The sequence below is a fragment of the Argiope bruennichi genome, chromosome 8 (assembly GCF_947563725.1).
Source record: "Argiope bruennichi chromosome 8, qqArgBrue1.1, whole genome shotgun sequence".
Taxonomy (NCBI): domain Eukaryota; kingdom Metazoa; phylum Arthropoda; class Arachnida; order Araneae; family Araneidae; genus Argiope; species Argiope bruennichi.
In genome coordinates this window covers 107,441,839-107,498,013 of record NC_079158.1, presented here as the reverse complement: position 1 = coordinate 107,498,013, position 56,175 = coordinate 107,441,839, and the positions used below count along the sequence as shown (strand labels likewise).

Here is a 56,175-nt window from a genome sequence, read left to right as displayed (position 1 = left end):
ATATATATATATATTGATCTCTTTATATAAAATCATATATAAACAGATCGAGGGGGGATAGAGACCGATAGAGAAGTTTCGTGATTGTTTCAAATCGGTTTGAACTGTTTTATGACTTAAATTAATTAAGACAAGTAATGACTTAAAAGTAATAATGTTCTCACATGATAACCTGAAATTTGTAATCGTAGATTTTATTTTAATTTTTCTTCAGTTTTGAAATATTTTTTTCGTTTAGTTTCATTGTTTAATCTTTTCTTCAAAACAAAGAAAAGGAGTTCTCAGGAGATGTGTATTAATACAAAAAAGAATTAAACACATAATGACTCAGTCATTCAACATATTGAAGTTGCGTAGTAAAGGAGTCCCAATAAATTTCCTTATTTCAGAGTCATTTGCACTAAATGTTTTTTTAAAAATATAAATGATAATTGACAGAAATTAAATTGGTGTTATAGAAAATGTAAACATTTAAACTTTAAAAGAGAGTAAAAACATACTTTTTGGAATTTTTTTCCGAACTTACTGTGGAAAACAGGCATTGTTTTAGTAATTTTTCAAAGGTCGAAACTTCTGTTGTGTCTGCAAGTGAAATTCAGTTCACTTGCTCGTTAAAGCTTTACTTTTCCTGGTACTTTGCAGTTAGCCAAGCGCAAGCGAAAATTTAGATATCCACCAATCTGAGCACATCTTAATGCTAAAACATTTTTTGGTACCGGTTTTTTTTGGCGCAGATCAAAATAATTTGGTGATATTTTTGCTTATATCCGACTAATGGAAAAGTATTCTTTTCCTATATTTTCATTCCGTCTGAGCGACTACCGTTTTATTTTATTTTTACTTTTTTGTCTTACGACATGTTAAATCACTATTTCAATGTCAGTGCAAATTGATTTCAAAGTTTTGAAATGACTCCATTTCTACTTTAAGAATAAAGATAAGCCTTGTGAAAAGGCTTATTAAAATAAAAGAGGAATTTAAAAACATTTCTGGTAGGGTAATTGTCTTAAAGCTGTTGAGCTAAGGATTATTTCCAAATTTTTCACTTCAAAATACGGTGAGATAAATTTTCTGAAGGATGAATAATAATTGAAAGACAAATTGCGCAAAAATGAAATAAGTATTGTTAAGGAGGCAAAATATTCTAAATTATTGATGGTATAAATTTCCTTCGAACTTTCAGTGACAAATAGATGAAATGTGAGTAGTAGTTTTTTTTGTTTTTTTTTGCCTTTGTTAGAGTGATTGATTTACTTCTACAACAGATTCATTAAATGGTATAAAATGAACTTTAACATACCTTCGTAAAATCAGCCATATAAAACGCTTGAACCATGCCGGTGCAAATGGTTAGGGGTATTATAAAGAGCTGTTCTTTATTACGGATGAATTTAACGGTGGCAAAGATATGATTCCACGATAAAGATACTTGCTTTTTAGATTTTTCTAAGTGATCCACAAATATCCAAATTAGTAGCACAGCTAGGATCCCACAAGCAAAACATAAACCTGTGTAATACTGTCTGATATCTGAGGGCACTTCTTCTATCATAGAATTGACACACTCTTGGTCAGTATTACAAAAATCTGCCCCACAAGAACAATTTGAAGTTTTATGATAGTTTTCAGTATGTTCTGAGGCAAGCACATAGAAACTGATTAAATTGCTCCACACTTGTGCAGAGCAATACGCCAAACCATGGAAGCCGAAAAACAAAGAATTCACAGCACTAAGAGACTTCGACTTTTGATTATGATTATTTTCCATCTTGTTCTTTGTATGCAACGCAAAAGGTTTATTTTCTTTTTCCTCAATAGCTTGGATGTCCTCAGATAATTTATGATTATTGATTGTCTCGGAATTTATGTTTTCAAAATCTTGAACATATTCAGTTGTTTTTTTGGAAGTTCTTTCAGAACATTGTCGATTTGATTCTGTTTCACTTCCAGGTTCAGAACGTTTGTTTGATGGCAGATGAAATGATGGAGAAGTTTTTAGAGAGTTTTCGCAATCTCCCTGAGAGTTTAGACTTTTTTCTGCTTCTTGCAGGAAATCCTTTGCAGATAGTTCTTTTATCTCTCCTTTACCAGATCTATAGGTGATCACAGGACTTGGAATATAATCAGTGGAATCATCTGTAACGTCTCTATAGAGAACTGAGCATTCATTGAAATATGTGCATTGAGCTCCCCAAAGTAAAGTGCAAACAACACCGGTGATGACGGCTGACGGCACCAGAGTAATCCACGAAGGATAAAAATTTGCTGCAACGTAGGGCAAATACATAATCATTCCCAAAAGCTGAGTTGATTTACTGCCAAGTTTCTTGCTAACATAACTAGAAAGTAATAAAGACGAAATTCCATAAGTAATATGTATGACAGCTTGACCGACCGTGCCTATCGCTTCCTCTTTATTCATAGTCGTTTGGAGCATAACTAAACCATCACAAGCAGTGAACATCAATAGAAATGATATAGATATTGCAGTCAAATTTTTAATGATTCTTAATTTGCTAAAACTTGCGTTTTGGTTTGGGATTTCCATTCTTGTGCCATTAACTAAAGCTTTGCCGAATTTCACACAATTTATAGCAGCTTAAATGAAAATTTTGGAATGTTCCTGTTGATGAAAAGAATAATTTAATTAAGGACTATTTATAATATGGATATTTTCACAATATGAAAATTAGACAATAGACTTTGTTGCAATAAAAATTAAATAGATTTATTGGTGATATCACTTAGTTCATAATATCATGCATAATATAAATCTTTTAATAGTCTTTTTATATAAATGTTAAATTATCTAGAAAAAAGTGTGGAAAATTTATTCGTGCACTCAAGCTCATTCGTGTCAGACTTGGAAACACATCGGACTTCTTGATTGCTAGTTTTAAAAAGAGAAAATGTTTTCAATCAAATTATTTTTAAAAACTACTATTAAGAAATGTTTCCCATAAAATATTAGTATTTGCTAGAAAATAATTCAAATTTTTTTTTGAATTAGCATAGGAAGGTTTCAATTACTATTTTGAAAATTCATTAATTAATTCTTCTGTAATAAAACATTAAAGTGAATAAAATAAATTACTTCTGATATAAATTATTATTCGTTTGCTTTTAAACCTTTCTTGACATATTCTACCAGAGTTCTGCTTTTAAACTTCGAATCGTCTGCATTTAAATTTTTCTCCACATGATCTTCCAGAATTCTTCTAATCTGTTTTGACAAAAAAGTTTCGAGTATTCTTGTTGTAAAACCATAAACAAATATTGTTATAAAACTGATTTTGAAAAACTTATTAAAATAAGAGAAACAAATTATAAGAAAGAGAGATTGATGCAACTGAGAAGCTAAACTCTTTTAAGTTAAATATGGTGTAAAAAATAGATTTTGTGTGATATTTTCAAATCTATCATGGAATAATGCAAAAGGCTTGCTTAATTTTTAATTATATGAAATTTTAAGATGAAAAGGTGATTTTAATCTAATTACATAAAGTTTAGCTAAACTCTGCCGAAATTATTTAAAATTTGAAAGAAAAACAAAAAATAAAAGTGGAGTTGGTTAATGTCTCACGATTGCCTAACAATCAAAAATCCTCAGTTTTCTTATTTGATCAAACGAACGAACAAAAAATGGTTTAAATTTGATAACTATGAAATGTTTTGAAAACCTTTTTTAGTAGTTTGCTAAATTGAGAGAAAAAAATGAATCGTATAAATTTAAGGTCATTAAAAAGATAAATTATTGTTCTTTAACAAGGTGCAAATGCGATTTTGCATTTTTTGTGATGTAAAAATGCCATTTTTTTTTTTAAATATTTCACTAGCTATTGGCTAAAAAATACGAACATTATCTTAATTTTCAATTTTTAATTAAATATATTAAGAAAAATTAATTTTGATAGTTAAAAATATCGCCATTTATGAAATGTATTTCAGAATGTCGCATAAAAATTTCAAGGGCTAGTTTTTCCGTTTAGAAGAAATTCTTGGAACCGACATGTATTTTCTTCTTAATATTATACATTATTCCTTATTTAAATGCACTTTGGGAAGATTCGATCCAATCTTCAAACATTTAAATATTATTTATCGCAAATTATTACTCTTTACAAAGGAATATTTCAGGGCAGAGCATTATGCTACAATTATTATTGTTATTATCATTTGTCTTTCATGATATTTTATTTTAATTTACATTCAATCATAGTTTGAAATGCTGGGCCAAAGAAGCAGTTATTTCAATTTTTTAACCAAGATTTTTATTTAAGCACTTATTATAATTCCTAATATTAAATACCTAAAATAACAGTTTTGATCTGAAATAGAGTTCAGATTGCCATTCATATCGCAATGATTGATTATTTTGAAAATCGTAAGATAAAGATACATTTTCTGTTTCATATTAAGGATTTCATATAAGCTCTGTACCGTGTTTCACATTGCAGATTTCATTTTGGGACAGTATTTTTTTCAGCAACAGATATCCAGAATTTCAAATAATATTTAGAATAATTTACTGTCTCTAATAAATAGGAGTATTTAAATGCAGAAAATGAAAGAAATTGGAACTTTCATTTCGTATATTTTGAGGTTCAATTCAGAGTTTGAAATCTTCGAAACAATGTTTAGAAGATTTCGAAATATTTTTTAAAGTTCGATTCAGTTTTCTTGGCCTCCGCTTATTAAAATATATCAATCATTAAATTATGTGCGTAACTTTTTTTTTATTTTATGTCGTTTTATTTAAAACAAATACCAGCAATTAACGCTATTATTTAAAAAAGCAACTTTATTTTGTCGTTTGCTATAAAATAGTTTTCGCGGATTTTTTTAAATTCAACTTTATATATTCATAAAAATTATATCAAAATAATTCAAAATACATGGGGAATATTTTAAATCTCAATTTAATTAACTTTAAAAACTTCAATTCATAATAATTACGAGATTAATTTTCCCTACTCTATACAGCAAAAGCCAATTCTACAGACAGACGGATTTTGTAAAAATGTCTTAAACTACTTTTTGCAAAATAAATTATGATAATTATTTAATTTTTATTACTAAGGTTAAGTAAAAAAATCTAACATTCATAGCTCTAAAATATTTTTTTTTTTGTATTTAAAAAGGCATAAAACTAATTTTTGTGTCATTATATGCTCCGAAGTTATTGTTGAAAATGATTAATTTTTAATTAAAAATCTAATTAAAATTGAGAAAAAGAGTTTCGTAGACAGTACTAACCTTAATTAATAAGATAAGAAACAAATACATTCGGAAGTTCTAAAATCTAAGATTTAGAAAGCACTTCAAACAATTTTCATACCTGAGCAAGTAATAAACAGTATACCATCTTAGAAGCCTTATCAGATTAAAATAATTTTTTAAAGTGATTGCTGAAATTCGAGACTGTTAAACATTGACTATTCTGGTCTTTTTTTTTCCGCTTTCAAAATTCGCTGACAAATGTCGAATGTATCCTCTTATTATCTTTTAAAAAATGCAAAATTTTTGTAGAACTTACATCAAAGGCAATGTTTCAAACGCTCCACATTGTTTCACTTGGACCCGTATCAACATTTAACACTATTTATATATATATAGTCTATCTACAGCTACAGGAGCAATGGTACTGTTGTTTTCTTAACTATCACACAGATATCTTTCTTATCAAGTACTTTGAAATGTAAACTAACACGATTAAATGCAGATTATATGTGCACTATTCAATTGGTTTCGTTTTACTTAAACTATTTTGAGACTCTAAAAAAATACCAAAATAAAGAAATTATGTAAATTTTTTATTTTTAATGCATCTTCTTGGAAGTAAGCTAAAAGGTAGAAATATTATTTTATTTTAATGCATTTCTAAGAAGTGGCCTTTATATTTTAATTATTTTCTGTTATTAGGCCTTCAATATAATGTTACAAACATTATGGAATCATACAACCAGTTTCTTTTTTATCAAAAATTATTGATAGTTGACGTCATTCGTAAAGAATCAAAATTTCATTAAATGAATTAAATAATTATAATTAAGTTCCAATTATATTAAAATAGTGCATTTTTATAAAGGGTATTCAAATGCAAAAAAAAAAAAAAAAAAAAAAAAAAAAAAAAAATTGAAAATGAAAATTCCTGCTAATAAGCAAGTCTGAAAAAATTATTACTAAATTTAGTCTTTATAAATATGAAAGACACCGTGTTAAATTGTTTTAAAAAGTAATGTTAGATGTATGAATTTTATTTTTTACCAACTTTAATACTTTGAAAAATCTTTAACACTGCCAAACGAGAAGAATTACATAGCATTTAAATTGGCATTATAGAAAGGCAATTTTTAAAATTTTAAAATAATCTTTAATATAAAATCTGTGATATTGTATTTTCAGAAGTTATGATGATGAAGTTATAATGTCATAATCTCCCAAAATCTCAAATTAAAAATTAATTCTTAGAAACTCTGAAATTATATGGTGTGTGTCTTTCGGACATCAAACAACATGATAATGTGATAAAGTAACAATTATAAGCAATGTCAAATTAGGAGACAGATATTTTTAAAAGCAGTATTCTGTATTAATATAAAAGATTTTACTTATTTGTAATAATAATGAAATATAATATTAGATAAATTAAGCAAACGATATTAAAATTAATTTATAATATTCAGAAATTCACCAACCAGCAATGAATCAATGGTAAAAACCTATGCTGTTTATGAATCGGCAGCCATCCACAGGTGGTAATGAATACTCTTTTGAAATTTTTATCGTTTGTTCTCCGATGTTAACATAGCAGTAGAAACCAAATGAATTCAAACAGCTAAACATACATACAGCAAGGTACGTGTTAAATACACATTTCTGTTGCTACATGTTTTTGGTTATTTATTTCATGACACACATTTTACGAATGTTGAACGACATGGATTCAACATAGAAAACATTAAAAGCATAGAGCTAATAATTATAGGGCTATTTTAAATTATTATTATGGCTATTTATCGATTCCAAATTCAATCTGCTTTGCATTTATCCAGACTGACTGAATTCTCCATCGGACAGGCAAAACGCTCGCTAGATTTTCCCTTTTTAGGGATTACTCTGGTAACAGTACGTGATAATTCAAGAAGTTTTGAAAGAAGGAATAAACGTTCATCTGTAGAGGTGTAGACTAAATGCAACGAAAAGATTTTGAATTTCACAATCAGGATTTTTAAATGAGCCAGCTTTAATAACTATAATATAATATGTTTATAAGTTGGATGCTATCTGTTAATTACATGTGTATGATGTGAGATTGAGAATGCAGGTACTTCTTGAATAGTATGTATCCATTAAGAAAGTATGGACCTATTTAAATTGAATTTGAATTCAAAATGAATCGGAATCTTAAAATTTTCCCTTTATTACGATTTATATAGCCGAACACGAACCGTTTTTGCGCTACTTTCAAATCAAAAATAAACGAATTTTTCAACAATTTCAATTTTATATTCATATAATTTTTACTTAAAGAGTATATATTTAAGGCTGCTGAATTGACATGTTATTGCTTTTAAATTAGGAGCAAAACGAAAAATAAAATAAAGATAGACGAATCACACCTAAGACGTAATAAAGATAAAAGCAAAATTCTAGACTGTAAGAATGAATTAAATTTATGTGTAACTTATTTTATGAAACTCATAATATTTTGTTTACAGAATATGTCTTTATATTATAAGCATGATATTTTTGTCACTACTAGCTGGAAATCTCGGAGCGGTCTTCAATGAAATATAATTTTTCATAGTCTTTGAAACGTTTTGTAGAGCAAACCAATCGTGCTTTCAGCTTCCCTATCAGGATATACTTAATTATTGGGAAGTAGGTGTTCATTATCTAAGTTTTTTAAATTCTTCTTAGTTTTTAATTAATAATTAATGGAAATATTAATGCTTTTTCTCAATAACATCAAAGCATATTTTAGTTAAAAAAAATATCAATTTTACTGCAAAAAGAAAAGCAAAGAAAAAAAAAAGAATTTTTATGTTATTTCAATGCAGTTTTTGTTAATAAGTTTCATAAAATTTGCTATGCAAAGGTTTTTTTAAACAGATTTTTGTTACTCAATTGCTATTTATATGCTCAGCAGTCTATTTAACAGAGAAGTTGGCATTTACAGTTCATAAAAAGAATAATAATTACAGAATTATTAAAATTTGTCATATTTATAATTAATTAATTTACATTTTAAAATATTTAATTCTCTAATTTTGTGTTGAAATTTAAGGAAAAAGTTTCGTATTTTGCATTATGATATAATTTTATGAATTTGGAGACTTGCAACTAGTTGATGGATTTGAAGACTGGAGATCACTTTTTTTACCTTTGAATTTAGAGTTTTCAAGGCTGACATAATCCGGTTTGATCCTAAATCTATTCTGGTTTGATGCTAAACTAATCTGGTTTGATCGCAGTTCAAATCGATTCAAACAGAATCACTCCCAATCTATTTGGTTCCTCTATCACTTCCCTCCAAAATTCATCTTCATTTTCTCACTGAAAATTTTAATTTACTTATTAATTTTATATTATTTATTTGTTTAATTATTCTTTTATTTGATTATTTATTTAATTAATCATTGATTGATTTTACTTACTGATGTTTGTGAATTTCGATAGAATTTCTTGTTGCTTTGACAAAAATCATATTTTGTTATTTGAATATTTTGATAAGAAGTTGCTCTTCGAAAAACAAATATAAATAATTTATATAATATAAATATAAATAAAAAACAAGAGATGCTCCCTTGGCTTAAAAATCACTGACTTCGTCAACGAGCTTGTCCATGGCAAATGTCATTAGAAACAATAACAACAACTGATCTTTAATATATTTCAATTCATAATTGGAAATAGTATGGAATGTATTATTAAAAATTCAGGAAAATTAATTTTTAGATGGCGCCATTATTGTAAAATCTATTTTCATTGCTCTTCGAAAAACAAATAGAAATAATTTTCTAAAACGTTAATCAGATGGAAATTTTTATAAAGACGGGTTAATTGTTATTATTTTATAGTTATAAAAGACGATAAATGCTGCAAAATCTTCAAAAAATAGCTGTTTTCTTTTTCGCAGTTTATATTGAACGATAATTTGTATATAAAAAATATTTTTTAGTTGTTCTATGATCAGATATGAGGAATTTTGCAAGACTCGAAGAAGGAAAATTCTGTAACAACGTAACTTTTCCGACCAATTTTATTCTGAATTTGAATGGTTGATTATATGGCTGTAATGAAAAAAAAAATCCAATTTGTTTACCATATTGTTACGGAATTCTTCGGGGTTCTTTCCGGATTTGTTGGTCGATGAAATAAACCGCTCTTTAGTAATAAACGAAGACAATAATACAAGAACATCAAATATACAGCCGAGACGAATACAGGCAATAAACAGCAGCACACTACAACAAACAGTAGCCCACAAGTAGTAATGAGTAGCAATAACACCCACAGCACACAAAGCGGCCAGACAGAATTCAGCAAAAGGAGGGAATCTACGTAACTTCACTCTACGGTCTCTCCAAATATCTGCAATTCACCACTGTCGCCTTGCTTTAGCTGTATCCAACTGCCGAGACGACTGGCTACTCTACACACGATACGATGCTGCTTGTACAATAAAAACCAGGACTTGGCACATAGCTCAGTTCAGCAATCCTTTGAGCTCCACACAACACTTGCTTTTCTCTGGACTGATCCAAATCTTCGCCATTGGCCTTTTCCATGATTACGACTTGTTTTACGACTGATTTCGGCTTGAGACCGCTAGCCTTTAATATTCTCGGAGGCGGGCGGAGAAAGTTCTGAAATAATCAGGCATATCTCTATTCCTATTGGCTCAATCGCAAAAATTCTGAAAGTTTCCAGTAATATCTATTTTTTCACCAAGTCGCCAAGTCGCCAGATTTGTCGCCCAGCTCTAGGATCACCGATCTAGGCACCCGATCAGCATGCAACAGAGCTGATCGTAAAAACGGTCTGTTCAATGATCGGACTAACCATGCGGGGAATGCAACATTACAGATTTATAACAATATTTACAGTATGGTGCAGATAAGGCATGAAAGGTTGATGGTGTAAATGATTTATCTACGTGATCTTTCAGAAAAATAAAAATTCATGACAATTCTATAAACCATTTAAAGAATGCACAAATAAAACAATGCTTTCCTATAAACGAACTTCACATTTGGTTTTAAAACTTAAAATTTCAGTCCACTTACGGGTTTAATAGCATTTTTGAAGGCAATTTATTGATAAATATTTTTTTCAGAACTTCCAGTGTCTGTCTAATCGTCAAGGCCAAGACGATAAGAAAACAGCCGAGTCAAGTCTAAAATATTATCATGCGATGTCGCTTTGATTTAAAGATTCAATCTCTTTTTCTTTTTTTCCCCCTTCAAAATTTCCGTATTTTTTAGCTGCAAAAATTATTCTAAATTCTTTCATGAAATTGTGAGCTTCTGTTGTTGAAACAAATATTATTCTTGAATAAAATTAACAATATATTATTCAATACACAATCTAAGGTATCCATTAAATGAAAAAGAAAATCCATGTATTTTGTCACAAGAATATTTACATGGCGATCAGTAGTAACGTGATTTCCGTTTCCGGACAACAGTGATATTCTCTGTTTTTGTAAACAACGACCAAGCATAGTATAAAATCTTTAAATTGAAAGCCTTAAAATGTCGTTTCAAATAACATAATCTCCGACCTGCATTCGAATACAGTGAAGCAAATACAACCAGAGATTTAAAAGTGTAGTGTACTATTTAAGCTTGCAATACATTTATAAAAATAATACTAATTTATAATGATTACTTTTAATGCCTAAAGGATGAGTCTGAGCCTCGTTTAAACTTTCTCGACGGTTTTGAAAATGATGAGAAGAGTGGAAATCAGAAAGAAAATTTAAGTCTAAATAATTAAATTAAATTAATTAAAATTGAAATAAAAGAATCAAATTAATGAAAGAAAATTTTTGCCTAAAAAATATACAAATGTATTTTTAATCAAAAAAAAATTAAATCGAATCCAAATTTTAATTTGTACTTTGGAAACTTTCTAGAAACCTGATACTTATATAAATGGACTTTTCAAATACAGCACATTAAAATTATTAAAAATACATTAAAATTATTTTTTAATACAACTGCTATTTTATAGCAAAGAATAGTGGGCCAAGACGAGGATAACAGGGTTTTTGGACTTATAAAATTTGTATTTATGATTGGAAATTTTTGAAAAAAAAAATAGATTTAATTGTTTATTTTCGATGTTTATATTTTTAATTAACTAAACAAAAAATACTTTTCGACTTAAAAATAAAACTACGTTTTGTCTTATCGAATTCTGCAAAACGATGCTCATTTTCTAAAAAAAAAAAAAGTTGAATTTATTCGTCATTTTCATTTTTTACACCTGTATATGCGCAATTTGGCCACATCTTACACTTCCGCATTCACCACAGTTTTAGTAGATTGTAATTATTAATAATCACAAAAAAAATCACTTTATATTTTTTGCTTTCTCTATACGAGGTACAGAGAAAGTATTATAATCGTAAAAAAATTCGAACACTAGATTTTGACGTATCTTCACATTTAAGATCTTCCTGGTTTTTTTGGGAAATGCCTGTTTCCGTCTACCCCTCTGTGACAAGGATAACAGAAAACCACTTTCATCTAGAAGCATGAAATTTGTTATACAGGATTTACATCAAATTTGTAGATATCTCTGAAATTTTGATCAAAATCCCTTCAAAGGAAGTCTGCTGATTCGCTGTCCGAATATACGTTAACACGCTAACTACAAAATGAACTCCAAATGAAAAATCTAGAGAGTTAAAATTCGGTACAACATCCATAGTTTAGACACCTATCAAAATGTGAGCTAAATTCGTCTGTCAGTCTGTGCTTTCAAAAGCATGCAAACGCCATAACTCGAAAACGGATTGAAATGCATCAAACCTGATGTGGAATTTTGTAACTACAAGTTTAGCTTTCAAGTAAGCTTCAACAAGTTTCAAATTTTTGTTTCGATTGGTTGGGAAAAATGCGTCTGAAATACAAATTCGAGTTTGAGATACTATTCACTGCATGCCAGGGAGTTCTTGCCAAAAACCTCGCCAAGGAACACATGATGGATTCGATAAAAAATGCTTCATTCAAGTTAAATATTTCGTATCTATTGTACGCCAATGTCATGCCAGGTGTATTCTGGGATAGCACCTCTACTGGAAAATATGCGAGAAATCTTTGTGAAGACCTCTCCCGCTGGTTTCTCCCATACATGACATCAAACAGTCTGAAATCGTTATTTCTAATCAACCTCCATTCATAAAAATTAATATTATGTAGATCATTTGGCAGATTCATTAAAAATGACATTCGTTCAATTGACAAAATATAATGAATATTATGCGACTGACGGAAATCTATTACTTTCCCTCAATTTAATATTCATCTGTGTTATAGAATGAATTATTCCAAATGAATGAAAAATAAAGTTTTTTTCTTTATTATTTAAATGTCTGTTTCATTCTATTTCTCAGAAAAGAACCCAAAAAATGGAAATTTGATTTTACTTGTAACCGTTACATTCTATAGAACCAGAAATTCATTATTTTGCAACTTACCTTGAGAATACACGTCATAAGCGATGAATAACAAAACTTTTTAGAAGTTTTTTTTTTTAAACACAGCTGCAACTAAAGAAAACAAGCATTAGAAAATAACACTGGATCCCCGGAAGTGGTCTACCCGAATCTTTCTCGTATATCCTCCAATAAAAGTTTCATCCCCTTTCCTCAACATAAAATTGGATTATGATTTTGGGTAAGGCCACGAATACCTAACGTGGCACTGGTGAACGATAGTTACGAAATTTAATTCTTTTGCGTGAATCTAGCATGTTTATCGAATCTATGGCGAAAATATTTCGACACCTTTTTGCCGGCCAGTTGACACCAGAATCTGACAGAGAATTGCAATTGAAGACACTACATCACATGCAAATTTTATTGATTTTATTCATTGAATTCATGAGTAATTGTGTTCACATGCACGCGATAGTACAGAACGACAGACGATCAAGATTTGGTTCAAACATTGATAAGTATCTATATTTCAGTTGTTAAACAATGTGTGCCAAAGATTATCCACTTTGCTCTTTGATTTTTGTAGTTAATCGAGTTCACTTATTATTGTTACAAATCTGTCATGTTGCTTCCCAGAACGGTTAGTGCAATCACTGGAAAGACCGTTTTACGATCAGCTCTATTGGATGCTGATTGGATGCCAATCAGTGATCTCAGGGTTTGGCGACAAACTTGGCGATCGTTTGTTGACCTGTCAATTAATTTGGTGGTTTTAGCGATTAAAAAAGTAATACTGGAAACTTTCCGAATCTTAGCTCTTGAGTCAAAAGGAACCGAGAGACTGTTCCAGAATCTTCTCTGCCCACCTCCGGGAACTATAAAAGGCCGGCCGTCTCAAGCCGAAGTCATTCGTGAATCGAGTCGTAGTCGTGAAACGAGTCGTAATCGTGGAAAGAGTCAACGGCGAATAGTTATATCAGTCCAGCAAAGTGCAAGCGCTGTTTGGAGCTGAAGCGATTGCTGAATTGAGCTGTGTGCCGAGTCCTGGTGTTTATTGTAGAAGCGGTATCGAATCGTGTGAGGAGTAGCCAGTCGTGGATTAGTGGATCGGCAGTTGGATACAGCTGAAACAAGGAGACGGTGAAGAATTGCAGGCATTTGGAGAGACCGTAGAGAGAAGCTACGAAGATTCCCTCATCCTTCTGAATTCTGTCTTGCCGCGTTGTGTGATGTGGTTGTAATTACTACCGATTACTACTTGTGGGCTACTGTTTGTTGTAGTGCACTGTTGTGTGCTTATGTTTGCCTTGGTTGTATATCTGTTAGCAGCGTACTCTTGTCTTCGCGTTTAATAAAAGTCGTCATTCGTTATTGAGGCCTGTTGATTGTTTTCACACTTTACACCTACTAAAATCGAACCCTGTGACTTTACGGACTTAGCGGAATTGAAGTTCCGTGACAATATTACGAATTAGATTAAATATAAAATAATCAATATTTCAAACCTCATCTCATTGACATTTGCAACAATTCAACATAGAAGAATGTAAATAAAGCGTGAAGCTGATGATCCCATAAATGATTTTTATTTGTGCTAAGCTTCGTTTGCACACATAAATCAGTCAATTAAGTCATTAAAGACTTGCTTTTTTCCACTTTAGTTTTACTTGCAGAAGTTTTACTTGCTTAGCGCCGAAACAAAATATTTGGATTTGCATTTCCGAAAACAATGCAGAATAAAAGTGCGGGAATATTTTTTAACTCCGCCAGGTATTACGTACAGTCGTAATACAGGGTGGGCAAATGTAAAAACTCTAAAAATTTATAAAACCCGAAAAATTTAACCAAAATAAAAAACGCTTTTCAGGCTTAGCATTCATAGGTGGCGGAATTTTTTTTAAAGATAAGAATTTTTTTTAATCCGATAGATGGCGCTGGTAAGAACGACTCAGTTGCAAATATGCAAATGAGACAGGTGATTATAAATACTTACGCTCTTGAGAGCCAGTTATCCTTTGCATGCCATGAAAGTAAATAAGGATGGAAAGTGGGAAAGATAAAGCTTTATTGGTGAAGATATTTTACCTGCATCAAAAATCAGCGACTGTTGTACAACTTAGATCCCAACTTCAGAAAAATATGAAGACTGGAAAAGGACCTTTAACACTAGCAGGCTTCATAAAGCTTGTTCAGTGATTTGAGAAAACTGGATAGCTGGAAGACGGACAACCCAAGTCTAAGGCAGACACGTTCGACTTGCTTTCAGCCCAAATGGAAACATTAGCATCAGAATCAGCTGCAGGGACTAGCAGTGCACTAGAAGCTGGCAGAAGTCAAGTTTCCATGGCCTCCCCGGTCTCCAGATCTGACACCAGCAGGCTATGGGGAAATTTAAAATCCAGTGAATATCGATCCCTTCCATTCAATTTGTCGGAATTGAAGGATTCAATCCGATATGTATACAGCCGGACATGCTGCACTCTGCCATTGCAGGATTTGTGAAACGCCTGCAATGTTTTATCACCTGTGGTGGTGGACATGTTGAACACATATCGCTATAATAAATGAATCGGTAACATTATTTTTGTTATCTGTGTGTCTTTTATTTCACTTATTTACAAAACGCCACCTATAGGTTGTTTTATAAATATTTTTTTTTCATAACATAAAAAAAATCCCATAACTTATCGATGCTAAACATGCAAATTGTTTTTTATTTTGCTTTATTTTCCGGGTTCTACAAATTTTAAAAGTTTTTACGGACTTTTTGTCCACCTTGTATATTATGTAATATAATATCATTTTTAATAATCTGATTATATCCGACTATAAAGTGGAAAATTATCCTTACTATGAAAATAATTAAAACAAATTCATTTGTAGATATTTATTTAAATGTTTCACTCTGTTTGTCTCTTTGTCTGAAACTCCTTTCAGCCAGTAGATATCCTAGTAATCCCAAACATGAAATCGTAAATATGATGTACAGTTTGACTGAAGTGCAGAAGAATTCGCCGTAGAGAAATGGTAGCGCAAATCCAATGGAGCCGTACAAGTTCAAGCTTGAAAAGGCCGTTTCTTCTTCTCCTTGGAAGAAAACTCCATAAAGAGCTAAAAGAAAAAAAAAACTTTTATAATAAATTTCTAAAAATTATTTACTTGCGTAAAAGTGTTTGTTCTTAGTTAACTTTCGTCTTATTCGTTGCAATCTATTGTATGCAATACAAGATAAAAAATATACGGACACTTGGATTCAGAATTTTTCTACTTTCTCGTATACGTAGTATAGAAAAAGTATAGAAATCGCAGAAAAATTCGAACTCGAAATTTTGACGAATCTCCGCGTTTTAGATCTCACTGAGTTCGAAAAATTATTTTGGGGAAATTATCCGTCTGCCTGTCTGTGATATAGATTATTTGACGATTGAAATCTGGTATATGATCTATTCGCTACATGTACAGATTTCTATCGAATTTTGAGAAAACTCTATCAAATTTCGAACCAAATCCTACAACGGATTGACCTGTCTGTCAGTCTGTACTTTCACAAATATGTAAATGCACTTACTCAAAAATGCAATGACGTAAATATATCAAATTTGAGATGTAATGTTGTTAGTACAATTTTGTTCTCAAATTTCCTTTCAATCAGTTGTCTAAAATACAAATTTGATTTTCGAATATTATTAAACGCATGCGAGGGATTAATCACCAAAAAACACTCACAAAGGATGAAACGATATATTCAAAAAAAATTCTAAATTCACATCAAAGGTTAATATTTCGTAACTCTTGTTTGATAGTGACATGCAAAGCGTTCTCTGGAATAACACCTTTATTAAAGAGCATGCGAGAACGTTTCGAGGAGAAAACACCGGCTGATTTCGAATTATTCCAGAAATGCGGAAATTCAACTCCTACAATGTAAAAAAAATGCTTTAATTTTATAGCGATCATTTTATAACCAAATATTTAGAGAATCGACTCGTAACTGATGAAGAATGTAAAGCTCTTGCAGTTTCATATGGAGCTGAAAGGGATTAGTAACTTGAATTAAATTAGCAATGGATTTCTAATTTCGTAAAAGAAGCAAATATATTTGGGAAGATATAAAGGTTTAAAAAAAACTCAAATTTTACATCATGTTGTTTAGTTTTAATTTGTAGGATTTGTAGGATTTGTAGGATGTTTAGTTTTAATTGCTTGCTGTAGGATTTTCAACAGCAAGCAACTTTGCAAACTAATTAAAATATGGAAGAAATTTCTTCTCCTTGGTTTCTTACGCTGGTATTTCTAACAGCAGGCTTTATGAAGAGTGTTTTTCTTTTTAATCTAAATCCTAAGATCTCTGAAACTTATTTTGGCAACCGAAGTTTTGATTTGAAATAAAATGAATTCTTTTTAACTTACTGAACTCATAATGACATGGGCAATTCATTTTGTGGTATTAAAATTACAAATAAAATAATAAAATGTATAAAATAGACAGATAAAAATTTAAATCAAAATCAGTATGTATTAATAGATGCAAACTTTTTCGAAATTGGGAGATTAGGCAGTATTTCTAAATCTAGAATCAATTAAAAAAAGCAAAATCAATTTTGAAATCAGTGATCTCAGAATGTCTAAAACTATTCAAACGCTTTTGCCACAGAAAAACACACATACTTTTTTTTTTGTTATTGAACAGTGATATCACTATTTTAGAAGATTTAGAATATTTATTGCCGTATAAAATATGATTATAGAGGACATTAACAATTACTTTGGCGGTCTAGTCATATCACTGTCTCTCCGACCGCCAGAAGGCCCACGGATAATAAATACTGAATGACTGGATCGCCACAACAGCAACACTAGCAGAAATTGTGGTTGAATCCTAAGGGTCATCACCGGCCACGGTACAACCCTTCCCTAAGGAAGAACGTCCCATCATCGATGTCAGGAGTTAGACTCTCACCTTTTAGTGTATCCTCTAGGGTGGAGAGATCCAACCACCATGACGGAAGCATCTCATCCTCATTTCGAGTCGAATTTTGGCAATCAAGGCAAAGCTTTGCTAATACTAACATCCGACAAGATTGTTAGTTTTGTCAAAATGAAAATGGAATCCACTGAACCAGAAATATGAGAAATATGATCTCAATTTAAAAAAAAACCCTTTATGATGGTGGTCTTCTCAAAACATTCTCGCCTACTCTCTCATAAGGCTGTCATTCCGTAGAACGCCTTACATGGCATTGGCATTCAATAATTAGGAAATATTTTTAGCGTTAATTTAGCATTTTGACTGAAATCATCGTTTCATTTTCGGCGATAAATCTTTGTCGGGCGCTTAAGGATATCCGAAAACCGAATTTGTGTTTTAGACGCATTTTTTTGAAAAAATTGACACAAAACTGCATTTTTAATCACAAAACTTGTATTAAATTTGACATTATTTTAGCTAGCGCGTTTTTGAGTTAATGCGTTTACATGTTCCTGAAAGTACAGATCGACAGATAGTCAACCCATAAGTTTGATTTCATTCAAAATTCGAAAGGTGTCTACACTATAGATATTATATCTGTGTACCGGTTTCATCTATCTAGCTCTATTCGTTTTGTAATTATCGTGTTAACTTATATTCGAATAGCCGGACGCTGATCAAATTTGACTCAAAATCACCAAATAGAAATCTCCAAATTTGGTTTAAAGACCATATACCGAATTTCAACCGCCTAGCTTCAAGTTTTTTTGAGTTATCATTGCCAGGGACAGACAGGCAGAAGGACAGAATGAATTCAATGTTTTCTATATAATAACGACGACGAATTTAGGAATCCGAAGACAACACACCACAAAGTTTTTTTGAGTTATCATTGCCAGGGACAGACAGGCAGAAGGACAGAATGAATTCAATGTTTTTTATATAATAACGACGACGAATTTAGGAATCCGAAGACAACACACCACAAAGTTTTTTTGAGTTATCATTGCCAGGGACAGACAGGCAGAAGGACAGAATGAATTCAATGTTTTCTATATAATAACGACGACGAATTTAGGAATCCGAAGACAACACACCACAAAGTTTTTTTGAGTTATCATTGCCAGGGACAGACAGGCAGAAGGACAGAATGAATTCAATGTTTTCTATATAATAACGACGACGAATTTAGGAATCCGAAGACAACACACCACAAAGTTTTTTTGAGTTATCATTGCCAGGGACAGACAGGCAGAAGGACAGAATGAATTCAATGTTTTCTATATAATAACGATGACGAATTTAGGAATCCGAAGACAACACACCACAAAGTTTTTTTGAGTTATCATTGCCAGGGACAGACAGGCAGAAGGACAGAATGAATTCAATGTTTTCTATATAATAACGACGACGAATTTAGGAATCCGAAGACAACACACCACAAAGTTTTTTTGAGTTATCATTGCCAGGGACAGACAGGCAGAAGGACAGAATGAATTCAATGTTTTCTATATAATAACGACGACGAATTTAGGAATCCGAAGACAACACACCACAAAGTTTTTTTGAGTTATCATTGCCAGGGACAGACAGGCAGAAGGACAGAATGAATTCAATGTTTTCTATATAATAACGACGACGAATTTAGGAATCCGAAGACAACACACCACAAAGTTTTTTTGAGTTATCATTGCCAGGGACAGACAGGCAGAAGGACAGAATGAATTCAATGTTTTCTATATAATAACGACGACGAATTTAGGAATCCGAAGACAACACACCACAAAGTTTTTTTGAGTTATCATTGCCAGGGACAGACAGGCAGAAGGACAGAATGAATTCAATGTTTTCTATATAATAACGACGACGAATTTAGGAATCCGAAGACAACACACCACAAAGTTTTTTTGAGTTATCATTGCCAGGGACAGACAGGCAGAAGGACAGAATGAATTCAATGTTTTCTATATAATAACGACGACGAATTTAGGAATCCGAAGACAACACACCACAAAGTTTTTTTGAGTTATCATTGCCAGGGACAGACAGGCAGAAGGACAGAATGAATTCAATGTTTTCTATATAATAACGACGACGAATTTAGGAATCCGAAGACAACACACCACAAAGTTTTTTTGAGTTATCATTGCCAGGGACAGACAGGCAGAAGGACAGAATGAATTCAATGTTTTCTATATAATAACGACGACGAATTTAGGAATCCGAAGACAACACACCACAAAGTTTTTTTGAGTTATCATTGCCAGGGACAGACAGGCAGAAGGACAGAATGAATTCAATGTTTTCTATATAATAACGACGACGAATTTAGGAATCCGAAGACAACACACCACAAAGTTTTTTTGAGTTATCATTGCCAGGGACAGACAGGCAGAAGGACAGAATGAATTCAATGTTTTCTATATAATAACGACGACGAATTTAGGAATCCGAAGACAACACACCACAAAGTTTTTTTGAGTTATCATTGCCAGGGACAGACAGGCAGAAGGACAGAATGAATTCAATGTTTTCTATATAATAACGACGACGAATTTAGGAATCCGAAGACAACACACCACAAAGTTTTTTTGAGTTATCATTGCCAGGGACAGACAGGCAGAAGGACAGAATGAATTCAATGTTTTCTATATAATAACGACGACGAATTTAGGAATCCGAAGACAACACACCACAAAGTTTTTTTGAGTTATCATTGCCAGGGACAGACAGGCAGAAGGACAGAATGAATTCAATGTTTTCTATATAATAACGACGACGAATTTAGGAATCCGAAGACAACACACCACAAAGTTTTTTTGAGTTATCATTGCCAGGGACAGACAGGCAGAAGGACAGAATGAATTCAATGTTTTCTATATAATAACGACGACGAATTTAGGAATCCGAAGACAACACACCACAAAGTTTTTTTGAGTTATCATTGCCAGGGACAGACAGGCAGAAGGACAGAATGAATTCAATGTTTTCTATATAATAACGACGACGAATTTAGGAATCCGAAGACAACACACCACAAAGTTTTTTTGAGTTATCATTGCCAGGGACAGACAGGCAGAAGGACAGAATGAATTCAATGTTTTCTATATAATAACGACGACGAATTTAGGAATCCGAAGACAACACACCACAAAGTTTTTTTGAGTTATCATTGCCAGGGACAGACAGGCAGAAGGACAGAATGAATTCAATGTTTTCTATATAATAACGACGACGAATTTAGGAATCCGAAGACAACACACCACAAAGTTTTTTTGAGTTATCATTGCCAGGGACAGACAGGCAGAAGGACAGAATGAATTCAATGTTTTCTATATAATAACGACGACGAATTTAGGAATCCGAAGACAACACACCACAAAGTTTTTTTGAGTTATCATTGCCAGGGACAGACAGGCAGAAGGACAGAATGAATTCAATGTTTTCTATATAATAACGACGACGAATTTAGGAATCCGAAGACAACACACCACAAAGTTTTTTTGAGTTATCATTGCCAGGGACAGACAGGCAGAAGGACAGAATGAATTCAATGTTTTCTATATAATAACGACGACGAATTTAGGAATCCGAAGACAACACACCACAAAGTTTTTTTGAGTTATCATTGCCAGGGACAGACAGGCAGAAGGACAGAATGAATTCAATGTTTTCTATATAATAACGACGACGAATTTAGGAATCCGAAGACAACACACCACAAAGTTTTTTTGAGTTATCATTGCCAGGGACAGACAGGCAGAAGGACAGAATGAATTCAATGTTTTCTATATAATAACGACGACGAATTTAGGAATCCGAAGACAACACACCACAAAGTTTTTTTGAGTTATCATTGCCAGGGACAGACAGGCAGAAGGACAGAATGAATTCAATGTTTTCTATATAATAACGACGACGAATTTAGGAATCCGAAGACAACACACCACAAAGTTTTTTTGAGTTATCATTGCCAGGGACAGACAGGCAGAAGGACAGAATGAATTCAATGTTTTCTATATAATAACGACGACGAATTTAGGAATCCGAAGACAACACACCACAAAGTTTTTTTGAGTTATCATTGCCAGGGACAGACAGGCAGAAGGACAGAATGAATTCAATGTTTTCTATATAATAACGACGACGAATTTAGGAATCCGAAGACAACACACCACAAAGTTTTTTTGAGTTATCATTGCCAGGGACAGACAGGCAGAAGGACAGAATGAATTCAATGTTTTCTATATAATAACGACGACGAATTTAGGAATCCGAAGACAACACACCACAAAGTTTTTTTGAGTTATCATTGCCAGGGACAGACAGGCAGAAGGACAGAATGAATTCAATGTTTTCTATATAATAACGACGACGAATTTAGGAATCCGAAGACAACACACCACAAAGTTTTTTTGAGTTATCATTGCCAGGGACAGACAGGCAGAAGGACAGAATGAATTCAATGTTTTCTATATAATAACGACGACGAATTTAGGAATCCGAAGACAACACACCACAAAGTTTTTTTGAGTTATCATTGCCAGGGACAGACAGGCAGAAAGACAGAATGAATTCAATGTTTTCTATATAATAACGACGACGAATTTAGGAATCCGAAGACAACACACCACAAAGTTTTTTTGAGTTATCATTGCCAGGGACAGACAGGCAGAAGGACAGAATGAATTCAATGTTTTCTATATAATAACGACGACGAATTTAGGAATCCGAAGACAACACACCACAAAGTTTTTTTGAGTTATCATTGCCAGGGACAGACAGGCAGAAGGACAGAATGAATTCAATGTTTTCTATATAATAACGACGACGAATTTAGGAATCCGAAGACAACACACCACAAAGTTTTTTTGAGTTATCATTGCCAGGGACAGACAGGCAGAAGGACAGAATGAATTCAATGTTTTCTATATAATAACGACGACGAATTTAGGAATCCGAAGACAACACACCACAAAGTTTTTTTGAGTTATCATTGCCAGGGACAGACAGGCAGAAGGACAGAATGAATTCAATTTTTTCTATATAATAACGACGACGAATTTAGGAATCCGAAGACAACACACCACAAAGTTTTTTTGAGTTATCATTGCCAGGGACAGACAGGCAGAAGGACAGAATGAATTCAATGTTTTCTATATAATAACGACGACGAATTTAGGAATCCGAAGACAACACACCACAAAGTTTTTTTGAGTTATCATTGCCAGGGACAGACAGGCAGAAGGACAGAATGAATTCAATGTTTTCTATATAATAACGACGACGAATTTAGGAATCCGAAGACAACACACCGCAAAGTTTTTTTGAGTTATCATTGCCAGGGACAGACAGGCAGAAGGACAGAATGAATTCAATGTTTTCTATATAATAACGACGACGAATTTAGGAATCCGAAGACAACACACCACAAAGTTTTTTTGAGTTATCATTGCCAGGGACAGACAGGCAGAAGGACAGAATGAATTCAATGTTTTCTATATAATAACGACGACGAATTTAGGAATCCGAAGACAACACACCACAAAGTTTTTTTGAGTTATCATTGCCAGGGACAGACAGGCAGAAGGACAGAATGAATTCAATGTTTTCTATATAATAACGACGACGAATTTAGGAATCCGAAGACAACACACCACAAAGTTTTTTTGAGTTATCATTGCCAGGGACAGACAGGCAGAAGGACAGAATGAATTCACTGTTTTCTATATAATAACGACGACGAATTTAGGAATCCGAAGACAACACACCACAAAGTTTTTTTGAGTTATCATTGCCAGGGACAGACAGGCAGAAGGACAGAATGAATTCAATGTTTTCTATATAATAACGACGACGAATTTAGGAATCCGAAGACAACACACCACAAAGTTTTTTTGAGTTATCATTGCCAGGGACAGACAGGCAGAAGGACAGAATGAATTCAATGTTTTCTATATAATAACGACGACGAATTTAGGAATCCGAAGACAACACACCACAAAGTTTTTTTGAGTTATCATTGCCAGGGACAGACAGGCAGAAGGACAGAATGAATTCAATGTTTTCTATATAATAACGACGACGAATTTAGGAATCCGAAGACAACACACCACAAAGTTTTTTTGAGTTATCATTGCCAGGGACAGACAGGCAGAAGGACAGAATGAATTCAATGTTTTCTATATAATAACGACGACGAATTTAGGAATCCGAAGACAACACACCACAAAGTTTTTTTGAGTTATCATTGCCAGGGACAGACAGGCAGAAGGACAGAATGAATTCAATGTTTTCTATATAATAACGACGACGAATTTAGGAATCCGAAGACAACACACCACAAAGTTTTTTTGAGTTATCATTGCCAGGGACAGACAGGCAGAAGGACAGAATGAATTCAATGTTTTCTATATAATAACGACGACGAATTTAGGAATCCGAAGACAACACACCACAAAGTTTTTTTGAGTTATCATTGCCAGGGACAGACAGGCAGAAGGACAGAATGAATTCAATGTTTTCTATATAATAACGACGACGAATTTAGGAATCCGAAGACAACACACCACAAAGTTTTTTTGAGTTATCATTGCCAGGGACAGACAGGCAGAAGGACAGAATGAATTCAATGTTTTCTATATAATAACGACGACGAATTTAGGAATCCGAAGACAACACACAACAAAGTTTTTTTGAGTTATCATTGCCAGGGACAGACAGGCAGAAGGACAGAATGAATTCAATGTTTTCTATATAATAACGACGACGAATTTAGGAATCCGAAGACAACACACCACAAAGTTTTTTTGAGTTATCATTGCCAGGGACAGACAGGCAGAAGGACAGAATGAATTCAATGTTTTCTATATAATAACGACGACGAATTTAGGAATCCGAAGACAACACACCACAAAGTTTTTTTGAGTTATCATTGCCAGGGACAGACAGGCAGAAGGACAGAATGAATTCAATGTTTTCTATATAATAACGACGACGAATTTAGGAATCCGAAGACAACACACCACAAAGTTTTTTTGAGTTATCATTGCCAGGGACAGACAGGCAGAAGGACAGAATGAATTCAATGTTTTCTATATAATAACGACGACGAATTTAGGAATCCGAAGACAACACACCACAAAGTTTTTTTGAGTTATCATTGCCAGGGACAGACAGGCAGAAGGACAGAATGAATTCAATGTTTTCTATATAATAACGACGACGAATTTAGGAATCCGAAGACAACACACCACAAAGTTTTTTTGAGTTATCATTGCCAGGGACAGACAGGCAGAAGGACAGAATGAATTCAATGTTTTCTATATAATAACGACGACGAATTTAGGAATCCGAAGACAACACACCACAAAGTTTTTTTGAGTTATCATTGCCAGGGACAGACAGGCAGAAGGACAGAATGAATTCAATGTTTTCTATATAATAACGACGACGAATTTAGGAATCCGAAGACAACACACCACAAAGTTTTTTTGAGTTATCATTGCCAGGGACAGACAGGCAGAAGGACAGAATGAATTCAATGTTTTCTATATAATAACGACGACGAATTTAGGAATCCGAAGACAACACACCACAAAGTTTTTTTGAGTTATCATTGCCAGGGACAGACAGGCAGAAGGACAGAATGAATTCAATGTTTTCTATATAATAACGACGACGAATTTAGGAATCCGAAGACAACACACCACAAAGTTTTTTTGAGTTATCATTGCCAGGGACAGACAGGCAGAAGGACAGAATGAATTCAATGTTTTCTATATAATAACGACGACGAATTTAGGAATCCGAAGACAACACACCACAAAGTTTTTTTGAGTTATCATTGCCAGGGACAGACAGGCAGAAGGACAGAATGAATTCAATGTTTTCTATATAATAACGACGACGAATTTAGGAATCCGAAGACAACACACCACAAAGTTTTTTTGAGTTATCATTGCCAGGGACAGACAGGCAGAAGGACAGAATGAATTCAATGTTTTCTATATAATAACGACGACGAATTTAGGAATCCGAAGACAACACACCACAAAGTTTTTTTGAGTTATCATTGCCAGGGACAGACAGGCAGAAGGACAGAATGAATTCAATGTTTTCTATATAATAACGACGACGAATTTAGGAATCCGAAGACAACACACCACAAAGTTTTTTTGAGTTATCATTGCCAGGGACAGACAGGCAGAAGGACAGAATGAATTCAATGTTTTCTATATAATAACGACGACGAATTTAGGAATCCGAAGACAACACACCACAAAGTTTTTTTGAGTTATCATTGCCAGGGACAGACAGGCAGAAGGACAGAATGAATTCAATGTTTTCTATATAATAACGACGACGAATTTAGGAATCCGAAGACAACACACCACAAAGTTTTTTTGAGTTATCATTGCCAGGGACAGACAGGCAGAAGGACAGAATGAATTCAATGTTTTCTATATAATAACGACGACGAATTTAGGAATCCGAAGACAACACACCACAAAGTTTTTTTGAGTTATCATTGCCAGGGACAGACAGGCAGAAGGACAGAATGAATTCAATGTTTTCTATATAATAACGACGACGAATTTAGGAATCCGAAGACAACACACCACAAAGTTTTTTTGAGTTATCATTGCCAGGGACAGACAGGCAGAAGGACAGAATGAATTCAATGTTTTCTATATAATAACGACGACGAATTTAGGAATCCGAAGACACTAATATAAGAACTACAAATATTTAGCCGAGACGAACACAGACAACACACAACAGCCCACAAGTAGTAATTTTAAGTAATAACAACCACAGCACACAAAACGGGTGGACAGAATTCCGCAGTATGAGGACCACACTCTACGTCTCTCAAACGCCTGCAATTCTCCACTGTCTCCTCGCTTTAGCTGTATCCACCCACCTACTCCTCACACGACTAGCTGCTGCTTCTACAGTAAACGCCAAGACTTGGCAGACAGCTCGATTCAGCAATCGCCTGTGCTCCTTACAACGCTTGCTCTTGGCTTTACTGATCGACTCTTCGCCATTGACTCTTTCCACGATTGATTTCGGCTTGAGAATGTTGGCCGTTTATAGTTCCTGGAGAAGGGCAGATAATGTTCTGGAACAATCAGGCATATCTTGGTTCCTATCGGTTCAATCGCTAAAATTCTAGAAGATTCCAGTATTATCTATTTTGTCGCCAAACGATCACTAAGTTTGTCGCCAAGCTATGAGATTACTGATTCGGCTTTCGATAAGCACCCAGCAAAACTGATCGTAAAATGGTCTTTCCAGTGATTTATATGTGCCCTAACGTACAGATGAGCAGACGATTATTTCTTTCCTGAGTTTGGTTCAAAATATGATATAAATCTACATTTTATTAGTAGATACTAAATCTTCTTTCCAAATTTTATCTCTCTTGCTCTGTATGTTTTGTAATTTATTTAACTTACATTTGGATAACAGGACAGACTTCTTCTGAATGAATTTTGTTCAAAATGCGAGTAAAATGTACAAAATTGGTATTAAATACAAAACCTAAATTCATCCGTCTAGCTGTAAGCGTATTCGAATTGAGACAGATAGACAGACAAGCAGACATAATTCTAAAAAAGTTTCGGTTTTGAAAAGATCTAAAAGTTTGGCATTTGTCAAAATGTCTACAAATTTATTCACGATTAAGATTCGTTTTCTATTTTCTCTTATATGTAGTATAGATAAAGTATAATAATTATCAAAAAATTCGAATTTGTGATTTTAGCAAATACGAACGCTGTTTAAAACCTCCCTTAGTTCGATAAACACATTTTTGTTAAATGTTTGCCTGTCTGTGACAAAAATAACTCAAAAGCAACTTTGGCTTGATAGATCAAATTTGGCATACGGTCTTTACAACAAATTTGTAAATTTCTATCTAATTTAGAGAAGCTGCATTCAGGGAAAGTCTGTCTGTTAAGCTTTCGGATTAGAAGTTAACACGACAAATACAAAACAAAGACATTCGGTAGAAATTCGGTAAACAGATTCCGTAAACAAATTCGGTAGCGATATTTAACATCTATAGAGTGGATACCGATAAATTTTGAGCAAATACAAAAAAGGTTGATCGCTTGTTGCTCTATATTTTCAGCAATATATGAGCGCGATAGCTCAAAAACACAATGAATGGATATATCACATCTGGCATGAGATTTTGTGACTATCATTGTTTCTGGTATCAAATTTTTTTAAAAACCTATTTGATAAAACTCCTCTAAATCAAAAATTCGATTCGATTCGATTCATCTAATAATTCACGCTAAATTTAATACTTCGCGATTAATGTACGGAAATTCCATGCAAGGCTTTCTCTGAAATAGTACCTTTATTAGAGTGAATGCGAGAAAGTTCAGAAAGACCACTCCCTCTGCTCTTTTCAGTATACTTCATGTATGAGAACATTAAAGGGTTCCACTTAGGGTTAAATTTTTCACATCACTTTAGATAAAATTAAAACTTCAAGAATGCTAAATAATAATTATGGTTTTCCATGGAAGAGTACAAAATATAAAATAGACATGACATTCATCTATCATCCATTATAACTATACTTGTATACAGGGTGATTCAAAACTTATCGTTCAAATTACGTGGGGTGGTAGGGAATACGTCATAAAACCGATTTCACACAGGAAGGTATGTCCGCAAACGTTATCTGCATGGGCAAAATGGACAAGGCAAGGGAACACAAGGAAACAGTACATCTAATTAGTAGCGAATGTGACTTTTATTCCAACAAAGATAAAGTAAAAGTTAACAGTGGGTGCAGTTCGTGCCATTGATACGAATACAGGATATCCAGTGCCGTTGTATAGACTGCCCAATGTCTGAAGCGACCACTATTCGTGCAACACTGTCCCTTTCACTATGACGTGGATTTTGTACATATGGTCTTTCATGGCCAGGCACAAAAGGAAATCTACCGACATAAATCAGGTGACCTGGATGGCCAAGCGATCGTTCTGCCGATTGAGCTCCGAATGCTCGGGACAGGAAATAACGCGCAACAGTTGTGCTATGGTCTGGAGCTCCGTCGTGCTGATATCACATATATCGACGGATATCCGAAGGCATTGTCCGTAATACGCTCGGGTGTTTTTGAAAAGGTTGGATGGTCGATGCAATGGCGCTGCGAATCCCGTGTTTGTGTAAATAGTCGCAAATTTGATCACCTATTGTGAAGCACCAACTGGTAACGAATGTACTTTACCTTGTTGGAATAAAGGTCACATCCGTTACTACCACTTTACTCTGCTCTTTCATAGTGTCCACTTCACTTGTCCAATTTGTCCATGCAGATGAAGTTTGAGGGCATATTCACATGAAATCTTTTCCCTGAGATATTCCCTACCTTCCCACGAAATTTGAATGACAAGTTTTGAATTATCCGATATAGGGATTTCACTTCCACCCAAAGCACCATATATCCAATGACCACCGATAAACTGACAATTATATCTCAATTTCATAAAAAAATTGGGGTAAAGTTTCTTTAAAGGTTAACTCTTTCTAGTTACTCCAGTTTATATCATCTGAAACATCATACTCACCTTTCGTTTGAGACTGGAATATTCCACATAAAAAACCAACAGCTCCACCTGCCAAGTAGAAAATAATGGGTTGTTGGGCGTCAGGGGTCCACAAGTAAAGCAAGACGAGACTCACTATGTTAATAATTTGACCGCAGATTAAAACGATTCTTCTTCCTAACTGCCTGGTCAGCAGACCGGAAATAATAGAGGATAAAGAGGCAGCGACACAGAAAAAAACAGAGACCAGTCCGATGCGTGAGGTGCTCCAGGAGCATGCGATGTATGACTACAAATAGACAAAATTAAGGATAAGTACAAAAAGAAAATAACATTTTTTGGTATGGAAATTTTTGAAATTTTAATTACTCTTTTTAAAATAAATGATTCGTGATTTGTTTATTCTTTTCAAAAAGGGAAAATATTCATTAAATATATACAGTGCACTGCCGAATATCCAGCCTAATGTAGTGAAAAGGCAGGTCAAATAACAAAAATACCGGATAAGCCGGAGTTCTACGAACTCATTTCATTGCCCACCAACACCAGAAGACAAAGTTTTTATACCAAAACTCAATGTTATAAAACGTATTTTCACAATTCTTATTGAGTACTAAACCTCCATTTATCTCAATATGAACGTAGCCGCTCCCCGGTGAATCATAGAAGCAGTTGCCAGAAACGAATCGAGTTAAAATAGAAGCCTCTCTACTGGTAGTTTAAATATGTTTATATACTGCACTGCACGTTTCAGGAATTTGTTAGAAAAAAGGTAAGTTAAAGGATATAAATTGCTCACATTTTAACATAAATTTTGCGATGACCAAATTAAATGTAAGAAACATAAGTAAAATATTAACTTAAGGTGTAGGCCTAATTCTTAAGAAAATTGGCTGAAATTGATTTTATTACTTACTGTTAAATGATAAGAGTCAAAACTTGCAGTTTTAAAGTTTTGATACGTCCTTAATAGATGATGAATTAGAGTCCTTGCCTTCCTCATTTAAATACGATAAAAAAAAACTAGGCCGGATAGTTGCAAGCGGATACTCGGGTGTGCACTGTATTTAAACTGGCGGGTTTGGTATCCCCACATCCTTCATGAATACTCTCTAAAAAATGTGTTATCCCCCGAGAACGCTTTGCATGGCACTTGCAAACAATAGTAACGAAATATTAATTTTTGGCGTGAATTTAAAATTTTTACTGAATCTATTGTGCCATTCTTAGAGAAACTTTTGGCGATGAATGCCTGCCATGCTTTTTATGGTATACGAAAATCGAAATAAAGATAAGAAAATCGAAATAAAGATACGAAAATCGAAATAATGATACGAAAACCGAATTAAAAATGTTTTTCCCATTCATTGATACAAAAATTTGATACAAAACTGAACTTATAGGCACAAAAATCCCACGCCAAATTTGATACAAAACTGCACCTACAGTCACAAACATACCATAACAAATTTAATACATTTGAATCAACGAGTTAGTCAATTATAGCGTTTATTAGTTTCTGGCTTTGCAGACCGACAGACGGTCAATCCATTGTTGTATTTGCCTCAAAATTTATCCACGCTATAGATATAGGCATCCCCGCTTTAGATGTTAAATATATGTACCGTTTTTTATCTATCTACTCTCTTTATTTTGAAGTTATCGTATAAATTTATACACAGCAGCCGGACAGACAGATTTCCCCTGAATGAATTTTACTCAAAATTTGTTAGCAGTCCACACAATTGGTGTAAAGACCAAATACCAAAATTCATCCACCTATCTAACATCATTTTTGAATTATTTTTGTCACAGCTAGACAGACAGACGGACATTTTCCAAAAACGTATTTTTCGAACTCAAGGAGGTGTAAAACGTTGAGATTCGTCCAAATCAAGAGTTCTAATATTTTTAACGATTACTATGTTTTCTCTGTAAAAAAAAATGCTTTTATTCTTGAAATTTTTTTTAAATAAATTGACATTTTTTAAATTGATTTAACTTAATTTATTAGAATGTTATGTATAGATTTGGAGTAGACTAGGTTGACTTAGACAAAAAAAGTGCCCTTTTTGAGCAGTTCGAATTTCTTTGAATACCAAAATTCCTTTCGATAAGAACAAATTTTTTTATACCTATTTAAATCTACATAAATTTCAATTAATATAAATATTCTGTTTTGATCGGATCTAGCTAATTCAAATTTACTTCGGTCTCGTTACTTTCACTTAAAGCAATTTTTTTTTAAATGTATTAGGATGTCCCAAAATTTCCTTTCTCATCGCGCAAAAGTATCCGTTTTTAAACAGGTATATCACAGGAGACGAAAGTGGGATTTTATATGAAAATGTGCATAGTAAACTCACTTGGTGTAAGGACAAGAAGCCTTCAACTGTTGCAAAGCCGGGATTACACTCCCAAAATGTTCTTTGGTCCATTTGGGATTGAAAAGGCGGAGTTTTCTACGAGCTCCTTCCTCAAGGTAAAACAATAAATTCTGCGAAATACTGTCATTAACCGAATCAGTTGAACGCTGCCATAGCCAGAATTAATGAACCGATGAGACATTGTTTTTCATCATGACAACGCGAGACCACATATTGCATTAGTCGTAAGAGAGAAGCTTACGACTAATGCATTTCGTCAAATTCATGTTATAATATTGAAAATAGTTTTTATGCATATTTTTGAAAGCATTGCTTGTGTTAGAAATATAGATGTCTATTTTTACAGCTTAACCTTAGATTAGAGATAACAACTGACCTTCTATAATAAAATCACTATTTTAAAGACACTTTAGATATTTAGGTGCGGGTTATATTAATTATTTTATTGGGAAGGATACTTCTCAATAAAACTATTAAATATTCAACAGGAAATAATACGAGGGTAGCAACATATTTCGGCAGATTGGGATATTTTACCGCATCCTACATATTCTCCAGATCTCGCTCCATCGGATTATTACTTCGTTCTGTCCTTAAAAAATACTCTTCACGATAAGCGCTTTAAATCCATCAGCTGAATAAAAGTGAATCTCGAGCATTATTTCTTGTCCAAAGCACAAAAATTTTGGTTGGTTGGTTGGTTGGTTGATTGGATTTTTATGGCGCAAGAGCCATGTTTGGCCATGCTGCGCCAAGCTTATGGTAAATAAACACTATACTGCGCTAGACGTTTGGTATTCAAAAAACATGTCAAGTACAATTCAGACATACCATTTAAAATTACAAATTCTCGTGATAAAATGAAAAACAAATAAGGAATAGTATCAGTATTCTTACAAATGCAAATTATATCCCAGAAAGTGAATATTATACTAGCGCAAGATATATCCCAGAAAGGGAAAATTTTCCAAAAATGTTAAAACATTAAAATATCAATGAAAATTAAAACGTGAGAATGCAAATCTCATAACATTAAAACATATGCAATATACTTCAAAAACAAGTTAAAAAATTCATTGTAATCTCTTTATTCGATGTTTCTTTAAGTATTTGTTACGAATAGGTGTATTTGAAGATTCATTGTAGAATTTTTTAAGATCAACCAATTGAACCGTACATTTTTGGGGACTTTGTCTAAAAACAGTTTCATTAACTGCAGTGAAATCGGTAGAAGGTTCCGGAGCAGGTGGGGTTTCATCGATTGTTTCGTGAGGGTTGTATTCAATAGTATTATCCGATTCTATTTCAGTGTCAGTATTTTGATTGGGCTTATCTGTGCACATGGTTTCAAACACGGAGTTGGTTTCATCCATTTTATCAGCTGATTTGGAATTTATGGTCTGCGAAGAGCTAAAATTAGATGCTGGCATAGATTGGGAGACTTGTCGAGGTGAAGTCTTCCAGAATTTAGAATTCGATATATTTTCAGAATTGTGATCTTTTTTATATTTTTTCTTATATGTAACAGTTTTAAATTTATTCAAGTCCTGTGGTATTTCACCGGATGGGACATTACTAGTTTCGCCAGTTGGCTGAGGAACATCAGTTCCAAAAACTGCTGGATCAAATGCAAGTTTCGAAAGGTTTGTTTCTTTGCAAACTGGAGACATTTTACTTTCCGTTTTTTCAGTTCTCACTTCATATTTTGATTTTCCTTTTTTCTTAAGATTCTTTGCAGTTCGTGAAGGAAGGTGTTGAGCAATAACGGGAGTACATGGATTAGTATCTGGCTGTGATTTATTAGTTGTGAAAGGTTGTAACTTTGTAAGTGGAGGACAAACAACTCGAGTTAATTTTTCATCTGTCTGAGTACAACCAGAAATAGTATTTTTGACTACTCGTGAGTAGGGTAATGAAGCTGATGTATTGGAAGGTTGGGGATACACAAGTTTCCTTGCCTCAGAATATGATAAATTTTTAGTTACTTTTAACTCTTGAATTTTTTTTTCCATTTTCCACTTATCGCAATCCTTGGAATCTGAGGTGTGGGGTTTATCACAATTAACACATTTGGGATCTGCATTGCATTCTGTACTCGAATGTCCGAATGATGCACAGCGGGAACAAGTCTGTTTACCGCGACAAGCATTTTTCAAATGGCCGAACCTCTGACAGTTAAAGCATCTCAAAGGAGTTGGAATATAAGGGCGAACCTTATATCGTGCATAACCAGCAAGAATAGTTTTCGGAAGCTGTGGAGTACAAAAAGTTAAGATTATGTGCTTCGTTGGAATTAATTGACCATTACGCTTTATTTTTATTCGGCGGGCTTCACAAACTTTTTGGCTTTTTAGCTCACTTACAAGTTCAGACTCTGAAACAGATTCGAGATCAAGTTCGGAAATAACACCACGGCAATAGTTCAATGATTTATGAGCATATGTTTCCCCAGGAAATTCTCCTAAATATTTCACATTTTTAAGAACAGATATTTGTGATTTTGTGGCTGCTTCAATCAATAAATCTCCAGATTTAAGTTTCTTAGTATTTTTGACTTCTCCAATGGTTGAGGCAATAAGTTTCTGAATGAGAAAAGGCGAGACTTTATGGAAGGTTTTGTCAGTATGTAAGATGATAAAAGGAGTATTTTCAGTAATTGAATATCCGGACAAAGACGTTTCGAAAAGACCCATGCGAAGTGCAATTCATATTCGGGTTTCGACGGCACCGCCCACCACGGAGCCCAACAAGGGAAGGCAGCCACCGGCTCTAGGCATCCCCAGCCTCGGCGCTTACCTTGATGCTAATCGGAACCTATACGCTAAGGGCCACTTCCAGGAACGTCTACCACCCTTAACGCAGAGCCCCAGAAGGTGACCCCTTCGCTTGATCCCTAGCAAACTAACCACTCTGGTGGTTAGCTACCGACCGAATTGATACACTGGGGACCAACAGTGCACCACCCGTCTAATGGGTTGCCACGCACGGTCAACACGTGGGGTTTTTGGCTGTCCATGAGAAGCAAGAAACAAACAGAGCGGCGCCAACTTCTCATGGAGAGCGCCCTCGCTTGCCGTCGAGGGATGGAAGGATCAAGCAAATAGCAGAAGGCGTAGAGGAGAGTAAGTATGAAGGGAGTAAAGATCCCTGGGTACCTCGGGATTGGGACACCCGTACTCACCTATAGTAGGAGAGCCCCTGAGGGGACAAAAATTTTGGAAAGAAGACATAATGAGTTCCTGAGAGATGGAAGAAGGTAATAGAGCAAAAGAGCTCTTACATAACAAAATAAATAATATCTTAAACTGTAAATATAGTGTATTCATTTCATTTTAGATAAAAGAAAGAAACTTATGGGACACCCTAATACGTTCATTCAAATCTAATAAGAGCATTTCTTGAGCTTTAAATAAATTCAATATCAGATTTAGGACAAAATGGGGAAATACAAATTCATTAAATTAAATAAAATGTACTTTAACATACCTTCGTGAAATCGGCGAAATAAAAGGCGTGAAGCATGCTGGAACAAATGGTAAACGGTATTATAAGAAATTGTTCTTTATTTCTGATGAATTTAATGGTGGCAAAAATGTGATTCCACGATAGAGTCATTCGTCTTTTAGATTTTTCCAAGTGATCCACAAGTAGCCATATCAGTAGTACAGAAAGGATTCCACAAGCAAAGCACACGCCTGTGTAATATTGTCTGATATTTGCAGGGACTTCTTCTATTTTAGTATCAGCACACACTTGGTCAGTATTACAGAAATCTGCCCCACAAGAACAGTTTGAAGTTTTATCATAGTTATCCACACGTTCTGAGGCAAGCACATAGAAACTGATCAAATTACTCCAAACTTGTGCAGAACAAAATACGAAACCATGAAGGCTAAAAAACAAAGAATTCACTGAACTAAGAGATTTGGACTTTTGATTATGATTATTTTGAATATTTTTAATTCCTTGTAACTCGATAATATCTCGTTCGGTTTCTTTAATGGATTGGATGACGTCAAACGATTTATGATCAGTGATTCTTTCGGAATTTAAGTCTTCAAAACCTTGATCATATTCTGTTATTTCTTCGAAAGTTTTTTTCAGAACATTGGAGATTTGATTCTGCTTCACTTCCAGGTTCAGAACGTTTATATGATCTCAGATATATTGGTGGAGAAAATTCTAGAGAGTTCTCACAATTTTCTTCAAAGTTTAGACCTTCTGTTTTTTCCATGAAGTCTTTTCCTAATAATTCTTTTGTTCCTTTTGTATTAGGTATCACAAGATTTGTAACGTAATTAGGGGATTTGTCTGTAAGGTCTCTATAAAGGACTGAGCATTCATTAAAATATGTGCACTGAGCTCCCCAAAGCAGTGCGCAACCGATGCCAATCATGGCTGCGGATGGCACAAGAGTAATCCATGAAGGATAGAAATTTGATGCAATGTAAGGTAAATATAGAATCATGCCCACAAGTTGGGCATTCTTAGTACCAAGTTTTCTGACTAGATAACAAGAAAATAATAATGACGATATTCCGTTAGAAAGGTATAGGACAGCTTGAGCAGCGGTGCCTTTCTCTTTATTCATCGTCGTTTGCAGCTTCCGAGCTTGGTTGGTTCAATCACTGGAAAGACCATTTTACGATCAGCTCTGCTGGATGCTGTTTGGATACCGAATCAGTAGTCTCAGCGCTTGGCAAAAAATTGGCGATTTGGGGATGGATTTGGCTACATTGGCTACATAATAGATAATACTGGAAACTTCCAGAATTTTAGCGATTGAGCCAATAGGAACCGAGATAAGCCTGATTGTTCTAGAACCTTCTCTGTCCTCCTCCGGGAACTTTAAAAGGCCGACAATCTCAAGCCGAAATCAATCATGGAAAGACTATACGACCTAATAATAGCCGCGAGGAGACTGTGGAAAATCATAGGCGTTAGGAGTGGCAGTAGAGTGAAGTTAAAATAGATTACCTCCTCCTGCTGAATTCTGTCCAACCGCGTTTTGTTCTGTTGTTGTTATTACTATTTATTACTACTTTTGATCTACTGTTTGATGTAGTGTGTTGATATGCGTTTCCTGTTTTCGTCATGGTTGTGTATTTATTGTATTATGTTTTCATGTTCAATAAAATTCGTTGTTTTCTACTCAGACCTATTGATTGTGTGTTTCTTCATCGAATAACAAATCGTGAAAAGAACTCCTTAATTATTCGCAACAATATGCATACTTTGAAGTTCGGTAAAGTCCTTTTGCTTTGCGTTATAATTTAAGTGGTTTATTTCAGAGAGAATCTAGGATTCCCATTTTTTATTCAAAATTTGTTGTAATGTCTCACAAAATCTTCAGGTTTGGAGAACAAAATTCACATTGATAACCTAAATCAACCATCTGCGTGGGAGCGTAAAGTAAGAACAAAATTTTTGTTTTGTTGCATATGTGGGAAAGTCCTCGGATCGGATTTTATAAACAACACAGACTGATAAAATGGGATTTTGCAATTTCCGCTTTTTGCACGACAGACTTTTCTAACAAAATCATTCACCGGTTTCCTGTAATTCATTCATCCATTAGAAGTTGTGTGAGATTTCACTAAATTTTTTGAATTCTATTTAGAGAATAAAAATTGTAGCTACTATTCTACTAATAATAAAGATGAAGGTGTGAATGTGTGTGTGTGTGTGTTGGCGCACTATAAGCTAAAATCTTTCAGCTAGAACACCTAAACTTTACAGGAGAATTGATTTTGGAGAACAAAAATGTGCATCTCAGAGTGCCACCTGTGAAATTTTTTTTTTTAATTTTAAGTAGAATTTCTATTAATTAAAATTTAAGCAGATAATTGGCATTTATCTTGCCATAACGTTCTACGATATTATTGTAGAAAATTAATTTTTAACCATTTCTAAAAGTTTTAAAAATTATCTTTTAATTGATACCAAATTAATTATGGTTGAATTCTTTAGTTGAGGTTTAATGAATTTTTAAACATATCTTAAGTTATTTTTTAAGAACGGTTATTGCAAGATTTAGAAAAATGCCCCAATTATTTCCATTGTTACAATTGTTATTTTATCAAGAATTTTACAAATGTTACTAGTAATTAAGATATAAAAATTCGACTAGCTTTCATTATTAAATAGATTTCGGAAGCCTATCTTTAAAACCTTTTCGGGACGGGAGGCCTGTATCCTGCATGTACGTACAGGACGAAGCGTACGCGAAAGGATTCCTCCCACAGGAGAGAGGTTTTGCGGCCCTAAGCCAAAAATAAAAAAATTTATGTCCTAACATCGTCAGTTTTTCTACCTTTTTAGGCTGTTAGTTCATCTATAATATGAGTTCATTCTTCCTTTGATAAATCACGTTTTCTTGTCATCATAAACCGAAATCAAATCTTTCCGCAATAAATAGAGAAGTGTGCAAAATATATCCAAAAACTACGGAACATACACAGAATTCAAGGAAGAACCCAAAAAGAGTAGTTACGTTTAAACAGTAATAACAAAAAAGAAAAGATTTTGGAGGGAGATCAGAAACAGGAATGATTCTCTCAAGTGGAAAGTTACACAAACCAACTCGCAACTTTTATTACATAATTCTTACCCCCGCCCCCTCGCAACATCTGATGAAGAAAATACCAAAGGCTGAATATGAGGAAACTGAAGGTAAGGATACTAATACTATATTTATGTCAAAAGTAATGGGCACAGGGAGCCTTCTAGTGGCGTTTAAAAATTATTTCAGTGTAAATTGCCATATGAATCACCGTCCCATGAGTTCGATTTCTAGAAATTCACGGGTGGTAAGCTCGGCTGTGAGAGTCGTTCACTGGTGATACATATATGTCACGCCTGTTGGGAAAAGATTAGTGAAAACTTTTAACCTTGGAAGTCAAAGTTGACATCTAACTTCAGAAATATAGACTTATAATAAAAATCTATAATTTCTTAAAATAAAAATTATATCTTTTAGTTTGATATTTTTCTTTTTTTATAATAGTACATAGAATTTTTCTTATGGAATAAGAGAACTTACTTCAATGCAACTTCAATTTTGAATGATTCTTCTTTCTGTTCTTATAATTTAAAAAAAAAATCTGTTTACTTCTCGCTTAAACTTAATCATAAAATTTTTGCTGAAATGACAGAAAACCTGAAAGGCATATAATTCAATAAACAAGACAATATATAACTTTTAAAATAGCTCTTATAAAACTGATGAAATGATATGAATAATTAAATGATATTTCTTAATGTTACGAATGATATTAATAATAAAATATGAATGTTTAATATATAATATATACAGATTAATATATGAACTCATATTGATGATATGAATGATATTAATATTAAATGATATTAATGATGATAAATTAAATGATTATTAAACTTCAAGTTTAAAGTGAGTTCGCTATTAATATTTATTTAACTATTATTTACTACTGCATATTTACGAAGCCATATTCACGATTCAATAGATTTCTAAGTGTTTAAATTTCTAAAAGATTATAAGAAAAAAATTCTATGAAATAAATTTTTACATAATAAATTTTAGTAAATTTATTAGAATAAGAAATATCGCTTGAAAATAGCATTGAAAACCTAATGCTTTGGCTGTTAATATGATGTATAACTTGTTTTTATTATGCAATAATATGCGATGAAATCATTGAGAAAAAAATGTTCATATTTAAATTCATTTTTAATTAAAAATTTAATCAATATTTAAAAAAAATTTTCTTATTAAATATATACTTTCTAAGAAATAATTAAATACAGAATTTCGAAGCCTTAAGGTTTAAATTTTATAGCATGCTTTAAAATTTATTGGTCAAATCCTGCAATTTACTGATAGTATGCCAGTATATAAATATTTTTATATTAAAATAATTTTTCAAAGACAAATACTAATAATCTGATTTCAAAAACAATCGGTAATCTGCTTATGATTAAACAAAACATTGGCAATTATCGCCAGATTTTTCCACCTGTAGCTTTCAGTGTATATTTCAAAAACATTCAATACAATATACCCTATTACAGCTTGTAAAAAAGAAAAAACGAAATCTTTAAAGACTTACATTATGCGTAATGATTCAAACTTTCCGCATCGTTTCAATTGCAACAGCGACAACGTTTCACACTTCGTGTATAATTTAAATCTACTAGTTAGGAAAGTTTTTCATAACTGCCGCATAACTATCTTATCGAGTACTTTGAAATATAAACATGCACGATTCGACTCAGATTATTTGTGGGCTTGGTTTTTTATTTGATTTCATTCGTTTGAAAAATTATGTCTCATTTGCATTTCAGAAAAAGAAAATATGAACAAGTCAAAAAACAATCTTTCAAGACTATTCTAACTTCTCTTTTTATTTCAATTATCTACTCTTTGATCTTTAATTTATGATTACCTTAATATAAATAAAAGTGATTGTGGCTACATATATATGTCTTCTCTTAAGCAACTCAATCGAATTCAGCCAAAATTTAATTCCGCGGATCAGAAAAAGACGTTTGGGAAAATAAAAATAAGAACTTCGGCATTAAAAAAAAATTGAGATACTTTTTTGAGATATAACAAATGTATGGATAATCTTCTTAAAAATATTTTTAATGACAAGCTGTTAATTGCTGAATTTCCGATTCTTTCTCTTCAGATTCTGTAACTTTGTATTTATTATGCAAATTGGTATTTTTTGTGGTTGTATTTATGGTTCATATATTTATATGATGATACGATACTGTGAGGATGATTTTTTTTAAATTTTCGATGTTGAGAACTCATCTAATTACATTCTGTCTTTTTTTAATTGTTTTAATATTTGAACAAGAAATATTCTTCAATAATGTTTTTTAAAAATTAGCAGGGGGTTTGATTAAAAATTCTCAAAATAACAGTACACCGTACAACGACCAAAAACTTTAGGATTAAAAAAAATTTTAATTCTTTATTATTAATAAAATATTAACTATGTAATTGTCACAAAACATTCATTTATATTGTCTTATTTCTCCACGCTATAAACAAAATTTTAAGGAACTATTTAATAATTTTAAGCAATTAGAATTAATTAATAATTTTAAACATCGTTCAAAAGAAAGTAAAAATCTATAAAAAAGCAGTACATATTGACAACGAGGACACCAACAAAAATCAATTTAAAAAACTATATATAATATTTTTAAATGAAAAATGCTAATTTGCAAAATAAATAAATAAATAAATAAAAATAACAATTTAATATTACAGAAAATATATTTATATTTTTTGCGAATGGAGTAATTCACGCATTTTTCGAAATTTTATGTATTTTTTGCACATGCGATGAATATTAGCGGAAATAAACTACCAAACACTTTCTGTTACACTCTCTAACAAATGTATTTGATTTATCAACAGTATGCCAATTGTGAACGATAGTTACGAAAAAGTCTATTAAAATGCGATATTCTATCATTTTTTTTGAAGTTATTCAGAGAAAGCGACAAAGTTCCTATTAACTTTTAATTAGAAATTTAATTATAATATTGGGAAAAAATCTTTCTGATCAGCTATCAAAAAGTAACTATTCGCCAAATTTGGTAGTTCTTCCTCAGACAATGATTTGCCCAACAGACGATTTTCAAAGTTTATTTTTATTTTTATTATTATGCATGACACATTAAGCAAATAACAAATAATATGTCAGGCTATCAAAGGATCATATTGGAGCAGAAGAACAAAATTACAATGCCATTTTGCTATCAAAATTCCACATTTTAAAGTTTTTGTTCATTTTTTCATTTCAAAAAATAATTTTATTGAGAAAAACATGTTGCTTCTTCCACATGTCCTATTATTAAAACTCATTTTAAAAGCTAAAGTATTATTATTATTATAAACAAGGTAAAAAAAAACAAAAAACAATTTGATGTTTCCTATTTTTTCAATTACATGTGCTGCCATCTATCAAATGACCAAGAAACTAAATAACTCCCTTCAATAATAATTTCCTTGTACTTTCGGTTATGAATAAAATTCCGAAGTCATGCCAATACTAGTAAAAAAATAAAAAGCAATAGGAAGAAATTGGAAAAATTAAGAATAAAATACCTTTTATATTAAACATCCCAAGACATTTTGTAATCGAGATGTAATATTTTACTATCATGCAAAGCAAGCACACATTTCGTTTTTAAAATTCCGTCAAGTATAAAATAAAGAGAATACGTGAAATAAAAGATTTCGCTGTACGTGTGTGATAAATTGTCTATTGCGAAAGAAGTCGAAAAAAACACATAACTCTTCACTCCACAATATTTAATTTTTTAAACTTTTCAGGACACTAAATTTTTATTAACAACCTAAATAGTTAATAATTTAGAGGTAGTAAAGATAATAACGACATTTTTAAAAGAAAATATATAATGGTGAATACTGCGCACGCATTTAAAAATGTTTGCTTTTTACCTTCTCATATACGTATTATAAAGAATTTTAATCGTCAAAAAATTCGAATTACAGATTTTGAATAATATCCATGTATTAACTTTCCAGAGTTCGAAAAACACTTTTTTGGAAAATGTCTGTCTGTTTGTCCGGTTGTCTGTGACAAAGACAATTCAAACACTCTTTGCGGTAGATGCCTGAAATTTGGTATGTGTTCTTTACAACAAATTTGTAGCTTTCTATCAAATTTGGAGCAAAATCCTTTCACAGGAACTCTGTCATTCCGGCTTTTCGAATATAAGTTAACACGGTAATTACAAAACAAAGAGAGCTAGATTAGGCACACAAATTTAACATCTATAGTATAAAAAATTACCAAATTTGGAGTAAATACAACGAGGAGTTGACTGTCTGTCGGTCTGTACTTTCAGAAATGTGTAATAACTCAAAAACACGAAGACTTAAATGCATCAAAATAGGTGTAGAATTTTGTAACGTGCAGATTTGTGTTAAATTTTTGTTTCAATCGATTGCGAAAAATATCTCTAAAGTGCAAATTTGATATTTGGATGCTATTTATTTCATGTCATGTATTAATGGATAAATATTTCGCCAAGGACACGATAGATTCAGTAAAAAAATGCTAAATTCAAGCCAAAATTTAATATTTCGTAACTATTGCACGCCAGTGTCATTTAGTACCTTTATTAGAGAATAGCAAAAAGAATTTCGGGAAAACGTATCCTGATGGTATTCTATGTATTAATTAATTAATCTAATTAATTTTGAAAAATTGATTAAAAAGCAAAGTAAACCTGTATGGAATTTTTTTTTGAAAAGACAATTTTAAAATGTCGTTAAAAAATTTGTAAGACAGTGTCTTTCAAAGCTATGGCGGAAAAAATGTAGAATCGTCTAATCCTTTTTTCCACTCCCTTTAGCAGCACAGTTGTAATTTCTTCAATAATTATAGAAAAACCTAGTAACCGGGCAGACAGACTTTCGCTGCATGGACTTTGCTCAGAATTTAATATTACTCTGCAAGTTTAACATACCTAATTTCATTCATCTTGCTAAAAACTGTTTTCAGTTATTGTGTTCATACATCAATAACTTCACTCTCGGAGGAATGAAACATGAAAATTTTTCAGAATCTGTAAATTGATTTTTTTTACGATTTTTCATTGTATACTTCTCACAGGATAATATAAAAAAACATATAATAATTTCCTTCGATTTGAAGGAAAATACACAGGCAAACATCAAATAAAAGAAAAGCCTATATGAATTTTAATGAGGCGCATGTTGTAAATGTAAACATGTATGTAAATATCGCGCTGACTGCTTTTTTCAACATTTTTACAGCTGCACTTAATTCAACACTTCACTCATTACATCTAAGTATTATAACATAAACACCTACTTGACGTGTCAAATACTTCATTCAGTCAGAAGTGTTACGCATTCCCTCCCTCGTCCATAGGGGTTCTTTTACGATTTGATGTTCGATGCAGAAATAAATAGTCCTTTAGTAGAAAAGACGACGACTTTTATTACACTGGAAGAGACGAATGCGCAGAGACGACAAACACCCAGACGACAAATATATACAGCTCAGACGATTAGATAGCAGCACACTACAACTAACAGTTGTTTACGAGTCGTAAACGGTAGTGATAACAGCCACACCACACAAAACGGCAAACAAAAAATTCAGAATCGCCTTTTCATCATATCAACGGAATAATCATGCGATTCTTACCTGAATGTCAGCATTTCTTTATACGTACATCTCGTGATTGACGGCAATAAATTTCATCGCTGCTTTAAATTCAAGCCATTTTCCTTTTGTCATCAAATACTTACTGGCTCAGTTTTATTCCGTAATTGAAAGTTAAGGAAGAGAGCGTCTGATACTTATCTGCGCAGTTTCTATAAGAAGCTAGAAAGTGAAGTTATACTACTGCGAAAGACAACATACCATTAACAGATAGATCCCCCTCAGACTTAAGTTTTTAATGATACTATCATGTCATTGAACCGGACTCCATCCTTGATGGAAGAGATTTTATAAAATGGTTCGAATTATTATTTTTAAATGACATTCTTTAGCCTAAATGGACTTCGGCATAACATGTTATGTATGAAATTAGCATTATTCAAAACACAGTCCAGTGCCGCCAGTTGGGCAGGAAATTACCCCATTTAGGGTGTCATTACTTTTTGGTCCTTGAAGTCAAGATTTCTCGAAACCTTAGTTAGACTTTTTTAAATTCATATTAACAGAAATTTTAATGTGGTTTTTTTCCCTCGATAACTTTGAAGCCTAATTTCCCAAACAACTTACTCAAGTTTGAATGTACTTGAATTATAAAGGTTTTTGACTTGAATGTCTGCTCTAAAATTAAACATTTTTAAAAAATATTTTCAGCACTTGTTTTATTATTAATCTATTAATTTAATTAAATTTGTATTTGATACGAGTGGTACAAATTTGAAAAAAGTAAATGCTTTTACACTTCTAATAATATTTATAATTACAAATCATTAATAAAAAACATACAGCATAAAACAACAGAAACTTAATTTATTTGTCTAAACAAATTTTTGTCAACGTTTTAGACAAATTAATAATAATTAAATAAATTTAACAAAATAAAATAATATTTTGATTTTGTACTACACGAATAAGAGCATGCATTTAAAAATTCTTTTTTATTTTGAACTGTACATATTTTTATTTCCTTAAAATGAAAGTCGATAAATCTTTCCAAAAAAACTACAGGAAATAAATATTCAGCTGCTCGGATAATGAATGTTTCATCGTCTTTGATCATATTGCAAAGAACTCGATAATATACATAGTGTGATTATATACAAATTTTCTGCATCATCATTCAGATGTATATAGTGCAAAATTTTAATGCTATTTCAATCAGAATGAAGTAAAATGTTTGATCCATTGTGCTTAAAGAAAGGTTTTGAAAGTTTGCATTTTTTTAAAAGAAATAGCAGTGTACATTACTTTCAATGTCTAAGAAATATACTCTGGACATTGAAAAAAAAATTAGCTAACACCACCAATGTCTGATTTGATCAAAAACAAATAATAAATTGATTGCTCAGATCGAAATATTTAGAATCGTCTTAAAAAATTATTTTATTATGAAAATTCTTGTAGGTTGACTTATCTGTAAATTTTCGGATATGAAAACCGTTTAAAACTTTCTGTAGAGCAAATCATTGGAGTTTTAAGCTTCCATATAGGTGTTCGCTTTGTAAGTTCTTTTTCAAATTCTGGTTAGTTTTTAATTAATAATTAATCGAAATATTAATGCTTGTTCTCAATAACTTCAAAGTCTATTTTAGCTTAAAAAATATCAATTTTGCAGCAAAAACCAAAAAAAAAAAAAAATGGCTTTTTATGTTATTTTAATGCAATTTTTTTCTTAATTTTAATAAACATAAAATTTGCTATGCAAAGGTTTTTTTTTTCAAGAGAGTTTTGTTACTCAATTACTTTTTATATGCTCAGCAGTCTATTTAACAAAGCAGGAGTTGGCCTTCACAGTTCATAAAAAGAATAATAATTTCAGAATTATTAAAATTTGTCATGTTTATAGTTAATTAATTTACATTTTAAAATAATTAATTCTCTCATTTTGTATGCTCATTTTTAGTTGAAATTAAAGGAAAAAGTTTCGTATTTTGTATTATGATATAATTTTATGAATTTCTAGACTTGCAACTAGTTGATGGATTTGAAGACTGGAGATCACTTTTTCTACCTTTGAATTAAGAGTTTTCAAGGCTGACATTATCCGGTTTGATCCTAAACCTATTCTGGTTTTGATCCTAAACCTATTTTGGGTTTGATCCTAAACCCAACCCAATCTATTTTGTTCCTCTATCACTCCACTCTAAAATTCGTCTTCATTTTCTCACTAAAGATTTTAATTTACTTATTAATTTTATTTTATTTATTTGTTTAATTATTCTTTTATTTGATTATTTATTTAATTAATCATTGATTGATTTTACTTACTGACTTTTGTGAATTTCGATTACATTTGCTTTGACAAAAATCATATTTTGTTAATTGAATATTTTGATAAGAAGTTGCTCTTCGAAAAACAAATATAAATAATTTATATAATATAAATATAAATAAAAAACAAGAGATGCTCCCTTGGCTTAAAAATCACTGACTTCCTAAACGAGCTTGTCCATGGCAAATGTCATTAGAAACAATAACAACAACCGATCTTTAATATATTTCAATTCATAATTGGAAATAGTATGGAATGTATTATTAAAAATTCTGGAAAATTACATTTTAGATGGCGCCGTTGTTGTTAAATCTATTTTCAGCTACATTAATTTATTTATTGATAATCAAGAAGTCTGAAATAATTAAAATATTCTATTTCATATGGAACCACCAACTGCACAAAATTTCAGAAATCTGGTATTTTTGGATACGAGTGAAAAATGGATTGCAAAGTTCTGTTCTTAAAAAAATAAGCGTATGATATTAAGTTTGATTTATATAAGACTATGAAGTAGAAAATAACATTTACTATACGAATAATTAAAACAAATTAATCAGTAGATATTTATTTAAATGTTTCATTTTGTTTTTTACTTCTGCTGAAACTCCTTTCAGCCAGTAAATATCCTAGTAATCCCAAACATGAAATTGTAAACATGATGTACAGTTTGATTGAAGTACAAAAGAATTCATTGTAGACAAATGGTATCGCCCATCCTATGGAACTGTACATGTTGCAGCTGGAATAGGCAGTTTCTTCTTCTCCTTGGAAGAAAACTCCATAAAGCGCTAAAATAAATAAAAAAAAGAATTTTTTAAATAAACTTCTAAAAATTATTTATTTGCGTAAGAGAGCCAGTAATCAGTTCACCTTCTTCTTCTTTGTAACAATCTAATCAATCTATGGTATAATTACTGTCTATCCCTAAGTATGGTATTAGTATTGTCTAAGTATGGTATATTTTCTATGTTTTCGTATTGTATAAATATTATCTGAGTATGGTATAAGTTATCTATCTTCAAGTATAGTATAAATATTATCTGTATCTAAATATGGAATTAGTATTGTCTATCTCTAAGTGTGGTATAAGTATTTCCTCTCTCTAAGTATGGTACAAGTATTGTCTATCTATAAGTATGGTATAAGTATTGTCTATGATATAAGTATTGACTATGGTACAAGTATCTCTATATCACTATATAATCGTAAGTATTGTCTCAATTCATTGCAATTTTTCAAAAAAGTAAAAAAAGGCACTCTTTATATGATTACTTTTTATGTCCGGTGGACATCTTGTATGGAGGGTCCCTGAAATAATCTACCATAATCTTTTGATTTCGAACTCATTTTTTTCTCATTATTTTGATATTCTGGTGGAACCACACATATTGGTCTTCACTAAAATCCCCGATGTTGTTCAAATATTTTACCAAGCAAATAAGTAGAAAATGTAGTTTATGCTCATATTTCCACGTCATGTTTTAGAGGTATTTTTTAATATATTTTGTGTTGTTTCTGATTGACTTTTTTTTGTGGTTTCTCCAAAACACCTTAATAACCAACATGAAAGGTGACCAATCAGATGATTCAGTTTAATTACAGTTGCCAAAACCTTTATTGCATTTTAATGAATTTATGAATTTGAGGATCGTTAACCGTTTCCTTGAGTGGACTTTCTTTGCACAGATGAAGAATTTGCTAATATATTGGAAGCAATCACCATCTTTATTGAGTTCCAAAAGGTATTATTTTATGAATAGAAGATTCAGAGGATACTAAGATAATTCTCTTATTTTTATTAATCAATTTCTCTCTGAAAGTTTTCTTTGCTCCTAAAGCAAGTATATCTTTTTAAGGCCATTTCACTTTCTTTTCAGTGACATCCGTGTACCCTATTGTCACGCAAATCGTATTGCGTATATCGTTTTCATTATTCCACAAAGAAGATGACCGTCTTGAGATCAACTCAAATATATCATTGATGTCCTTGACAATAGAGCTAGTACAAAACCATTTTAACATTTTAATATTCCTCCTAAATTTTAAAAGAATAGGAAATTGTCAGGGAAGGAGATGATTTCCGTTGTGGCACAAACAATTGCGAGTACACCTTACTTTCACTTGATAAATCCGACTTTCCATATAAATAACACATTACCGGGAAGTGAAAATATGTTTTTATTTTTACATATAACAAATGGTTTAATTTAGAGAAAAATAAAGAACAATCAACGAAAAACTTCTAAATTGAAAAATTTCAGAAGCATTTTAAATAAACATAAGCAAGTGTTTGCCTCAAAAAATTGAGAATACACCAATGAAGTTTTTGTAATATCTCGATTATAAAGAAAGTGTCAATATTTAGTTGCATGTCTTTTGGCTTTTATAATGGCTTTTAAACGTCCTGATACTTATCGAATCAATTTTCGGGGGTATCTGAAGATATTTTACCCCATTCATCTTGCAACACTTGTTTTAAATGGGTTTTATTTCTAATTTTGTGTTTTTTGACCACTGTTTCGAGTGTGGCCCACAGACATTTCGTGACATTCATGTCGGTGGACAGTGGCAGTGTGTGTAATTGCAGTTTAAAATGAAAAAGACATCACATTCTGACGTTATGTGCTGTGTTTTTGGGGTCGTTGTCCTGCAGGAAAATGAAATTTCCATCTAAATCTAAATTTTTAGCACTTTCCTTTAGATTGCTGCAACCATATGGCTCATTCAACTTGCTGTAGAAATTTTTCAAATCATAGGCAGAAGTGTAAGTGCTGAATATTTCAGAAATGAAATGAGAAGGATATAAAAGTCGGATTGAAAACCAGTTTTTCAAAGAAAGTTATATTTAATGATCAAAGAATACTCAAAATTCTTGGCAGCGACCGCCGTCGTACCGTATGGAGAAAGCCTAACACTGCTTTGGATCGAAAAAGAATTACCTTCTATAGTTAAACATGGTTATATTTCTGTCGTGATTTGGGGTTGTAAGGCTTTATACATGTTGGGTAATTTAGTTCCTATAGATGGAATTATAAACCATAGGTTTACTTGGATAGACTTCGCAGCAATATAAAGGAAAGTGCCAAAAATTTGGGTTTAGATGGAAATTTCATTTTCCAGAAAGATAATTACCCCAAACACACTGCACGTAATATCAAATGCTACTTTCTTAGCATGCCAGATATTACAAAAATTTCATTGGTGTATTCTCAATTTTTTGAGACAAAAATTTGCGTATGTTTATTTAATATGCTTCTGAAACTCTTCAATTTAAAAGTTTTTCGTTGATTGTATTTTGTTTTTACTTTAAATTAAACCATCTGTTATGTGTAAAATTGAAACATATTTTCACTTCTCGGTAATATGTTTTTTTATTGAAAGTCGGATTTATCAAGTAAAAGTAAGGTGTAAGGTTTGAACCACTGTACATTTAAAATATGTCTTATTGATTATTATGCGGCATTTCTATAAAATGACGTCACCTTCAAATGGCGCTATAAATTTATCATTTGGTTTTTTTACTTTTAATTAAGGCTTTCAAACGACGCAATTAATTTATCGTTTGACTTTTTATTTTTGTTTAATTAATCTTGCATCACAAAGAATCACGAGGATATCGTTTGGTGACTTCGAACTTTTTTTTCGTTTCAATTATCGTACTTTAGCAATACGATGTACTTTAGCAATTTTATGTTTATTCGTTAACGATATTTTGTATACTTATAAAAATATACAAAAGTGTGCTGTTATAAAGTACTTTTACGTCTTTAACTGAACTCTTACAAATTGTGAATGTTCCTCAGAGAATATGCTGTAAATATTACAATATAAATATACAAACTATCTGTTCTATATTCAGCTGATTTTACCACGCTTACAATAGCTTCTAGAATATAGCAGTAATAACGAACATGTAATCGATTTACTTGATACTACTTACTGTTACCTTCAATTGCCACGACGCATCATAAACAAAATAAAAAACAACTATAAAAAAAATCTGAAATGTTCTGATTCTCTTTCGACTCCCAGATAATAACTAGAAAGTTGACAAATGTCAATGAAAAGCGTAAAGATCTAAATACTAACAAGAAGACCAAAAATAAGAATATTAAAGTATCGAATTTTCTTCAAGAGCCTGAATTAATAATAATGAATTAAGTACACAGTTCCTATTACGATATTAAATTTAGGAGTAAAATAATATAATGTATAAAATAAACAGGTAAAGAGATAAGCTGAAATCAGAATATATTACTGGCCGAAGACATCATTGAAATATTGAGATTATTCATTACTTAAAAATTTAGAGCCAATACGGCAGAAGCAACACAATTTTGAAATCAGCAACCTCAGGATATTCTGAAACATTTTTGTAATAAAAAAACACATGAACATGGATATGTCTATTTTAGAACATTAAAATATTTAATGCCTTATAAAATATGATCATTAGGTACATTGGCAATTACGTTTGCAGTCAAGGCGAAGTTACGGCAATATAACCATCAAGCATAATTGTTGGATTTACCATATTGGAGGAAGAATCCACCGTACTATAAATCTGATCTCAACCAAAAATCTTACTTTAAGTGCCAACATGAATAAGCGTTTCGGAAATAACTAAAGGTACATACTTTACTTCATACTTTTGATGCTGTACTGCGTTTTTGGTGATTTCAAGTTTCTATGATTGGCTAGACTCAAATCTTCCAAATGTGATGTTTTGTATATAATCTAAAATTAATCCACTTAGGATTCAAATGTTGCATGCCATTACAGATGAAATTAAAATTATTACGATGCTAAATGCTTCATATTATTTTAATTTAATGCAAGTTTATTTTAAAGTGCATTAAAGAATGAAAAATGTAAAAAATAAAAACCTCGGAACCTCTAGAACTCATTAACCTAAACTCTAATCTAATGATTCTTATATAGGAAGGAAAATTGCATCCAAAGCACCGTACAACCAAATAGGGAAGTACTGGCAAATTGCCATATATCTCATAATTTGATAGAAATTGTCCAAGGTCAAAACTTCTCAAGGGTTAACTATTTTTAATTTTCTCCAATGATATAGGATACGAAACTTCATACTCACCTTTCGTTTGAGAATGGAATATTCCAATTACAAAGCCAAATATTCCACCGGCCAAGTAGAACATAATAGGTTGTTGTGCATCGGGAGTCCACAAATAAAGCAGGACTAGACTCACTATGTTGATAATCTGGCAGCAAATTAAAACGATTCTTCTTCCAATTAGTCTAATCAACACACCGGAAATCATAGATGATAAAGCGGAAGTAATGCCGTAAAAGACAGAAACCAGTCCAATATGTGAAGTACTCCAAGAGCATGCGATATAAGACTACAAATAAATTCATTCAGTGATTAGTAAAAAACAGAAAATAACATCTTTCTGTTCAAAGTTATTAGGTTTATTCAATTCAGAAAGAAATTCGTCTACAATTATTCTTTCAGAAAGAAATTAGTCTACCATTATTTTTTCAGAAAAAAACTATTCTAAAATTTTTATATTTACAACAATTATTCTATTCAGAAAGAAATTATTCTACAATTATTATATTTAAAACAATTATTCTACATATATTCTATTCAGAACAATTATTCTATTCAGAAAGAATAATATATTCTTATTTCTTTCTAAGAAAAGAAAATTACGAATTTAAGATATATTTTTGAAAGGATATTTTTATATTTTGGCACTGGGAATTTTTCCATTTTTTTCCTTGACACTGGGAATGTTTCTAACATATATTTTCTAATATTTCTACATTTATGAAAATTTATATTTAGATCAATCTCAATTTATTTAGAAGCAAAAAAATATTGTGTTTTCTCTAACAGTTCAAAATTTTTTGTAGATTAAAATTCTTTTTTAAATATTCAAATTTAATTAGAAACTAGATATAATTTGGCGTTCCCAGGATTAAAATCCTTTCATGTGTAATTCTTTTAATGTAAATATTACTTTTCTATGAAATATTATAACAATTTTACCATCTGCAGTCCTATCTTTCTGTAGTTTTATATCTATGCCCTTTGTAAATCTTATGAAATAATATCTTTTTATTATTTGAAATATTTTTTAGAAAAAATTAATATCTGAATGTAAGTTACAGATGGTTTTAAAACCTGCGGTAAGCTAATTTTTCTTTATTAGTTTATAATATTAGTACTTCAAATTTTGATCACAAACGCTGTAGTGTTAGAAAATTTTACAGGGCACTTTGAGAAACAATTAACTAAACAATTAATTTTTCATTAATAAATACTTGGAAAATAACATAAATTAATAATTTTCTTGTTACAATACATGTTGCCTTTGTTTCTGAAATCTGCTCTTAGAATTTTGTACATGTGCTCTTGCAAAAGCTCTTCGTATGTATTGTTATTGCTAATAAGGAATATTTCATTAAGGGAATAAGGACCAATAAGGAATATTTTATTTTCTCAAGAAAGATATATTTTCCTAGTATCTTTTCTTTAAATTTGAGTGGTGCACTTATTATCATGTGAGGACATGATGTTGTTTTGGCTAAGGGTTTTGAAATTTGAAATCACGTAGGCAATGAATAAAGCATAAGTGGCAATTTTTATCATCATCTTTTAATCGCATATATTTTTATACGCAATACTGCTTTTACCAGTATTGCATTAATATTATGTATGCTTCTTTGAAATCAGATGCGTTTTTAAAAGGTTGACCTTTTTTTACCAGTATTGTTTTATTATTACGTATGCTTCTTTGACAGCAGATGCGTTTTTAAAAGGTTGACATAGAACTATGACATCATAGCTATTATTTCATCTCCAAACGGTCGAGCTTCAAATCTTTGTTTGCCAGCTAGAAAAATTTAAAATGAAAGTTTAAAAAAAATATCAATATATACATATATATATATATTGATCTCTTTATATAAAATCATATATAAACAGATCGAGGGGGGGTAGAGACCGATAGAGAAGTCTCGTGATTGTTTCAAATCGGTTTGAACTGTTTTATGACTTAAATTAATTAAGACAAGTATTGACTTAAAAGTAATAATGTTCTCACATGATAGCTTGAAATTTGTGATCGTAGATTTCATTGTAATTTTTCTTCAGTTTTGAAATATTTTTTTTGTTTAGTTTCATTGTTTAATCTTTTCTTCAAAACAAAGAAAAGGAGTTCTCAGCAGATGTGTATTAATACAAGAGAGAATTAAACACATAATGACTCAGTCATTCAACATATTGAAGTTGCGTAGTAAAGGAGTGCCAATAAATATCCTTATTTCAGAGTCATTTGCACTAAATGTTTTTTTAAAAATATAAATGATAATTGACAGAAATTAAATTGGTGTTATAGAAAAAGTAAACATTTAAACTTTAAAAGAGAGTAAAAACATACTTTTTGGATTTTTTTTCCGAACTTACTGTGGAAAACAGGCATTGTTTTAGTAATTTTTCAAAGCTCGAAACTTCTGTTGTGTCTGCAAGTGAAATTCAGTTCACTTGCTCGTTAAAGCTTTACTTTTCCTGGTACTTTGCAGTTAGCCAAGCGCAAGCGAAAATTTAGATATCCGCCAATCTGAGCACATCTTAATGCTAAAACATTTTTTGGCAACGGTTTTTTTTGGCGCAGATCAAAATAATTTGGTGATATTTTTGCTTATATCCGACTAATGGAAAAGTATTCTTTTCCTATATTTTCATTCCGTCTGAGCGACTACCGTTTTATTTTATTTTTACTTTTTTGTCTTACGACATGTTAAATCACTATTTCAATGTCAGTGCAAATTGATTTCAAAGTTTTGAAATGACTCCATTTCTACTTTAAGAATAAAGATAAGCCTTGTGAAAAGGCTTATTAAAATAAAAGAGGAATTTAAAAAAATTTCTGGTAGGGTAATTGTCTTAAAGCTGTTGAGCTAAGGATTATTTCCAAATTTTTCACTTCAAAATACGGTGAGATAAATTTTCTGAAGGATGAATAATAATTGAAAGACAAATTGCGCAAAAATGAAATAAGTATTGTTAAGGAGGCAAAATATTCTAAATTATTGATGGTATAAATTTCCTTCGAACTTTCAGTGACAAATAGATGAAATGTGAGTAGTAGTTTTTTTTTGTTTTTTTTTTGCCTTTGTTAGAGTGATTGATTTACTCCTACAACAGATTCATTAAATGGTATAAAATGAACTTTAAGATACCTTCGTAAAATCAGCCATATAAAACGCTTGAACCATGCTGGTGCAAATGGTTAGGGGTATTATAAAGAGCTGTTCTTTATTACGGATGAATTTAACGGTGGCAAAGATATGATTCCACGATAAAGTTACTTGCTTTTTAGATTTTTCTAAGTGATCCACAAATATCCAAATTAGTAGCACAGCTAGGATCCCACAAGCAAAACATAAACCTGTGTAATACTGTCTGATATCTGAGGGCACTTCTTCTATCATAGAAGTGACACACTCTTGGTCAGTATTACAAAAATCTGCCCCACAAGAACAATTTGAAGTTTTATGATAGTTTTCAGTATGTTCTGAGGCAAGCACATAGAAACTGATTAAATTGCTCCACACTTGTGCAGAGCAATACGCCAAACCATGGAAGCCGAAAAACAAAGAATTCACAGAACTAAGCGATTTGGACTTTTGATAATGATTATTTTCCATCTTGTTCTTTGTATGCAACGCAAAAGGTTTATTTTCTTTTTCCTCAATAGCTTGGATGTCCTCAGATAATTTATGATTATTGATTCTTTCGGAATTTAAGTTTTCAAAATCTTCAACATATTCAGTTGTTTTTTTGGAAGATCTTTCAGAACATTGTCGATTTGATCTTGTTTCACTTCCAGGTTCAGAGCGTTTGTATGACGGCAGATATATTGATGAAGAAGTTTTTAGAGAGTTTTCGCAATCTCCCTGAGAGTTTAGACTTTTTTCTGCTTCTTCCAGGAAATCCTTTGCAGATAGTTCTTTTATCTCTCCTTTACCAGATCTATAGGTGATCACAGGACTTGGAATATAATCAGTGGAATCATCTGTAACCTCTCTATAGAGAACTGAGCATTCATTGAAATATGTGCATTGAGCTCCCCAAAGTAAAGTGCAACCAACACCGGTGATGACGGCTGACGGCACCAGAGTAATCCACGAAGGATAAAAATTTGCTGCAACGTAGGGCAAATACATAATCATTCCCAAAAGCTGAGTTGATTTACTGCCAAGTTTCTTGCTAACATAACTAGAAAGTAATAAAGACGAAATTCCATAAGTAATATGTATGGCAGCTTGACCGACCGTGCCTATCGCTTCCTCTTTATTCATAGTCGTTTGGAGCATAACTAAACCATCACAAGCAGTGAACATCAATAGAAATGATATAGATATTGCAGTCAAATTTTTAATGATTCTTAATTTGCTAAAACTTGCGTTTTGGTTTGGGATTTCCATTCTTGTGCCATTAACTAAAGCTTTGCCGAATTTCACACAATTTATAGCAGCTTAAATGAAAATTTTGGAATGTTCCTGTTGATGAAAAGAATAATTTAATTAAGGACTATTTATAATATGGATATTTTCACAATATGAAAATTAGACAATAGACTTTGTTGCAATAAAAATTAAAATAGATTTATTGGTGATATCACTTAGTTCATAAAATCATGCATAATATAAATCTTTTAATAGTCTTTTTATATAAATGTTAAATTATCTAGAAAAAAGTGTGGAAAATTTATTCGTGCACTCAAGCTCATTCGTGTCAGACTTGGAAACACATCGGACTTCTTGATTGCTAGTTTTAAAAAGAGAAAATGTTTTCAATCAAATTATTTTTAAAAACTACTATTAAGAAATGTTTCCCATAAAATATTATTATTTGCTAGAAAATAATTCCAATTTTTTTTTGAATTAGCATAGGAAGGTTTCAATTACTATTTTGAAAATTCATTAATTAATTCTTCTGTAATAAAACATTAAAGTGAATAAAATAAATTACTTCTGATATAAATTATTATTCGTTTGCTTTTAAACCTTTCTTGACATGTTCCACCA

General features: G+C 32.0%; 2 protein-coding genes across 2 annotated transcripts in view; both read right to left on the bottom strand.

Moving 5' to 3' along the window:
• The window catches only part of LOC129980713 (protein unc-93 homolog A-like), a 13,117-nt gene extending 6,344 nt beyond the window's left edge, over nt 1-6,773 (bottom strand). Inside the window, exons 1-2 of the mRNA XM_056091096.1 lie at nt 6,699-6,773; nt 1,301-2,623 (exon numbers count right to left, since the gene is read on the bottom strand). Coding sequence (XP_055947071.1) covers nt 1,301-2,548 — 1,248 coding nt within the window. The 5' untranslated portion in view covers nt 2,549-2,623; nt 6,699-6,773. The remainder of the gene's footprint in view (nt 1-1,300; nt 2,624-6,698) is intronic.
• An 8,787-nt stretch (nt 6,774-15,560) lies between these two features.
• On the bottom strand, nt 15,561-43,616 carry LOC129980712 (UNC93-like protein). Its single transcript, XM_056091095.1, has 3 exons — nt 43,476-43,616; nt 29,243-29,510; nt 15,561-15,784 (listed from the first exon to the last, which is right to left on the bottom strand). Exons 1-3 carry the CDS (start codon nt 43,494-43,496, stop codon nt 15,561-15,563), a joined length of 513 nt encoding a protein of 170 aa, XP_055947070.1. The 5' UTR covers nt 43,497-43,616.
• Nucleotides 43,617-56,175: the final 12,559 nt, after the last annotated feature.

Coding starts and splice junctions, on each gene's coding strand:
- LOC129980712 (XM_056091095.1), bottom strand. CDS start 43,496: ATGAAGTATTTGACACGTCAA. Junction 29,511..43,475: donor TGAAGTATTTGACACGTCAA/GTAGGTGTTTAT, acceptor GTCTATTTGTAG/TCATACATCGCATGCTCCTG. Junction 15,785..29,242: donor ATTCCAGTCTCAAACGAAAG/GTGAGTATGATG, acceptor TTTTTCTTTTAG/CTCTTTATGGAGTTTTCTTC.